Here is a 68,274-nt window from a genome sequence, read left to right as displayed (position 1 = left end):
CAACACCCACTACAGTAGATAGGGGCCTGCCCTCTTACTCTGTGGCTTATACACCAGGGGTGAGCATGTGGTACAGGGGTAAAGTTGCTCCTTGGGATAACTGCACCCTACCCTGGAGTGCCTGGTTCACATCCCCACTACTCCACTTGCAACCCACCTCCTGCTAATGTGCATCCTGGAAGGCAGCAGTTGATGGCTCAAGGACTTGGATCCCTGGCACCCATGTGTGAGGCCCAAACTGAGTTCCAGGCTCCTGGCTGCAGCCTTGCCTGGGCATTTGGGAGTGACAGCAGGTCTCTCTCCATCTGTCTTTCAAATAACATAAAAATAAATAAAACACCTAAGCCTAATGTAGGTAAGCAGTTTTCAGAACACACAGGAGACACTCTCCACACATTTATTCAGTTGACATCCGAAGCCTCCACGCTCCATAACTGCCTCAGCACAATTTGGGGTGGTGTCCCTGCATGCAGCCCCTGGGGCACTGAGGAAGGGGGTGCCAGGCTGGGTGGCCCTGAGAGGATCCGTGGCTGAGGCTCTCCAATGACAGGTGGGCCCTCACTTGAGCGTGAGGGAACTCCCCCAGCCCCAGACAACTGAGCCAGATATGGAAGTCTCAAGCCTCACACCTCTGCAGGGAGGCAATGCCTTCTTCACTCCTCTGAGCGTCACCAAGCTGAGTGTTTGACAAAGTCTCAGGTGAGAGCCCTGAATCCAAAGCCAGGTCTAGGGCTTGTTTCGCTGTTGATGATGTCTCTTTCTTTGGTAGATGTTCTCCAAGATGTCAACAGGTCATCATGCTCCACCTGGCAGGTCAGCTGGCCCTGTAGCTTGATCAGTCCACTCCCTTCTTCCCACCAGGAAGAGCATAGCCCAGGTGTAGGTGTGGCTAAGGCAGGTGACCAGAATAACAGGTCTAGACACTTTGCAGGCTCCAGTCCCTGCCATGCTGTATTGTGTGCATCTCCACAGAGTCAATGGATCCCAACTGGAACTTGAGGCAAGAGCATTGAAATGGAATGGGAGGTTGGAGGGAAAGGACACCTTTTGAAAGTGTGAGACTCAGAAACAGGAAGGGAGTGGGTGAGGTGGTGACCTTCTCAAAAGGTCACCAGGATGCTATGCAGCAGTACCAGACCCAGGAGTAGGACGAGGAACACCACTGGATAGAAACGGGCAGCCTGGTTCACTGCTGCGATCAGCCACTTACTGTAGAAGCGAACATCTGTATAGACTCCAGGAAGTCTTTCACGACCACAACCAATGCCCCAGCTCACAATCCCCACCTGGACCCACGTGTTATTAAATTCACAGACCAAGGGGCCCCCAGAATCTCCCTGGAGAAAGAGAAAGAAATCAACTCCAGGAATGGAAAGGGACTCACCTCAGAGCAGGCTGACTGCACTGGAAGGGACTGAGGAGACAGGTGCACACAGGGCTTCCCCAAGATCCCAAAACCCTGCCAGGCCCAGGCTTCTGTGAATATGAGAACTGTTCAGTGCAGGGGAATATGAGACTACTCACATACTGAAAAGTTAATGGTAAAACTTTTGAAAATTTATTTTATTTACTTGAGAGGCAGAGAGATTGACAGAGAGATTACCCCTAAACCACTGGTTCACTTCCCAAATGCTCAGGAGCCCAGAACTCAATCTGGGTCTCCCATGTAGGTGGAAGACACCCAAGAACTCGAGCCGTCTGTCTCTCAAGGTGCACAGTTGCAGGAAGATGGAATCAGGAGCACAGCTGGGACTCGAACCCAGGCACTCTCGATATGAAATGCAGGTGTACTGAGCAGCATCTTCATTGCTGCACCAAAGCCCGATCCCTGGGAAATTTTTAATAACCCCAGATGATATAATGACTGGTCATTCTCAGACAACTGTGACTTAAACACTTGGAACATCACCTCTGCATGGTGATGTTCCAAACCCTTACATTTAGCCTGAAGTTTTTCTAGCATTCCTATCTTATATAGCGACTTCCCTCTCCACATTTTAAGTTCCATCCTTAGACAACCCACACACACCCCAACTCAAGCAGAACTCTTGATGTCTTTTCCCAAACCTGCTCCACTGGTCTCACCTCCTATCATACCAGTGAGAAAAACAGGTCTTCTTCATTCTCTCCCTCACTCCCACTGCCCTCCCCACAGGCCGTCAGTCACCAAGAACTCAAACACACCTCCTCCAACCACCTCGCCGCCCCAGGCCCTGTTTGAGACTCAATATCACAGCTTATAGAATGAAAATAAGCTCGTAGACTTCAGTTCATGACCACACCACTAAGGGATCCATTCTTCTGAAAGGCAAAGATGATCGTGCTCACTCAGCCCCATCTCCAAATCTTGCCAGACTGAAGTCGAAAAACTTGACATAGCATGCCGGGCTGCATGTATTTAAACTCCGATCCACTTCCCTGACCATATTTGCCACCTCACTGCTTCAGATGGGCCAAACATTTCTTTTAGAAGTGCCCCTCAGAGGAGGGCACTGTGGTACAGTGGGTTAGGCTGCCACTTGGGACGCCTGCATCCCATATCAGTTTGCCTGGAATTGAGTCCCATAACCACGTCCAGTACAGTCTACTCTTAATTTGTACCCTGGAGGGCAGTGGGTGATGGTTCAAGTGGCTGAGTTCCTGTTGCCCACACAGGAGACCCAGAGCAAGTTCCCTGTTCCTGGCTTGAGTCTAGCCTAGTCCAAGCTGTTTCAGACATTTCGGGGAGGAGCCAAGGAATGGAAGATTTTGATCTCTTTCTCTTTCTTTCAAATACACAAAAAAATACACAAGTGTTTTTTTTAAGTGCCTCTGGAGCAGGCAGGTACTTAGCATAGTGGCTAAGACACTCACATGCCATATCAGGAGTCCCTGGGTTTGATATCTTCCTCCAGTGCCTGACTCCAGCTTCCCGCTAACGCAGACCCTGGGATGCAGCAGTAGCAGAACAAGCAATTGGATTCCCATCTCCCATATAGGAGTCCCATATAGGAGTTCCTGGCTCCTGGCTTCAGCCTGGCCTAGCCCTGGCTGTGTGGGCATTTGGGGAAGAACCAAAGGATGAGAGAGCTCGCTCCCCCCATCTCTCTTCTGCTCTCTCTCTCTCTCTCCCTCTCTGTGTCTGTCTGACTCTCTCAAATAAATAAAATTTTTCAAAGGAAGTACCCTCAGACCTTTCACTTGCTGCACATGCTGTTGCTTTTCCCTACAGTGCAGTTCTCCTCTTCCCAAGAAACCCAAATACTCCTCTAAGACCTACTCAAATGTTCCCTTCCCAGGAAGGCAGCTGGTGCAGAGGCACAGCAGGAGCCCGGGAGGCCACAGATACCCACAGGAAGACCTAGGCGAATGCCTTTGGATGTCACCTTGCAGTGTGTACACAAAGGTTGATGATGTCTAGGTGGCAGGGTTCTGACATGGATTAACTGAGATAATGAGAATTAACGTCAGGCTGGCACGGTAAGTGCTCCATGGAGAAGAACCCTTAAACTCCATGTGTACCATCAGCATTGTCTGTCCCCACACCGCCTACCCACCAGCAGTGCCCTCAGGCAGCAAGGGCTGCTCTGCTTGGAAGGAAGAGGCTGGGAAGCCGTGAGGGTTTTCTCCCCATGGGGTGAATGGAGGAGGCAACGCACAACTCAGGTCATGCCGCTAGCGAATGAGGGAAGGGCCCATTCTTACCTGGCAGGCATCCTTTCCTCCCTCCTTATAGCCACAGATCATCCCTTCCAGGACCAGATCTTTACGAGAAAGTGAGGCCTTCTTCAACATTTCATTACACTCTTTATAGTGGATGATTTCTTGGTTCACCTCCTGGAGAATTTCTGCAGGCTTTGCATTCACTGACAAAGAAGACCAGTGGTGTGTGGATGTGCACAAGTGGACAGTGCCCCAAGATCCCAGTGTCCCTCCAGAAGAAGGCAGAGCTATGAGTACTGTCCATATTTGGCAAAGGAGGGAAACCAAGGTCCAAAAATCAGCCTGGGAAAGGATAGGGTGAGAAACAAAACCAAGAAAGGAAAAGGCAGTCTGTTTCCAGAAAGGGAGAGATGAGGTTGTACCAGCCTGAGAAATCAGAACCCTGTCTGTCAGGTAACAGTGACAGCTTTGTGCATCAGGAAAACTTCATTCCTTTTTTTTTTTTTTTTTTTTTTTTTTTTTTTTTTTTGACAGGCAGAGTGGACAGTGAGAGAGACAGAGACAAAGGTCTTCCTTTGCCATTGGTTCACCCTCCAATGGCCGCCACGGCCAGCGCACTGCGGCCGGCGCACCGCGTTGATCTGATGGCAGGAGCCAGGTACTTCTCCTGGTCTCCCAAGGGGTGCAGGGCCCAAACACTTGGGCCATCCTCCACTGCACTCCCTGGCCACAGCAGAGAGCTGGCCTGGAAGAGGGCCAACCAGGACAGAACCCAGCACCCCGACCGGGACTAGAACCCGGTGTGCCGGCGCCACTAGGTGGAGGATTAGCCTAGTGAGCCGCAGCGCCGGCCCGCTTCATTACTTTCTAGAACGGGATCACAGACTCTCAGACAGGCAACAGCCCCAAGATAACAAATGTATCCTCTTCTCATAGATAGGAGGCCCCACAGTCACACCGAAAGGGGTCTTCTGGCTCTGCCTACATAAGCAGAGACAGGAAGCTCCCTACCCACCAAGGCAGGCACTTCCAGTGAGAAGCAGCTCTGACTGGCAGATAGCTCACCACTGCCTGAGCAGAAATCTGCCGTGGAGAGAACTCCATAGTGTCTGGCTCTGTCCCCACAGAACAGGCCAAAATGCCCCCAGACCATCCAGACACAGTACCGCACAAATCTGCAGAGAGAGACTTCGCCCACGAGTGTCTTCTCCTGGCTGAGCAACTCCAGTCCCCAGGAGAGGCAACTTTCCTAAATGGTTGCCATCAAAGGTCTGTGTTGCAACAAAAGATCTTAAAACAATTTCCAGGGGCACCACAGCCAACCAGGAACCACTCCCTGTTGCGAGCTAACCCTGCTCCCCGCTTGCCTGTCTGACAGGCAGTCTGCCTCCCTGCCCTTCCCTTGAGCCGTCAGCGCTCCTCCAGGGAAAAGGCGGCCTCCCCTCCGCTCGGGGTTTGCTTCCGGCCTCGGAATCTCACCGCCCTGTGATGTTTTGCCCCATCCAGTCACCCAGCAGTTGGTCCCAGCTTCCACCCATAGAATCTCTGAAGGGATGCAGACGGATTGGATGGCAGAGGTAAAATTCACAGGTTGCAGGAGGTGGAGAAGAGCAATGTCATTTTTCACCGTTCTAGCTCTTCTGAACAGAGAGTGGACAATGATTTTCCGGACTGGCATCACCAGACTGGTGTTTTGGTTGTGGATGCTTCGATCTCCCATCTTGACGCTGTAATGGAAACGGCTGTGGGAGAGAGGACACAGCCCTCCTAGAGACCCTGGGACACATTCCTTGTGCCTCTCAACCTGACACCAACCTCCCTTGCTGCTCCTACCCCTCTGTCGCCAAAAGCCCCTCCTTGGTCACCCTAAAAACTGGCCTGCCTGACCCCCTTGGGCACCCCGACATCCCCTCCCCTTCTCGTTGTGTGTGCTGTGGGTTTTTCCATGGTGCCAGGACAACGGGACTGAGGGGCTGTTCAGGGAGGACAGGGCTGACCCCAGAACTCTTCCTGTCTCTACTCACGCAGCCGCCCTCACCTTAAAATGCAGTGGGCAGCGGTCAGCACCCACTGCGCCGCGATCAGGGAGCCTCCGCACACGTGCAAGCCTCGAAACCGCACGCTCACCTGCCAGGGCCATTTCCCCTCCTCAGTATCCATTCCTCCCACGATCTTCACGAGCGAGCCGCCACAGTCTGGTGGGGAGGGACCGTGCGGAGGGTCTCAAGGAAACAGGCCCCGGCTCCGCCCGTCGAGCCCAGGGCTTCCCTCAGAGGGCCAAGAGGAGGCCATGCCCTTGAACTCCAGGGCAGCTTCCTATTCCGCCCGCACTGGCAGGGCTGCAGTCCCCCTCCCCCGCGCCCAGCAGAGCACCTCCAGACGCCCCACGTCGAAAGTCACCTGAGTTAAATGCCAACAAACTGCTCTGGTTCTTGTTCTTCCCAAGTTGCTGGGGTGCCGGGAATCCACGGCCCCCTCCAGGGAGCGTTTCCCACCAGCTCGCTCTGGGGTCCTCGTCGCCGCCCCCTGAACGGAGAGGAGAAGAGGAGGGCGGCGCCGCTTCTCCCTGAGCCCCCGCCCCGGCTTCCTGGGCCTCGGTGAGCCGCGTTCGAAAGAGCAGGAGCCAGGCCAGGAAGCCCAGGGAGCCGCCGCCGGCGGAGGCCATGGTACCGGCAGCGCCTCTCATGGCGCCCCCTCGCGGCGGCGGCGGCGGTGGCGGCGCGCGCCGCTGCCCTGGAGTTGGCGGGAAACGCTTCGGCCTCGTGGACCGAGGCGCGGGAGCGGTGAACCCTGGCGCTGCAAGGTTGCCCGCCTGAGGGAAATGTCGCGCTCTCTGTTTCACTCAGACCCTCAACTCCAGACTGTCTGGCTTGAACTGCTCGGGGCCAAGAGACTGGCGCACTTGTGGGGAGACTGCCCTTGACGCAGACCTCCCCTCCGGTGTCTGGCCCGACGGGGCGACGGGGCCCCTGCTTCCTGCAGCGGAACCTGGCCTCGAGCCGGCGCCGCAGGGCGCAGCGGGGCTCAGGTGGAAAGCCCTAATTCGCTGCCACGGCTCCTCAATCAGGGCTTCCTCACCGGGTAGACTGGAGGAGAGGGACCACACGGATTAGGCAGGTTACACAAAGCAGCCGGTTACTCTTCTGTTTCAGTCAAGGAGGGACACATTTATAAAGCGGCCACCACCAAAACTACGTGAAGGTCAAGCCATGACTAGCTGGGGGCCCTGGTGTCTCCCCGTGGCTCACCTTTTGGTCCTTCCTGCTCAGCTGCTTCGGCTCAAACAGCAGTGACCGCCTGGGAGTTGTGAGCCCGCCCGCCTCTCCCTGACTGAAAGAGGGTTACCCTGTCTCTCAAGGACGCCAGTGCTCCCCCCACCGATTTATTTTTCCAAGTCTTAGGGATTCTCTTCTACCCTCTTGGATCTCAGAGTAGCAGGCAAGCAAGTCACACATCACAAATCCATTCCAATAACATCTTCTCTAACCCTCTGCATTCCTTTCTCTACATTCAAGAACTCTGACATAATATACTCTGTGGCCACCCATGGGCCACCATGGTTTAAAACAACCATGTAAACATATAGAATCACTCCCACCTGAACCAGAAAACCGACTGTAGAATTTCTGGTAAGTGATCTACTGGTGAATTGGGCCCCAAGCTTCCCCTGCCAAGAGTCCTTAGAGTGTAGGCATTTGGCACAGCAGTTAAGATGCTACTTGGGATGCCCAAATGCCGTATAGGAGTGCCCGAGTTCAAGTCCTAGGTCCACTTCCGATTCCAGCCTGTATCCCACAACAAAGTGCCTGGGTTTAAGTCCCAGTTCTGCTTCCAAATCCAGCTTCCTGCTAATGTGCCCCCTAGGAGGCAGCAGGTGATGGCCTAAGTACTTGGGTTCCTGCCACCTATGTGGGAGACCCTGCTGGAGTTCCAGTCTCCTGGCAGGAAAATGAAGAAATTATGGCTAGAAATTTCATAGATTTTATGAAGAACATTAATCCATGTTTCCAAGGAGCTCAATGAATTCCAAGCAGGATGAATTCAAGGTGATATACACCCACACATTATAATCAAAAAATTGAAAGCCAATGATAGAAAAAAAACCTTAAAGGCAACAAGAGAAAGATATCACATCCAAGTGGCCACAATAAGATTAACATTTGAGTTATTATCAGAAAAAAGAATGGAGGGGCTGGTGTTATGGCACAGCGGGTTAAACTGCTGCCTTTGATGCTGGCATCACAAATGAACACCAGCCAATTCAAGTCCCCACTTCCAATCCAGTCCCCTGCTAAGGCACCTAGGAAAGCAACAGAATCAGGTCCAAATGCTTGGGTCCTTGCCACCTGTGTGGGAGACCCGAATGAATTCCAGGCTCCTGGCTTCCACCTGACCCAGCCTCAGAAATTGCTGCCATTTAGGGGGTAAAGCAATGGATGGAAGAGCTCGCTCTCTCTCTCTCTCTCTCTTCCTCTCTCTCTCTGTAAATCTTTCTTTTTTTAAAGAATCATTTATTTATGGGAAAATCAGAGTTACAGAAAGAGAGAGGAGACAGGGGTCTTCCTTCTGCTGGTTCACTCCCCAGATGGTTGCAATGGCCAGGGCTGGGCCAGGCTGAAGCAAGGAGCCTGATGCTTCATCTGGGTCTCCCACATAGGTGCAGGGGCCTAAGAACTTGAGCCATCTTCCACTGGTTTCCCAGGCTATTAGCAGGGAGCTGAATCAGAAATGGAGCACCTGGGACATGAACCAGGATCTGTATGAAATGCCAGCATCACAGGCAATGACTTTAATCACTAAGCCACAATGCTGGCCCCTATAACTCTGCCTTTCAAATAAATGGAAGGAAGGGGACAGAGGGAGTGGGACAACTTTACTCAAAGTGCTGAAAGAAATAACTGTCAATCCAGCAATGCTATTTTTCAGAAATGAAAATGATGAAAGAAGGGACATTACTAGCAACTTTACAGATTTAAATTGATTAAGAGAATACAATGAACAATTATACACCAATGAACTGGATCATCTAGATGAAATTCTTAGAAATACATAATCTACCAGAACTGAATACTGAAAAATAGGAAAACCGAATAGACTTGTAACTACTTAGGAGTTTGAGTCGGTAACCAAAAAAACCTCCCAACATAGAAAACCTCAGGATCAGATGCCTTCACTGGTGAATTCTATGAAACATTTTAAAAGGAATTAACATCAATCCTTGTCCAAATTTGATAATTGAAGAGGAAGGAACATCTCCTAACTAATTCTATGAAACTAGTACTACTCTATTACTAAAGCCAGACAGAGACACTAAAAGAAAATTACAGATGCATAGCCCTTATGAATTGTGATGCAAATATCCTCAGTAAAATGCAAACAACCCATCAGTAGCACATTGCAATGAACAGTTGGGATTAATTTCCAAAATACAAGGCTGATTCAACATTTGAAAATCAAATTCAATCAACATGACATGCCACATTAGTATCATGAAGAATAAAAATCACATGATTATCTCAATTGAAGCAAGAAAGTATTTGACGAAATTCAACACCTTTCTGGGCTGGTGCCGTGGCTCACTTGGTTAATCCTCCGCCTGTGGTGCCAGCATCTCATATGGGCACCAGGTTCTAGTCCCGGTTGCTCCTCTTCCAGTCCGGCTCTCTGCTGTGGTCTGGGAGGGCAGTGGGAAGAAGCATCTGGCTTTGGACTGGCACAGCGCTGGCCGTAGCGGCCATTTGGGGAGTGAACCAACGGAAGGAAGACATGTCTCTCTCTCACTGTCTATAACTCTACCTATCAAATAAATTTAAAAAAAAATTTTTTAATTCAACACCTTCCCATCACACACACACACACACACACACACACACTCAATAAACTAGGACTTCAAGGAAAACATCCTCAACCTAATAAAGATCATATATGAAAAGCCCACATCTAACATACTCAGCAGTGAAAAGCTCAAAGCTTTTCCCATGATGTCACGAAAGACAAGGATGTTTGCTTTCGCTGCTTTTATTCAACATAGTATTGGAAGTTCTGGCCAGAATAACTCAAAAAGAAAAAGAAATAAAAATAACCAAATTGGAAAGGAAAAAGTAAAATTTGTTCACACACAGATGTGATCTTATATGTACAAGAATCTGAAGATTCTACACACAAAAAAAAACCCTGTTAATACCAATAAATGAATTACTAAAAATTGAAAGATACAAAAATGGTCTGCAAAAATAAGGTGCATTTCTTTACACTCACAATGAATAGTCAAAAAGGAAATTTTTAAAAACTCCACCTATAATAGCATCAAAAATTAAAATACTTTGGAATAAATTTAACCAAGGATGTGAAATACTTACACGCAGAAAACTATACAACATTGTCTAAAGAAATTAAAGACTTAAGTAAGTAGAAACACATCCTTTGTTCACAAATTGGAAGAGTTAATAGTGTTAAAACAACAATATTATCCAAAACAAGCTACAGATTCAATGCAATCCCTAGCAAAATCCCAGTGCCTTTTTTTTTTCTGAAACCTATTCTAAAATTTTGATTTGCATCTCCCTGATGATTAGTGATGTTTAACATTTGTTCAGATACCTGTTAGTTATTTGTGTATCTTCTTTTTGAGAAATTCTATTCAGGTCTTTTGCCCATTTTTAAACAGGGTTATTTGTTTTCTTGATATTGAGTTGTTTGAGTTCCTTAAATATTTTAGATATTAACTTCTTAACAGATGTAGTTTTCAAATATTTTCTCCTGTTTTTTAGGTTGCTTCTTCATGCTATGGATTGCTTTCCTTGCTGCACAGCTTTTTAGTTTGATATAAGGCCATTCACTTGTTTTTGCTTTTCATTGCCCAGACCAATGTCATGAACTTTTTTCTCTTTTTTTCTACTAGTTTCAGCTCCAGATCTTACACTTACCTCTTGAATCATTTTGAGTTAATTTTTGTATATGGTGAGAGATCAGGAGCTAATCTCATTCTTAGCCTGTGGATACACAGTTGTCTCAACACCATGCAGTGAAAAGACTTCCTTTCCCCATTAGCACTTTCATTGAAAATGTGTTGACTAGATATGTGTGAGTTTACTTCCAGGTTCTCTATTCTGTTCCGTGGTCTATGCATCTGATTTTATACCAGTGCAATGCTGTTTTTTGTTACTATAACTTTATTCAATGTTTTGAAGTCAGGAAGTGTGGCATCTCTAGGTTTTTGTCGCTGTTGTTTGTTTGGGTTTTTGTCTGTTGCTCAAGATGGTTTTGGCTATTTGGGGTCTTTGTGCTTCCATACAAATTTTAGTTTTTTTTTTTCTAGTTATGTGAATACTATCATTGGCATTTTGAAAGGGATTGCATTGAATCTGTAGATTGCTTTACATAGTATGAACATTTTAACAATATTGATTTTTCCAACCATGAACATAGAATATCTTCATTGTATCTTTTTCAATTTCTTTCATCAGTGTTTTATAGTTTTTGGTGTGGAGATCTTTTATCTTCTTAGCTCAGTTTGTTCCAATTTTATTTTTTTCCTAACTATAGTGAATGGGATTGTCTTCTTGATTTCTTTTTCAGGTAGCTCAATATTGGTATATAGAAAATCTGCTGATTTTTGTATGTTGATTTTTATATCCTGCAACTTTACTGAATTTGTTTGTAAGATCTAACAGGTTTTTGGTGGAGTTCTTTGAATTTTCTATCCATCATATCATCATCTGTATCAGCTTCTTCGTTTCTAATCTGAAGCCTTATGTTTTTTGTTTTTGTTTTTTTCTTGCCTAATTCCTCTGGCAAGGACTCCCACAACTATGTTGAATACAAGTGGTACAGGTAGGCATCCTTGTCTTGTTCCAAATCTTGAAGAAAAAGCTTTCACCTTTTCCCTTTTCAGTATGATGTTAGCTTTGGGTTGGTCATACATGGCCTTTAGTGGGTTGATGTACATTCTTTCTATGCCAAATTTCTCTCTCTCCTCCCTCTCTCTCTCCTCTATGTCTCTCTACCTTTCAAATAGTCAAATTTTTAAACATTTATTTTCATTTTATTTAAAAGGCAAAATTTTTAAACAATTATTTATTTTATTTAAAAGCTAGAGAGGGGGCCAGCACTGTGGCTCACTTGGTTAATCCTCCGCCTGCGGCGCCAGCACCCCATATGGGCGCCAGGTTCTAGTCCCAGTTGCTCCTCTTCCAGTGCAGCTCTCTGCTGTTGCCCAAGTGCTTGGGCCCCTGCACCCGCATGGGAGACCAGGAGAAAGCACCTGACTCCAGATCGGTGTAACTCCAGCCGAAGAGGAAGCACCTGGCTCCTGGCTCCAGATCAGCGTAGCTCGGGCCGTAGCAGCCATTTGGGGGAGTGAACCAACAGAAAGAAGACCTTTCTCTCTCTCTCTCTCTCTCTCTCTCTCTCTCTCTCTCTCTCTCTCCCTCTCTCACTGTCTAACTCTATCTGTCAAATAAAAAAAAAGAGAGAGAGACAGAGAGACAGAGAAACAGAGGTCTTTGCTAATTCACTCCCCCAAATGCCCACAACAGTGGGGTTAGGGTTGGGCTAAAGCTAGGAGCCTAGAACTCTATCCAGGTCTCCTATGTGGGTGGCAAGGACTGAAATACTTGACCCATCACCTGCTACATTTACAAGAAGAAAGGTGGACTTAGAAATGGAGCCAGTGCTTACCACAGTTCCCCGGGGATGCAGGTGTCTTCACAGCTGAACCAAATGCCCTCCCCTACCGCCACTTCCAAGCCTTTCTCACCGCACTTCTGGCTCACAGGGTTACAGCCATACCAGCCTCCTTGATAGGCTCCACGAGCTCCCACTTCCACGCCTTTGCACTGGCTCTTCCCTCTAGACCCAGAAATGCACACAGCCTTCTTCCTTACCTCCTGAGTCAGTATCAGAGGCAGCAAAATTCCATAAAAGGCTAAATAGCAAAGATTTTAGGCTATGGGAACCAAGAGACAAAACTGAGAATACTACATAGGATAGAAAACAATTTTCCAAAAACTTAACGATGAAGTTCCAAATTTAACAAAAACTATATGGAGCTGCTACGGTGGTGCATGGGTTAGGACACCACCTGCAATGCCGGCATCCCATATCAGAGTCCTGGTTCAAGTCCCCACTGCTCTGCTTCTGATCCAGCTCCCTGCTAATGCACTTGGGAAGACAGGAGAAGATGGTCCGTGTACTTGGCCCCTGCCACCCAATAAGGGAGACCAGGATGGATCTCCTGGCTCCTGTCTTCAGCCTGGCCCACCCCTGGCTTTCACAGCCATTTAGGAAGTGAACCAGCAGATGGAAGATCTCGATCTCAAGCTTGCTCTTTCTCTCTTCCTCTGTTGCTCTGCCGTTCAAATAAATAATTAAAAAAAAAATAAGAAGAACTGGTACTTTTTCATTTTTTGTTTGTTTTTGGAAATACAGCTCTACAAAGGAGAAGAATGGAATGTGTTTAGGGATAACATCAAAGTTAGTGTTCCCTATCATGAAATTGATTGCAAATGTTCTTCTGCAAAACCCTGCTCAGCTCCCAGGCCGAGCAGCAGCAGGCGGGATTTGGACAACCCCCGAATATTACCTCCTTACTGAGACCTTCCCAGGACACTCTCAAAAACTGTGTCTTCCCACCGTCCCTCTGTCCACTCCCCTTACCTCCTCCAGTTTTCTCTGAAGCACTTCTCACAACCTGACGAACTATGTACTTTATTCATGTTGATGTTAACTGACTCCCTCTTCTATGAATTCCTCCCCTCCCTGTAAACATGATGTGGGTAGGGGTTGGGTCTCTCTTCCCAGCACACACAAGATGTCTGGCACACAGTAGGCACTCAGTAAACATCTGCTGAATGAATGAAGGAGTGGGTGAGCGAGTAAATGAAAGAACAGACTAGTAGTGAATGCAGAACCGGTGATACCCGTAAGTGCTTGGAGCGCCACCTGGCACACATCGAATGCTCAGTGTCTGACTTCCAGGAGGGTCCCGGCCATCTGGAAGGTGCAGGCAGCGGAGTGCACAAACTTCCTGCAGCCAGCTGTGCCGCCCGCCCGCCCTCCGGCCTCTACGCTCCCTGTCCCCCTGCTCCTTGCTTGGCTTCTGGTCCCATCTCCCCCACCGAACCTGCCCCCTCCTGGCTCTCAGCCTTTGTCCCTCAGTCACAGAAGGGGCTCCTGGGTTAGTTCCCAGAGTCCATCACCCCTGCAGAGCCTCAAAAAGAGCCGCTCCCCGCCCCCAGCACCCAGTGTGCCTTGGACCTGCCTGCCTGGGTCCACTCTCCTCCGCTCCGTGCCCCCACTCCACCTGGCTCTTGCTCTAGTGTCCAAGCCACTGCCTAAGGACTCTGCCTTGTCTCTGCCTGGGCGCCCCTCCCTGGAGGGCCGTCCCTCACACCTTGCCCTGCCTGTAGGTGCCCACGGCCCCCCCCCCCGCCCCGTGCTGGCCCTGCACTGAGCACGTCATTCGCTGACAGCTCCCCAAGCCCTGCCACGTCTTCTCAACATGCCTTTGCCCTCAGGAAGACTCGTGCCCTCCAGAAATGTTCCTAGCGCCCCCTACTCTCACCACACTGCTCGCCGGTTTAATCCCCACAACAGCCCCAGGCTCCAGTGGAGGGAGGGAGACATCAGAGGGCAGTTTGCCAGCATCGCACCCGGCAGGAGTTAAGTGGGCCTTCAGCACAGAACCCGGGCCGCGCTGAGGAGCAGGGAGCTGGCAGGGACTCCCCCTAGGGCACACACAGCAGACAAGTAAATGGACAGATTTTTTTGGTTGATCCAGACGCTGGGCCAGGACGGGAAACCAGAGCCCTCGCTCGTCCCTGCCCACGGTCGCTTCCAGGCCATGCGTCAGGGGCTCACACGGGAGCCGGCTCCCGGCCCTGGCCCACGGCCAGCCGTCATCCCCGTGAGGTCAGCCACGGCCGGCGATTTCGGGGAAATACCAGCTCCTTATTAAAAACAGGCGGCGGTCAGGCCCCCGCTGCTTTCCCAGTAGAAACCGGGGTGTTTGTTCCAAGAGGAACAAGAGTGGGCAGGGCCTGGCCAGGGCCCTGGGGCGCGAGGCGGGAGCTGCAGCACCTGGCGAGGGGGCGTCCGCGGGATGGCGGGGCAGCGCAGGGAGCCGCCGCCACCACCCCCCGGCCCCCGGCGGCGCGGAGCACACCGAGGCTGGGCCGTCCCGGGTGGGCGCGTAGCCCGTAGCCTCACACCGCACAGACCCCGGGCGGAGGGCGGGGACTTGGGACCCTCCCCTTCCGGGGAGGGCGGCCCCCGCCCCGGCGCTCCCAGCCCCGCCTCGGGGAGACCTGGCGAGCCCCCCCTGCAGGGGGCGCGAGAGGCCGCTGCCCGCGCCTGCGGGGCCGCCGGGCATCTGGAGCGAGTTAGGCCGGGCGGCCGGCCGGGCGGCGGCGTGAGCTCATGCCGGCCCGCCCCGCTGCGGTTTCCACGCGGCTGCGGAGGTAACGACACAGAAGCGCCGCCGACGGCCGCCGCGCGCGAGATGTGGGTGTGAGCCGCCGCGGCCCGAGCGTGCGTCACGGGCGCGGGGCCCGGAGGGCTGAGCCTGGGGCGCTCCAGGGGTCCCCATGTCGGGGCTGCAGCGGGCGGGCGTGCCCCCACGAGGAAGCACTGTGCGTGTGTTAATTTGCACATCTCCCAGCACAGGCTGCCCATGCCAGCCCAGGGGTACGCAGTGCCCAGGGCCCGCCCCTACTCCCACCCACAAAGGCGCCACCGGACCCTCCAACCCACCCAATCCGCCCAGAGGCATCGCCCCTACGCATTCGCCAGCTTCAAGAAGGAGGAAGAAACCCGTTCCCAGCAGGGCCAAGGCTAGCAGTGACACACATGGGACGCAGACGGCCACGCGGAGACACACCCTCAAGGGAGGCTGTCCTGTGCCAGCGCTCCAAGGGGCAGAGCCAAGGGCAGGCTGCAGGGCGTCGCCTAGGCTTGGTAGGGCTCCTAGCGAGGTGTCCTCCACCCTGGCAGGGCAGAAAACAGGAGAAGGAAATAGGTCATTGACTTCTGCACCATTGGAGCCCCAGATCAGTGCCACGGGCCCTAGGGGAGCTGCCCAGGGTGTGAGGGACCTCAGGGGCAGAAGCCAGTGTGGGGACGTGGGCAGTGTAGCATCACCAGACCCAGTGTGGGAAGCCAGGCTGGACTGGTGTCTGCCAGCGTCCAGAGCACCCCCGCTCCCCCAGCCATCTGCCAGTAGTCCTCACCTCGGGCCTTCACCTCGGCCACCTACACTCACAGCTCTGGACAGATGCCGCCTGGGAGCCCCCAGAAGGCAGGGCTGCCCTCCAGTCCCCAGCACCACCCCTCTCCCTCGCAGCGGCTTGCAGGCTGGGGCACAGGAGATTTTTACGCTTCCTCACCTGCCCCTGAGCTCCAAGCACATGGTTGCTGGGGGTTATGGGGCTGAGCTCTGGTCCTCCATGTCCCCACCCACGCGACACAGAGGACCAGGATGCCATAGGCGTGTGAACTGTCGGGGACGTACACCCAAAGTGACCACACAGCTTCTCAGCTCCCCAGACACGGGGACAGGCTGGGTGAGGGAACTTTCTTAACTGGACCGGCTATGGTTTGCATAACCAGAACTTCCCAATTACTTAGCAAAACATGTTTGCTTTTTAATTAACATGTGCTTGGAAAACAATGGTTTTAATTAAAGTGGGTGGAGGAGAAAAGGGACATGGGGGGGGGGGCGGGTGGATGTTTCAAGGAGCTCCACGTTCTGGACCAGACTTTGCAAAAATAAAGCGTGCGCCTTGCCCCAAGCTGGCAGAGGCTGCAGTGAGAACCCTGGGGGAGCTCGGGAAATGGCCCTCCTGGCCTCTTCCTCTCTCTGTCTCCCTCGCTGAGAGTTTACCCTGCATGACCACTCAACCACGCACTTGCTTACAAGGGGTCCACAGGCAGAAAAGGGAGAGGAGAGAGCATGAGGGAGACCCGAGACTGGAGGCCCAGTTGGAGGAACGTTAAACTTACTAGGGAGGCCGAGAGGTGTCCCACTACACCACGGACATCAGATCACCCCAGAAGTACAGACTCCAAGGGCAGAGCTGGACCTGGGAGCCTATGATGGCCTGTCCTCAAGGAGACTGGGGCAAGGGCACTGAGCTAGAGCCAGGGACAGAATGGTAGAAGGGAGGGTGAGGAGCCGGTGTTGTGGCGTAGCAGGTACAGCTACAGCTACAGCCTGCAGTGCTGGCATCCCATATAGGTGTTGGTTCAAGTCCTGGCTGCTCCGCTTCCCATCCAGCTCTCTGCTATGGCCTGGGAAAGCAGTAGAAGATGACCCAAGTCCTTGGGCTCCTGCACCTACGTGGGAGACCCAGAAGAAGCTTTTGGCTCCTGGTTTCGGATCGGCTCAACTCCGGCCATTGTGGCCATCTGGGGAGTGAACCAGTGGATGGAAGACTTCTCTCTCTCTGCCTCTGCATCTCTGTAACTGCCTTTCAAATAAATAATAAAAAATCTTTTTTAAAAATTCCAATTGAGTTAAAATGACAATATTAGGTATCACTTTAAAAAGAAAAGAAAAAAAAAGAAGCGAGAGTGACACACATACATGCCACACTCCACGTGGGCTGGAGCAGAGCGTTTGTGAAGAACTGGCCAGAGGAAGAGGTATTTGCTTCCTCTGGCCCTCAGAGGCTGAAGGGCCCGGCTGCAGGTACGCTCTGTCCAGCAGGGGTCAGTGTTGGGCCCCTCATCCTGCCTGAAAGAGGCATCTCGATGGTGCTCAATAAACGGCTGTGGCAGGGCAAGAAAGAGGAGCTGGCCCCTCTAGCCCCTTTCTGGCCCTTTGGGGTCAGTGTCAGCACCTGAGCTCAAGCCTTTGGGGACCGGACAGCCCCAGGGGTGGAGTCAGAGGGCCCAGAGACCCCAGTTCCCTGCGGCCCCACCCGGGACGCTGTTTCTCATTAGGAGCCTCCTGCTTGCCCCAGCCCACGCCCCCACATGAAACGTGCCTCCCGGTCCTTAATGCATTGCGCCCAGCTGGGTGGGAGGCCCAGCGGGCGGGGTTATTTTTTCCCCTGAGCTCAGACATTCCTCGCTTTATTATTCTCCACATTTCAAAGCAGCTGTCGCCTCCCACACCGCCCCCAACCCACCCCAGCCCTCAGCTCTGAGTCCCACAGGGGCCTCTCCAGGGCTCAGAACACGACTCGGCAACGCCTCCAGTCCAGTACCAGAGGGAAACTGAGACTCAGATAAGGAGGGGGCGGAGCTCTGGGGCCACCCTCGGAGACTCCGTGGACGGTCAGCATCTGAGCAGAGCATCCCCTGTGCGCCCAGGCACCCTGCCATAGCACTGCCCCGCTGGCTTTCAAACACCCACTCGGGCCCACTTTGCACACAGGGAACCACGTGGCCCCTCAGGAACGCAGGGCCAGCCCTGGCCTCCCCTCCTGGAGCAGGTGCTAGAACAAGTCAGGGTCCTTTCCCTGCCCGGCGCCCCAGCAAACAACTCCAGTGAGTCAGTGACTTAACAGAGGGCAAGTCCCATCTAGAAACCAGGCTGGAGTGAGTCTCATGGACCACCAGGGGGCCAGCAGGGGAGGAAGAGTCCGGTGGACTGTCAGAGGGAGTCCTGAGGGGCCCTGGAGAGATTTCCACCCTGCCTCAGAGCTGCTGCCGCACAGGCTGAGATCCCTGAGGCTAGGGATATTCAAGCAAGCAGCAGCTTAGCTTCGTCATGGTGCAGGGGGTTAAGCTGCTCCCTGAAACACTGGCATCCCATATCAGCTCGCAGATTTGAGTCCCGGCTACTCCACTTCTGATCCAGTTTCCTGCTAATGCAGGTGGGAAAGCAGTGGAAGACAGCCCAAGCGCTTGGGCTCCTACCACCCATGTGGCAGGTTCCTGGCTTCTGAGAGCTTGGCCAAGGTATTTTCCTCAGTGTCGTGTCCTGACTGGGTCTGCTTGGGACGCTGCTCAGAGAGGTAGAGGTAGAGGCAGCCAGCAGGGGCCTAGGGCCTCCAGCAAGGGATTGACTTTGACCCTTGGGGAAGTGGAGGCAGGAGCCTGGGGGGCAGATACTGGAGACCAAGTGGAGGTCAGTCTCGGGCCCTACAGCTGGGTGTGTCCACCAGGTGTAGGGCTCAGCAGCAGCACCCTCAGGTACCAGGAGGTAGGGGCTGCTCTGAGAGGTGGCTCTGGAAGGTCCCTAGAGTGCACAGCAAGCCCACGACTCCAGCTCTACCTTCCAGAACTACCCCCAGGGAGCTCCTTCCCATGAGACAGGCATCTTCTGGTGGGGAGGGTGGACTAAACAGGGCCCAGCACCTGGGAAGGAGCAGCCACAGCTGGCCCAGAGCAGTACTTCCCCAGGAAGAGAGCTGTGGCAACCACCGTGTCACCCTTCTGGGGGCTCCCAGCCCAGGACCAGGCAGAAGGAAACTGCACTTCCCCCTGTTCCCCCAGCTCTGAGCTCTGTCCCTTTCCTGGGCTAGAAACCACTGAACCCTGGCCTTCTTGTCACAGCAGCCACCAAGCCAACCCTCTGTGCCACCTGCTTCCCCACCACCAGCTACACATCCCAGGGCTGGGAACAGGAATGGCGCCTGGCAGCATGGGGGCACTCAGAATCTCAGAACCCCAGATATGACAACCTAGGGGTTGAGCTGTCTTCCTCCCGTGTCCTGCCCCTCTCAGCCCCAACGTTGCTGGTGCCTCTTTGTCCCAGGGGCTCATCTGCACTGCTCCTGGAGAGTCCTACCCCTTCCCGCTCCATCCCAACTAACAGGGTCGGGTCTGTGGAGCACAGTCAGCACTTGATAATTACAGAATGGATGGGTGGGTGGGTGGGTGGATGGGTAGGGGGTGAGCCTTGGATCCAGAAAAGTCCAGCCCTGTTCGAGGGTCTCTATCCAGGGTTTTGGGGTAATGTTGATCAGAACAAACTGAAATTTCCTCAAAACTTATAAACTGACTTGTAAGGTCTTATTTTGCCAAGATCTGGAAATCAACAAATACCAGCTACTATCAACATTGTTTTATGAACGAAAAGATACCCTCAAAGTAAAAATAAGTAGGCAGGTCTCAAAATACACAAAGTGAACTTCATGGAAAACACATCACATGGAACTTACTTTTCTGTCATCAGAACTTTGCTGGGTATTGATGGGTCAGACTTTGAGTCCTGGGGATACCCAGATGCGTCCAGTGTCCACCAGGGCAGGAATCCCTTCTGCAGCCTTCCCGGCTGGCTCTGGCCCCCTTCTGCTTGCATACCTCTCGGGACAGGGTGCTCACTACCTCTCCCAGCTAGCCCAGGAGCTGGGGATGTCAATCTAGAGCATCTTTAAAGGGTTCCCACACCTACCATGGGAAGGAGAGAAAGAGACCAGGAGTGGGGTCAGATGGCAGAGGAGCTGAGGTGGGTTGGGGGCGGCAGGGTGAAAATTTCCAGACCCAGGACAAAGGAGAGTGAGGGAAAGGGAGTCTCGTGTTCAGCTGGACCAAAGTTTAAAAACCAGGAAGTCGGCCCAGACCTGAGCTTTTCCAAGGAGCACTGGGGAATGGACCGGAGCCCCACTCCCACCTGCACCAGCCCACCAGAAGGGTTCTGACCACCCATCCTCGGCAAGGCCTTGGGGGATGTGTGAGAAGCCCGGACCATAATCCAGAGAAGAGGACAGAGGCCAGAAGAAAATGCTGGAAATTCACACATCGCCAGCCAGGCTGGAGAGGAAGTGGCAGGCTGGGGCCCTTCCCAGCCATGACCGTCTAGGCCCTTCTCTGTTGGAGAAGCGCTGGGCCCTGGCTGCTGAGACTGGAGGGAGCCTGCTGGGTGGTCGGGCCTGGGGGAGCCTCGTGTGTACGCTCACACGCAGCGCACATTCCCACACGCTCACACGCACTCACACACCCCCACATTCCAGCCGTGCTCCGTCAGCGTTTGGGCAAACCAGGACTGTGTGGCTTTGGAAGGGCGGGGAACAAATAACCCCCAAATCTGGGTGTGGGCGGGCCTGAGGCTGATTGCAGGGGTCTTGGGGGAACCCCAGGGAGCCACTTCTGTGCAGAGCCACAGGTTCAAGGCCTGGGTATTCCTGCTGCGCCCTGAGTGAGCACTCCCCTCTTGGGGCTGACCCTGTTCCCAAGTAGGCCCACCCTTGGCCCCAGCCCACAACCTTCCCTGCCACCCAAGGTCTCAGGACCAACAGCAGAGCGCTGGAGCCTGGCACCCCACTCACCCCCTTAGGCCACTCACAGGGTTGCCCCATCTGCTTGGGCCCCTCCCCAGCCCCACCCTCCTAGTTTCATGCATTCCTTTCTCTGGGGGCTTTCCCTCCACTTGCCATCTCTAGGAGGCCTTCATCAGCCCTGCCTCCGAGGGCTGAGCCCTGCAGTCTGATTTCCTTCCTTCTCGTGGCTCAGTAGAAGTTTTGCCCAATGTCTGACTTTATTCTGACTGGTGTCACTTTCTGGCCTTCCTGCCCTCCGCCCCAGTCCACGTTCCCTGAGCGGCACCAGCGTCCCCAGGGATGGTGTCTAGAAGGGGCTGCAGGGTGGGGCAGTGCAGAGCCATGCGCAGCCATACAGGGACATCAGGGCACGGAGGATGCTTTGTTCCGGGCCCATGGCAGGCCCGGCTCCTGTAATTCTGCCTTTTGGACTCAAGCTCCAGATCCCAAACCTCTGGGTCCCTTGAGTTAGCTTCTGCAGTTTCAGGGGTGCTGTCTGGCCTGTCCAGGGTCTTGAGGTTGAACTCTGCCCTTGACTCCCCCACTGACCATCTGGGTTAGCCTGGACCAGCACTGGAGAGATGGCTAGTCCTGCCACCTGATAGAGACCTCTGAGATCAGAGCTCAGGCCAGAGGAGCGGAGGGGAGTGAGGCGTGGAGAGACCCTGGGCGGCCCGAGGCTGATGGGTCACATGACCTGGCACTTGGCACGGAAGGGAGGAAGCTGCAGAAGGACAAACCCTTCACCCCTTCCTGTCCCTTTCCCCAGCGGCAGGGCCACAGGCCGGACCACCCTGCTTGAGGGGGGATCTGGGATCAGTGTTTATACAACTGTGGGGAGGCCACAGCCTGGCACGCAGTGCCGCCCGCCCAGCACCAGCGCTGACTCAGCAAAGCCCCCCAGCACGTACACACTCAGACAAGCACGCAAACAAGCACAGACATACACACTCATGTGCGCACATATAGTCAACACACATGGATCTGTGCACAAACAGGCAGGCACATGCAAAGGTAGATACACACAGGCAACCTACACACTCACCAACACAGATGCACACTCAAACAAGCACAGACACAGGCACACACGCACTCTTGCGGCCATGTGCACACACACAGGAACACACAGAAACGCACACACATTCTGCCCAGCCAGGCATGCGAGGAATACTGAGTGAGGAGGAAGTGCACCTGCAGCTGAGTCCCGCCTCCCAAGTGCCTCCACCCCTCCCACTCTGGCACATGCACCCACAGCCAGTGACCCAGCCCATGTGTGGTCAGTACAGCCACACAGCACAGGTGAAGGGCCCCAGAGTGGCAACATGGCTGCAGTTGGGACAGGGACATATTTTTCTTTTTCTTTTTTTAAATTATTTATTTATTTATTTGAGAGGCAGAGGCACAGATAGAGACAGTCAGAGCTCCCAGCTGCTGGTTCACCCCTCAAATGCCTGTAACAGTTAGGGCTGTGTTGGGGCCAAAGCCAGGAACTCAGTCCAAGTCTTCCACACAGGCGGCAGAGACCCAACCACTTACTCCATCCCTGTTGCCTCCCAAGGTGTACATTAGCAGGAAGCTGAAGTCAGGAGCTGGAGCCAGTAGCAAACCCAGGCACTCCAATGTGAGAATGTTGTGTCTTAACAGCTAGGCCATAAGTCTACCCATTAGGACAGAGACACAGTCTAAGTGGAGTTGACCTTCAACCAGAGGGATCCCAATGGCCAAGCCAGGGCTCTCAGACACAACAGCCCCGGCTCTGCCCCACCAGCCACTCCCAGCTGGTCCCCAGAGGCTACACCCAAAGGCTAGTGGGGTGGGGACAGCAGAGGATCACAGCAGGGATTCTCTTCTGTTGCCAAGCCAGGCAGCAGGTGCTCCTAGGATTTAGGGAAGCCCGAAAGAAGTGAGGTGCACTTTGGGGAGGGCTGGGAGAACTGCAGAGCCACCCTGGAAGCCGGAGCAAGGACAGGCATGCTTGAGAGCCCGAGACCCTTGTGAACGTGGAGACAGGGTAACTGCTTGCCTATAGACGACTAAGGGCAGGTGCAATCCCTGCTCAGGGCTGCGGCCCAGAACTGCGGGGGCTGCCCAGTGCCATGCAGCCCCTGGGGACTTTTGAAGGCCAGCTCAGCAGTCCTAGAGCTTGGAGGGAGGTGGACAGGGCAGGCAGGAGCTGGGGGCCACACCAGGTAGTGTCCTGCTCAGGAGACAGGGAGTGCAATCTAACAGGCACCAAAATGGGGGCCACCCTCCTTTGCAGGGGTCCTTGGCCACTGGTCAGCCAGGGAAGCGGGCCAGAGCCCAGCAAGGTCCCACACACACTGGTTGGCCAAGGCGGAAGGTGCCTGTGTCCCTGCCCCAGCAGCCACGGATGCACGCTGCTGCTCGGGTAGCAAGCCCTGCAAGGCAGACCACGGCCTTTCCCCTGGCCAGGACCACGGAAGGAAAGGCACCAGCAAGGCCCCAGCCCTGCTGAGACCAGATGTTGCAGGGCTGTTTTCAAAACCAGCCCAAAGTCCACCGGCTGCCGACCCTCCACCGCTGGCAGCCTGCACCCTCCTCTGGCGCCCAACCCCCTCCCCCACCAACCTCATAGCGTGTCCTCCACACAGCAGCCAGGGGATGCAGGTATAGCGTCTCCCTGGCCGCCCCAGGCCTTCCTCCCTACCTGTCACCTGCCCACCACAGGCACCTCTCCTGACATGGGCCCCTGCGCCTTCTGCCCTCGGATGCCCCATGGTTCCCATGTCCACAGGAGTGTTCCAGCCCACACCAGGGGCAGATGGGAGTCGGAGGAGGCGCTGGTCCCCACATCCCTCAGTGGGCCCACGCCTCCATGCCCTGAGGTTCCCAGCAGGGCTGAGTCTCTGCTACCCATAGTGCTCTGCGTGTACCCCCTTGGGGTCCCCCTCCCCCAGGCTCCCTGGGGTCACCTCTGGGCTTCAGGGTTGCTTCTGGAGGAGGACGCTCACCTCCCCCCTGCTCCTTTGCTCTTTCCCGCTGACGCCCCAGCCGCCACCCTCCTTTGGGTCTCTGTGGCTGTGGCTACGGCAGGTGCTCTGCAGAGCAGGGCCATACAGCATTTGTCTTCTTGTGACTGATTTATTTGCATAACCTCTCCGAGTCTGTCCACATTGTAGCGTGTGTCAGAATTCCCTTCCTGTACACACATACACAGACGTGCACACACACACGTGCACACACTCCACGGCCCCGCCTGGCTGACATTCCTGCTCAGCCCTCCCTCGTCACTATTTGACCCCTCACAGCCTGGTGGTTCCTTGGGTCTGAGCGAGCTCCATGAGTGCTTTCTCCTTTGCAGTGTTCCCCAGGCCTACAACAGAGCCGCACACACAGCAGGTGCTTAATAAGTGCTGAGTGAAAGGAAGATGCCAAGGACTCCAGCGGCAGACTGCCCCCACATGCATACCCACACCTGCACACACGCACACCACACACACGCCCGGCCCTTGATCTTGCTCTCACACACGCATCTCACAAGCAGACACACTCACGCCTCATCGGGCTGTGTAAGTGCACCTGACCTCCTGGGCCTTCCTGGCCTGCAAGCTGCTTCCTACCTTACGTGGCCCCTCCCCCTCAGAGCCCCTGATGCCCCCACCCTCCCTATCCCTGGGTACCCTATCCCTGCTTCTCTGTAGGGGACTGCTCTTTGTCCCCATCAAACCTGTGTGGAGCCCCTCCTCCAGGAAGCCTTCCCTCACTCTCCCCGCTGGCCTCAATGCCCCGGAGCAGGGTGTGGGGCTGGGGCAGGGGGTGCACACTGTCTTCCACTGAGGGACCACTGGCGGACTCCTTTACAGCCTGCAGGACGCTGCAAGCAGGGTCCCTCACTGTCCCCACCTGAGTCAGGGCAGGGCTGAGGCCCCTCTGGCCCTGCCACCTACAGACAGACATGGCCTCTGCCCTGCCACCCACTCGCAAAGTACTCCTTGTGCTGGGCTCAGCTTCCGCACCTGTGACATGGGTGGCTCTGGGCCAATGCCCTGTGGTGCCGTGTAGTGACACGGCAGCTCAGAGAGTGCTGCCATCCCTGGATTAGGGGGCACGGCTGGCTTCCATCTCCAAAAGGCAGGAAGGGAACCGAGACGTCCCCCAGGGCAACCCCACTCCCACCCCAATGGCAACGCCACAGTGGCTTGGACATTTTTGGTGTCCCCAAGAGTCCATGTGCTGGAGGCATGGTCCCTTGGGAGGCTGGTGGCCCAGGGAGGTGATGGAACCTTTAAGAGGTGGGGCCTTGTGTCACTGGGGGCCTCAGATGGGTTAAGTTTCTCTCCAGAGGAAGCCTGGCCCCACCCCACCTCTCCCTCTGCTTCCCGGTTCAAGACCTGATCACTGCCCCACATGCTCCACTGCCTGTGTGGGGCCCTCGCCAGAGCCTGCACCATGCTCTTTGGACTTTCAGCCTACAAAACCGTGAGTGAAATAAACTATTTTCTTCATACGTAGTCTGTCTCAAGTACTTTGTTATGGTTAAAAAAAAAAAAAGTTGACTAATAGAATGGCCCAGAGAACTTGCAGAGTTAACCAAAGGGACGTGGAGAGGAAAGAAGGACGGGAGGAAGGAAGAGGGGGCTGGTGTGATGGCACAGTGGGCTAACCCACCGCCTGCCACACTGGCATCCCACAGCGCCACTTCCAATCCAGCTCCCTGCTAATGTGCCTGGGAGGGCAACAGCAGATGGCCCAAGAGCTTGAACTCCTGCCACCCACATGAGAGAGCCAGATGGGCTTCCAGCCCCTGGCTTCAGCCTAGTGCAGCCCTGTCTGTTGTGGACATTAGGGGAGTGAACCAATGGATGGAAGATCCCTCTGTCTCTCTGGCTTTCAAATAAATACCTAAATCTTTTTAAAAAGAAAGAGCCAGAGAGCAAGGGAAGGAAGGAATGGAGGGATGAAGGGAAGAGGGAAAGAAGAAAAGAGGAAGAAGGAAGACAGCCAGGAAGAAAAGAAGGCAGCCGTTTATTCATGAGGCTCATGAAGGGGACAGGGATGCAGTACCGGGTAAGCCCAGCCCCACAGGGCCAGAGACGACCGCCATGCGGGGGGCCTGAAGGCTGGCGCAGGAGTCCGGATGCTCTCGCCTCCTTCCCCCAACTCCAGGCCTCTGGTGTCGGCACCGTGCACAGAAGGCGAGCTGTCCCCTGCATGGCCTCCCTGGCCTCCCTGCGGGCAAAGGCAGCCGCGGGTTACAGGGGCCGATCAAGGCCACAGAGCCGGAGGTGGCGGCGCGGCAGGGCTGGAGGGGAGTAGGGTTCTCACCTGGGGTGAGAGGCTCAGCTGGCCATGATGTGCTTCACGAATGCTGGGAAGAAAGGGGCAGGGCTTCAGCACCGGGCAGCACCGAGCAGCCACGGGCGCGGGCCTGGGTCCCTCACCCCCCTCCCCAGAGGCCCCCCGCCGGCGCCAAGCCCACCTTCGTAGTTGATGCAGCCGTTGGAGTCCTCCTGACCCGCCATCAGTTTCTCCACCTCGTCTTCTGTCAGCCTCTCGCCTGTGGGGGTGGGAGGCTGAGTCAGCACCGTTTGCAGGTGCACCCACACGGCCAGCTTTGCTCCCAAGGCCTTGGCCCTCACCCCCGGTGCTGAGACCAGCAGAACCCATGGCCCCCAGGCACAGACCCCTGCCTCCTGTGAGCCTGAGCATCTCACTGTACAGACGACCAGGGTATGAATCCCCTGTCCCCACCATGCTGCCAGGGACTCCCTCTGTCAGCAGGAAGCAGCGCCATGAGGCTAGAGGAAGGGCCCAGGGGTGGGTGCTGGAGATCGTGGGGAATGATTGTGGAGGGGACTAAGACCACCCTCAGCTCCCAGACAAGTCGGGCCCTTTCCTGTGCTGGTCCCTGGCTCAGAGCACCATCTTCAAGCTCCCCTTCCCCACGCCTCCCCCAGCCTCCCCCCCACCCACCCACCTTCAACCCCAGAGAGCAGCACAGGGCTGAACACGGTCAGCACACAGTAGGCGGGGCGTGCCCAGGGCCCTACCGACGTCAGGACGCCCCCTCCCTTCCATGGCTGTGGCCATGGAATCTGACCTAGGAGCGAGGACACCAGGGCTGACTTGGTCCTGCCCTGCCCTGCCTCCCCAGCCGTCCCCTTGCCTTCTGGGTCTGTGAGCTGCACCAACACACTTTCTTTATCACCCCCCTACATGACATGCTGCGAGGCGGAGCAGGGGGACACCGTGACTGCGTCGCCTCACTTCACACTTGAGACACGGGCCCAGGCCCGGCGGCGTGCCCTGGAAGAAGGGGTGGGGTGGGACAGAGGCCGCCCTCACCCAGAGTGGCCAGCACATGGCGGAGCTCCGCGCCCATGACCGTGCCATTCCCCTCCTTGTCGAAGACCCGCAGCCCCTCCACGAAGTCCTCGTAGGTGCCCGTGTCCTTGTTCTTGGCGATGTGCTGCAGCATGGGCAGGAACGTGTCAAAGTCCATCAACTTAGTGTTGAGGTCTGCAGAGAGACGGTCCGAGCCCCAGTGGGTGAGGCGCACAGTCCGGAAGACTCCGCCCCAAAGCACACAGCGCGCCACTTCTCCCACCACCCGGAAGTGCACTGTTAACAGCCCTTCGCCAGGGGGCTCTGTGCAGGAGTCCTTGGCTCCTTTCAGGAAGGGCTCTGCCCCTCACGCCATTTTCCAATAGACCTCACCCTCCCCGTCCCCTGTGGTGGCTCAGGGCCCATCGGAGGCTTCCCTGGGACTTGGAGCCCACGGCCACGGTGGAGCTGAGGCAGAGAGAAACACAGGGGATGCCCGGAGGGGCACGGAGCGCCTGCGACCCTGCCCTGCCCTGAGTCTGGCCACTGAAGCTGGCTGGCCCTGGTGTTGTCCCCTGTGGCCAGGGGAGTCAGCATGGGGCCAGGGGGTCTAGCCACACCATCACCTCTCGTCACCTTGTGAGCATGACCCTGCAACTGGCTTCAGTGCCCTCCTCTGGACAGCGGGGGGATATCCATGCCTGGGAGGGCCTGACCGTCTCCCCAGGGAGGGGCTTTCGTGGGGGCTCTGGGGGCAGGTGCGGGGCAGGTGCACTACCTTCCTGCTTCGGCTTCCCCAGGACCCGGAGCACTTCGGCCTGCGTGGGGTTCTGGCCCAGTGCCCGCAGGACGTCTCCGCACTGTCCATATGTGATCTTCATCTCACCCTTGGGTGTGCGGTCAAACAGCATGAAGGCTTCCTTGAACTCTGCCAGGAGAGGGCAGTGAGGTGGGGTCACTCCCAGATGGCGCCCAGCCTGTGCCCCCACCCATCCTCCCACCACCACCGCCAGAACCCTGGGCCCAACCCCACAACCCCTGCTCACCTTCAATCTGCTCTGGCGTGAACTCGATCTGCAAAGAGAGCCCAAAGTCTTGGTACCTGGCTCAAAGGGTGGGGCGGGGCCTCCTCTTGGTCACTGTGTGGCCAGAGCTGGCTGCAGCCCCGCCCCCATTCCAGCATCCCTGCCTGCACTGCCTGGGACCGCCTGTCTTGTACCTTCATACCTTCCTGCCTCCCCAGCCCTCCCCACCTACCCCTACCCTGGAGACTTTGTGTCTACAGACCCTGTTGTCTGGGGGCCATGGCTGGAGTGGCACTGAGGAGGGAGTCCCAGCACCCCAAGACCCCCGCCCAGGTAGGCCTCACCGACGCCTCTAGTTGTAGACATCTCTGGCTTGCCCAGGGCCTGGGACGAAGTGGGCAGAACTGTTGACACGAGTAAAACAGGATTCTCAGCATGGCAGGGGTAAGCAGAGGGCTCTGTCCACACGGCAGCATGTATGCAGGTGTGTGTATGTACACACGTTGACCCTCACAGAGCCCCCTGGACCCCCTGAAGCTGAGCTGTCACTCACATCGCTGCCTTTACCTGTGTCTCACACTTTGTGGTCCCTAGGGTGGTGTCTCCCCACAGCCCTACCATGCCCAGGGCAGCACAGGGCCAGGGCAGCACAGCCCAGTGTTTACTGAGTCCACCTGGCGGTCAGTAGGCCTCCTGGGACCCAGTGTCCCCCTCCTCACCCGATACCAGGTCTATTTTTATCTCTGTAGTCACTTGCCCCAAGGTCAACGTCGCACAAGGAAAAAGCGTGGGGGAGGGGTCATGGCTGGCACCTCTCCCGCCACTGCGCCCTCGGAGCCCCACCAAGTGCCACTGGGCATAGTGCAGGGGGACACCTGTCCCTGCTGCCCAGCCACGGTTTTCCCTTCTGGCTTCTGGCTCAACCCAGTGAGAGGGAAAACAAGTTCATTCCTGGCTGAGTGTTCTCTCCAGGAAACCTGCTGTGATGGGGTTCCCTGGGCTCCCTGCAAAGCCTGCCTGCCCTTCACCTGCCAGCCTGGTCGGGGGCAGAGGGAGCGCAGGGAGGCTGTCGTTTTCTCTGTCCCACAGAGCAGAGTCGGTGCCAGCCGCAGACACAGGGACCCCGCGTGATGCCTCCGTGGATCCCTCGGTGGTCGTGGCCTCACCAGACAGCCCAGAGGACACAGCCTGGAGCACCCGAGGTGCATCTGCTCAGAACGCTTTCTGGCAGCCCTGCACAGGGGGTGCTGATCGCCCCCTCGCACGGCTGAGAAAACCAAGCCCTGAGTAGTGCGGGAGCCTGGCAATGGTGCTGGCGCCAAGTTGGGATTTGAACTCTCATCCCGAGGGACACGGCTGGTGAACAGGGGTGGATCAGTGCAGCTGCGTGCAAGCCTGGCTGGGCCTGTGGGGGCAGGGCGGGCTCCACAGGGCCCTTTAGGAGGCAGCCAAGGCGGCAGTGGCTGGTGGCCAGCTGAGAACAGGGAGCAGACGGGACGAGGGGTGCGTGCCGCTATGCGGATGCCACAGGTGGCATTCGTGGCTTGGGCTCCAAGTTTAGACTCTGGGGGGACTCCCCAGCCAGGCAGGGCTCCTGGGGCCACTGTCACAAGCTCCACAGCCTGCTCTCTGCACGGCTTTCAGGATGTTGCCTCCCAGCCTCTGCCTCGATTTCCCCACCTAAAAGCTGGGCTCCACCAGCCCTGGGCAGTGACCTTGGCAGGGGTGAGTGGGACCCAGCCGGGGGCAGGGGCTCTGCCTCCTCTTCCTCCCCACTCCTTGAACCCTGGGGGGCTTCGCATGGGCTTGGGGCCCCCAGCTGGACAAGGACCCTCTGCATCTGGCTGCTGGGGTTTGGGGAGGACAGCTGGCTTTAGGACTCCCCGAGCAAGGGAAGCTCAGAGAGGCAAGGGAGATTCCATTTCCAAAGCTGCCAGAAAGCCATCCTTTCAAAGCCCAGGCTGGACTTCACCCCTCGAGTGCACTGGGCACTCAGCAGGACTAGAGGAGTCCCGACAGCCCCCGCCTCTCCTGCTGCAGCCAGGGCTCCTCTGACCTCTGCACAGAAGCTTCTAGTTTCAGCTCAGTGCTCGCTTCTGGAGCCCGACCTGGGCCACCCTGGGATCCACTTTGCTGCCCTGCCGCTCCTGCCCCAGGCCAGCTCCCACACCCACCTTGATCTTGGAGGCGTCGAACTCTGCCTCCTTGGGGCGCTCAGGTTCGGGAGCAGGAGCAGGCGCAGGCGCGGGTGCTGGAGCCGCCGCTTTGGGAGCGGCCTTGGCCTCGTCCTTCTTGGGATCAGGCTTTTTGGGGGCCATGGGGGCCACAAGCACAGAGGGACGCAGAGGGAAGGAGGTGGATCAGGGTAGGTGAGCCTACCGTGCCTGGCCCTTTATCCTGCCTGCGTGCCCATGACCCCAGCCCCACCCCACAGGGCACAATAGGGACAGGGCCATAAAAGGACATTGGCTAAGCTCAGGGGCTATTTTGGGGCCTGGAGAGGGCATTGTTCAGGCCCAGGAATGGGTCGGAGAGGGGGGAGGGCCCTTCATTCCTCCCAGTCACCTGTTGGGGAGGCGCAGGCTGGACGGAGGCCAGTGCTGAACACGGCACACACACGCTCCAGGCACAGCCCTCGCACAGCCTTGCCGCCCTCCATGGGCCAATAAACCCAGCAGGTGCGGAAGGTTGTTGTGGGGCTGGAAGGACTGGGACTACCTAAGGGCATCCTGGCGTTGCATACACTTCCCATCTGCGTGTGGGATTCCCGGCGTCTGTGTCTGAGCCCATGGGGAGAGGCGGTGCTGAGTCTGGGGGCCTTTCTGTGAGTTGGGGGGCGGGGGGGGCTGAGGGTCTGTAGCTGCCGTTGACATGGTGCACGTGTCTGCGTGCCTGTGAGTGTGGCTGCTCTGTGTTTATGTCTGGGTGTCTCTTCATGCCTGTGTGAGTGTCTGGTCATGGCAGGCAGCTGAGGCCTCGCTATGGGCCCCAGGGTCTCTGGGGGCACCCCTGTAGAAGGGGTGCTGCTGTGGTGAGGGCAGCCGTCCAGACCTGGCCCTGAGGCTGGTCTCTCAGACTTCCTGCCCTGGCTTCCCGCTGCCCCTCTCCATAGTCCCTTGCGCACCCCCGGGCCCAGCTCCCACCAGAGCTTTGGAGTCACAGCACCGCACCCCCACCCCACCACTCCCACACCTTGCCCCTTCTCCGTTTGATGCAATCAAAGCCTGCCCCCCCCACCTCCCCCTCTTGCAGGCAGCTCTCTCAGCTGCTGTTCTCGTGGCGCCACGCTTCTCTGCAGACACTTCTGGCGGGGTCCTGGGAGGGGGGCGCTGCAGCTCCGAGGAACCCCGAGGTCCAGTCCAGGATGCTCAGCCCTATTCCTGCCCCTTGTACTCACCCTGAAGTGCCAACCTCCTGGCCCCATCCCTTGGTGCCCAGCCCTGGGCAGGCAGCAGAGATGGCACGAGCTGGCCAGGCCACACTTTGGGGAGTGGGGGAAGCTCTTCAGCACAAGCTGGGGCTGGGGGACATCTTGCAGACACATTGGGCTCTGCTCCCTGCCCCGCGCCTGTGACGGGGGTGGGAAGGAGGTGTTGCTGGTTATTTTTAAGGCCTGGAGCCTTTGATAGAGACTTCAGAGGCGGCACTCCCCCACTTGGCCCCGAGGGATGTCCCGGGTGGGGAGAGGGGTGCGGCGAGCCCGCTCTTCGCTAGGGCCTCCCCCTGGGGCACCCCCATGCTCTTTCTGCTGGCCCTCTGGGTCCCTCTCGTCCGGTTACTCAGCCCTACAGTGAGGGGGCATCGGTCCAGGGTTGCCCCCCGCCCCGCCTGGCACACTCCTCCCATCATCTGGAGGGCAGAACACCCCACATCTGGAAATCTGACAACATCCGGGGCTGGAGGGGGCAAGTTTTTCACTTTTCTTCCAGATGTTTGGCAAGAGTATTGAGAAAGAAAGAGAAGGGGGGAGGGTCTGCAAAGACGGCCAGAAATACCAAGAGGGGGACACACAAGGAGAGGTCTCGGGCTGCCACACTGCCCAGACCCGCCCATCCTCAGGACCACTGACTCTGGACGTCCCCTGGGGGTCCCAGCCACCCACAGACCTAGCCAACGAGATACTACCCAATCCCTTTCCATCCATCAAGGGGGAAACCGAGGCCCAGGACAGAGGACACCCACAGGATCACTCGGAGTTGCCCCTTGGAACCACCCAGCTAAGCCCGGTTTCCAGGTCTGTGATTGCGGTGGGCAGGCTCATGCAGTACCACCTTCCTCTGCCCGTAGGTGGCTGTTGGTGGCAGGGGTAAGGGGTGTCTCGGTCCCCTTCCCTCACACACAGGGCGGGTGCGGCCCCGCAGTGTGGACAGGCCGCATGCAGCTACCTCGCTCCCTCTCCAGGGCTCCGATGGAGGCTGCAGCTGGGCCACTGGCGGGCAGAGTGCTGGCTCGGAACACTCCCACCGCTGCCCTCAAGCTCACCTGCAGGACCACCCCGAAGCTCTCACAACTGCCTAGCCCCAGCAGGGACTCTGCAGGAGCCTGCCCCGCTCCCCTGTCCCCACGCCCTGCTGGGGGCCTGTCCCCTTTACTGCCTGCAGATTGGCTGTCGCAGTCCAGGAGCAAGACAGGTGGCCAGGGAAGCAGGGTGGAGGGAGGGCGAGGTGGGTATTGGTGGGCAGCAAGGACAGGTCGCAGCCTGAGCCTCACACTCTCCAGAAAGAACAGCTTAACAGACAAGACCAAGACCCTGGGCCTGGGGGCACTGTGAGCAGAGGGCAGGGATCCGAACCCTGTCCCCTCTGCTTCCGCCAGCTCTGACATCTAAGTCCGTTCCAGAGCCTTCTCTGGGGGCAGCCACCTTACCTTCCGTGCCCCCCCGCCAAGAGAAATAGTGGGCCCCAACCTCCAACGGGCCTGTGGATTGAGGCAGGGGAGCCCTGGCCACCTACATGCTGGCCTCCTTCCAGGGTCTTGCTGCCCTAGTCCCCCCACCAATGCCCCCAGGCTGTGTTGTTCCCCCTAAAACCCTTGCTCCCTGTCTCTGCTTCGTCTCAGTGAGTTGTCACCATCTTGGACATCTAAGAGGTCACCTCAGATGACACTGGGCCCTCTCCCCCTGCCCCATCTGTCTCTCTCCAACTTCTGCCCGTGCACATCTTCTCTCCCTGTGTCCTCCCTGCCTTAGGGTCAGCAGTCCCAGGAGGGAGTTCTGTTCTATCCCCAGGACTGGTGGTACACGGTTGGCACTCCATAGATGTTGAGCAGACAAATGTCCCAAATAGCTCCACTTCCCCACCTTTCCCAGGGGGATAGCACTCCCCTGCCAATCCCCATCCCTGGAGCGGGGAATTTGCCGGCTGACTGACAGGTGCTCTGGGGACCGCAGAGGGCACCCCAGGACAGGAATGCAGCTCAGGGCTCTCCACCAGCCACTCCCCCCAGCCCTTGACTGGATCCTGTTAGAGCTGAAGAGGTAAGGGTGACCTCCACGATCAGCCAGTAGGGGGCGCAGAAGGGATGAGAACGAACTCGAATTGCAGAACCAAGGATCCCAACCAAGACCCCAGACCTGGAACATGGAACCCCAAACTCGGACCCCAGACTCAGGTCTCACAATCTGAACCCAAACTCAGAACCCATAACCCCAAATCCAGGACTAGACTCCATCCAGACTTGGGTCCTGTCGCCCAAACTCCACAACCCAGGAGGCCAAGCCCTTAACCTGAAGTACAGACCCCAGACCCAGTATCCAGGACTGTAATCCCCAGATCTAGGGCTGTAAATCAAAGCCAGCCCCCAGGACCCTGGACCCTGGATCAGGACCAATGAATTTCCAGATCGGCCCTGCCTGCTCTCCTGTGCAGACAAGGCCGGGCTGAGTTAAGCTCTTGGTGAACAGCCGGGTGGGTGCCTGGCAGACCTCCCAAGGAATACCCCTCACCCTGAGTATGGCGGCCTCGTGGAGGAGGCAGGGGTGAGGCCTGGCTGTCCCTTGGGTCTTAAAGGCAGGGGAGTGGGGCCGGGCTCCCCACGTGCCCTTGTCCCCCAGGCCGCAGGCTCCACAGGCAGCCCCGGCCCGCCCCGGCCCGCCCCTCCTGGCCCACAGCCTCTGGGCTGGGACGCAGGCCCACACTTCCCGGAGGAGTCAAGAACGCGGCCTGGGCCAGACCCAGAGCCTTAGAAGTAGGTCAAATGTTGCTTTGCAGCAGGTCCCAGAGACCCTGCCCTGGCTTGGGCAGCCTCGTGGGCTGCAGCTCACCCACCAGGGCCCACGTGTACGTCCACGTAGGTGTGAGTCCACCGCCACATACGTGGGACGCTGTGAACTCTGACCCCACGTGGGGCTCCCAGGGCCCGGCTCTGCCACACAGATGCGGAGGCCCATGGTCCAGGGGGGACAAGGGCTGCCCGGCAGCTCTGTCTGGAGGTGTCACGAGGCAGCCACGAGGACCAGGAGAAGATGGATTTCTGCACCGTCTCATGGCCCTGGAAGCTAGGGTGAAAGTCTGACTCCAAGGAGGACTTCCCAGCAAAGCTGCTCTGCCACCAACAGGATGTGGCCTGCTTCCCGGAGGCACAGCCCCAGGCCTTGAAAGATGGGAACGCGCGCTCAAAGGAAAGGCAGGAGACTTCCTGCATCCTTGGGACCCAGGCTGGTCCCTGCTTCTCTTGGCCTCAGTCTCCCCATCTGTACAATGGCCACAGGAGGGGCCTGGCGGTCCCAGGCTCAAAGGACATTCTCTTTCCCCCGAGGCCCATCCTCACTGCCCCCTCGCTGCACACAGACAACTCTGTCCTCGGCAGGCCAAGCGCAGCTCACAGGCCCCTCCCTCTGCCCACTGTGCTGACGGGGACCAGATGCTCCAACCTTGTGGTTCCAGGGGTGGGGGTGGCAGGGCCCAGCGGGCTGGCAGGCAAGTCCCGGGTTTGGCCCAGGGACCTATAATCAGCTCCTGCCCCTCTGATCCTGGCCCAGGACTGACGCTTGGGGCTGTGGTGTCCTGGCCGGCTGTGGCCACGGCCGCTATATTTGGGAGCCCGGTTCAGCGTGAGGGAGGGGTGGCAGGCAGGAGCCTCCAGGGCCTGGTGGGGGACGGTATGGGGACAGCGTGGGCCAGGCTCGGTCCATGACAGAAAGAGGGCCTAGCCCTGGTCTCCAGCGTATGTGGTCTGTTGTCAGGGGCCAGGCCTAGATCTAGGGTAGGAGCCCTGGGCTCGGCGGCCCAGCGAGAGCATGTCCGGGACCCTGAACTTCTCTGGCCTAGCGAGTGAGATGACAGGCTGGGCCGCGTGCTCTCAACACAGAAGCACACGGGGCTGTCAGGGGTGGGTGGGAGCCGAAAAAGGGTCAGGTAGGGGGTAGACGGATCCAAAATGGAAGCCAAGAGATCGAAGGTCTGGAGCTGGGGTCAGAGGGAAGGGAGGTGAGCGAGCCCTGAGCCCCAGCTCCCCAGCTCTGCCTGCTGCGCCAGCTTCCGGACGGGAGCCCGGCCCCTCCCCCATGCCGCATGGCCTGTGGCCTCCCTGAACTGCCCTGGACATTCCCTGCCACTGGGCCAAACCCTGTACTCTCCCACCAGCAGTCTCCCAAAGAGCAAATATTTATTGTCCTTGGAAGAAAAAAAAAGAGTCCCCTTTTAGGATCGGGGTCTGGGAGCTGCTACTGAGGTTTGCAGGGACTCAGCAGTGGCCTGAGATGACCAGAAACCCCACCTGGACACGCTGAGGGAGGGGAAGGAGGGTGCACCGACTCGAGCTGGCCTTGGAAGAGAGGGCCATGGCTGCCCAGGCTGCCGGCGGGGGCTCTGCTGGACCCCGGGCCCTAGGCCCCACGCCTCCCTCTCCTTGCCTCTGCTTCTCCGAAGAGCCCCTGAATCGAGGAGGGTGCTCAGACAACTGCCAGGGAATGTGTGTGTGACTGGGCAAGGGGGTGCAGTCTGTGTGTGTGAGACTATGGGTGCCGTGGGGCCGTGTGTGGGACTGGGTGGGGGTGTGGAGTCTTGTGTACTTCCACGCGTCCCCATGGGCACGGGGCCGCGGCTGCGCGTGGCTCTGAGCGCGCCTGGGTGTCTGTCTGGGAGCCTGTTCATCTGCTGGCATGGGCGGGGCGGGGGCATGTGGACACAACCTCTGTTGAATGGCCAATTCAGCCAAAAATGCAAGTAAATTTAGCAGGGGGGAAAAAAAAACCCGTCAGTCAGACGAGGAGTCTGAATTGAGTGGTTGTTTGAGTGGATGGACCGACTGTCTCCGGCAACAGTTCACGCTGGCTGGGAGGAGGAACCGGCTCCCCGGGGCCGGCAGAGAGAAACCGGAGACCGGGACCCTTGACCACGGCACAGGCGAGACACAGAGACCAACGCAGGCACAGGAGGACCAAGAGAGACAGAGCTGGAGAGAGATGGGGAAGGATTCAGAAACAGAGGGGAAGAGAGGGCAGTTGGCTTGGGTCAGAGACCACGGTTACCCCAGAGTGACGTCACTCCCCAGTACCTAGAGACATATGCATGCCCGCCGGCCCCTCACCCCTAAGCACAGCGCCGAGCGGGAATGAGGCCAGGTCATTTCCATCTCTCGCTCACCCTTGAGCAGCCCCAAATGGACAAGGAGTGGGAGGCGGATCAGCACGTAGGGAGAGAGCACAGTGTCGAGAAAGAAGGCAGCATGGGGCACAGGGTGACGGTGGCAGAGGCGAAGGCGGGAGGGACACGCGGTGAGAGCGCTGCTGACAGCAGACGAGGCAGTACAGGCCTCCTTGTCCCTGCACAGGCCCCACCTAGCTGTGGGGGCCCCACCAGACTCAGCACTGTCCTCCCCACTCTGTCCCACCCAGCGGCAGCTGTGGCCTTGCCTCCTGCGGCCACACAAAAGCCCCGTGTGGCCCAGGGTGTGGATCCTGCATTAAAAATGGCAGAGCCCCCAGCCAGGAATAGTAAGGGTCAATTCCGGTACCTGGCTGTGTGAGTATTTATATATCTATCTGCCCACCCAGTCCCAGTGACTCTCTCACTCTCTCTCTCTCTCACACACACACACACAGTCCCCAGCAGGCTAAGCCGCCCCTGCTGTGTGCGTCTCACTCGTTGGCTCCTAGATGCTGCTCCCTCTATCTATGCCCATCCCTCCTGGTTCTTTTTGGCCAGTACTGGAGCCAATAGGAATCAGACTAATGTGTGTGTGTACACACGTGCACGCATGCACGCACGCACACCCGGGCACACTCCATCCTACATGGTTCACACACACGCGCTCACACTGCACGGATGCCTTTGCATGCTGGTCCACACGCCTCTGCACACACACACACACACACACACACACCCTAACGCACCACCCCTTGGAGCTCACACAGGAGGGAAGAACTCTGGCTGGAAATCAGGAGCCTCAAAAAGGAATAAGGCTGAAGGCAAGAGGGGTCAGGGAACCCTGCACATGTGGGTCCAGGTGTTGGGCCCTTCTCACTGCCCCTGCCCCTGCCCCATGCCTCTGGAAGGCCACCCTGCCCCCACCCTGTTCACAGAAGGGGAAACCGAGGCCAGAGTGGAGCAGCTGGTCTGGGGGAAGGTCAGCACCCTTGGGTTTGGGGCTTACAAGCTCAGCATCTGTGTTGTTCTTGGCACATCCAGGCCAGATAAGGATGGGGTCAGAGCTGAGCTCTCGTGGGAAAGGACTCTCTGGAAGGTTCCCGAACCATTCCTTTCCCAGATCCTGGGGCCCTGGACCAGCAGAGGGAAGGCAAAGGGGGAAGTAGCATAGAAGGGGGACAGGCAAGTTCTTATTGAGTTTGTCTTTATTATTATTATTATTATTATTATTAGACAGATAGAGTTAGACAGTGAGGGAGAGAGACGGAGAGAAAGGTCTTCCTTCCATTGGTTCACTCCCCAAATGGCCGCTATAGCAGGAGCTACACCGATTTGAAGCCAGGAGACAGGTACTTCCTCTTGGTCTCCCACGCGGCTGCAGGCACCCAAGCACTTGTGCCATCCTCCACTGCCTTCCCGGGCCACAGCAGAGATCTGGACTGGAAGAGGAGCAACTGGGACTAGAACCCAGTGCCCATAGGGGATGCTGGCACCACAGGCGGAGGATTAACCAAGTGAGCCATGGCGCCGGCCCTGTCTTTTTTTTTTTTTTTTTTTTCTAAGATTTTCTTAATTATCTGAAAGGCAGAGTTACAGAGAGGCAGAGGCAGAGGGAGGTCTTTGATCTGCTGGTTCACTCCCCAGATGGCCGCAACAGCAGGAGCTGGTCCGATCCAAAATCAGGAGGCAGGAGCTTCTTCCAGGTCTCCCACGTGGGTGCAGGGGTCCAAGGACTTGGACCATCTTCCACTGCTTTCCCAGGCCAAAGCATAGAGCTGGCTCAGAAGTGGAGCAGCCAGAATTCAAACCAGTGCCCATATGGGATGCCGGCACTGTAGTCAGTGGCTTTACCCGCTACACCACAGCGATGGCCCCCATTGGGCTGGTCTTGAGGACTGCATGGAGCCCATAGCAGACTCAGACTCACAGGCGCCTGGGGATGGGGAGTGACCCCTCCAACCAACCCCAGGACCCCCAAGTGCTGGGCCTGGAGCTGAGTGGAGGGGTGAGGCAGCACTCAGGTCTATGCAGCATCTGGACTTGACACCTTCTGCTCCAGGGAGCCTCACAGTTTCTGAAGCCAGGGCTGGAATCAAGAGCTCTCAGGCCTGGAGTTGGGTAGGATGGCGTGGGGTGGGCAGGTAGGAATGTTAGGTGACACTGGCGCATTGCTGGCCCATGCAAAGCAGATTGGGGTGCTGGTCCTGTGATTGGGAATGACAGGGAACAAGAGACCCGATTCTGGTCCTGTCACAGTCTCCTGCGGCTCCTTCCCCCCAGGAGACCTCAGTATTGACTGACACCTGTGCAATGAGGCGAGGGTTTGTGTTGGCTCGCAGGTGTACAATTGAGGCATCCTTAGTCCTGAGCCCAGCCCTTCCCACACAGCCTCAACCTTTGCCCCCTGCCCAGGTATCAGTGAGGGACAGGGCTGAAGATTAGAGCTGAACCAACAGGGGAACAATTGGCTGGAATTCTGCATAAACACAGGGCTTGTCCCAGGCTACCCCTGATAAGCTAGGAAGGACTGAGGGATCCTACACCCATCGCATCGCATGGAGTCCTGCCCCCAGGTGAGCCGCACCCATAAGAAGGGGAGCCCTGTCTTCAAGAGCTCTGATCTCACAGATAAACGTCTGTGGAGTGGGTAGCAGGGGGTCCTAGGGTCTGGAGACCCCTCCCTGGGCCCACCCCCAGCAGCATGCTCAGGCCCCACCCACCTGAAGTCACTGTAGATGGGGTTCAGGAAAGCAAGGAGCAGCACCGTGCCCACCAAGAGCCACTGTGACCTCCAGGCTCCCAGCGTGGCCCGACTGGGAGCAGCAGCTGCAGGGACAGCTGGGCAAGGGGACCCCGGTGGGTCCTCCCCCCATCAACCCCAGGCTCCCATCTCAGCACTGGGCTGCAGTCCCCCTCACTGGATCCTTGGGCTGCTCCCTGGCCTCTGAACGCCCACGTCAGGTGGATTCTGTCGAGCAGAGAACTTTCTGACAGTGGATGTTGGGAACTTTTCCAGAGGCCCGAGCAAAGTCCTTCTGGGACTCTGGGATTTACTCTCTCTTCACAAGGAAACTGGGGCTGCAGAGGGGAAGGCCTTCTCCATGGCAACCAAGAGATGAAGGTGTGAGGTGGGCAGGGTGTTTGGGGTTCAAAGTCCCAGCCAGCAACAGTGGCCTCAGGGAGAAAGTGGACTCTGAGCCCACAGAGGTGACCCAGCTGTGGCCCAGGGCTGTCTCCCAGGACAGAATCAGCACCGCATCCTGGAATCAGGAGCACTGAGGTCTCACTCTACTGGGGATCGGGGCGGGGCACAGCCAGAAGGCTTCGGAGGGCATATAGGAGCCCCCAGGTTGAGAAGAAAGATGGGACAGAGGCCCAGAGCTCACAGAGTATCCAAGACATGGCCACGCAGAGCACTTGGGCCAGGTGTGGAGTTGGCTCCAGGTAAGCCTGGGCAGTATCTGGCTCCCACGCGGCCAGCCCAGCACACAGGAGGTGTGCAGGTGCCTGAGGAATGAGTGGCCCAACCCAGGGGACCATGGGACCACACGGAGGCCTCTGTGGCTAAGCTCCTACTGGAGGGTGAGTGCGGAGCCGCTGAGTGGGAGGGGCAGTCAAAGTTCCAGCTTGGGCTCAGCTCTGCTCATTGGGCCAGGAATGGCTTCCGGGAGCCAGCTGTGCGGGGAGAGGGCGATGCCCGTGGGGACAGGATGTGCTCGATGGCCCGAGGTCAGCACGGCAGCCCCCAGCGCGGCACAGAAAGACAGGGAAGGAAAGAACTGCAGTGAGGCCGGGAGGGGGCTGGGGCACAGGAAACAGCACTGTTGAGTCAGTCCCAGGAGGCAGAGGGGCCCCGGGGTGGAGCAGGGGCCTGGACAAGCAGGAGCTGGGTGTGTGACTCTAGGTGGCACGTGCTCTGGCTGAGCCTGGCCAGCCACAGTGCCTCCTCCTCCAGCATCGAGGAAGTGTCTGAGCTATGCATCGCTACCCTCCTGGTAGCCCCGCAACCTCCCCTTGGCCCAGTGTCCCCCCGAGAAGGTCCTTCAGCCTCCTCCACCGCCGGTGGGCAGCCCAGAAGGCCCGGCTGGGGACCTTGGCCAGGCCATTGCCCTCTCTCCCACACACAGTTTTATAAACTTCCCCAAAATGCGTCCCCTTTCCCGCCAGTTCAGTCAATGTCCTGGGTGCCTCTGGGTCAACGCCCCGTGCTGGGTGTCAGGGAGCTGGACCCCAGCCCCAGAGACATTCGCAGCGTCCACCAGTTCATTGCCTCGCCCCAGCTCGTGCTCCCTGAGCCCTGCACTGTGGGGGAAACTGAGGCCCAGGGCCATGGCCCAGGCATCCTCAGATGGCCTGGTCTAACCAAGGACCACCCACACGGAGTGTCCCTCCTGGCCAAACAGGGCCAGGGTATCAAGGCTGGGGGTTCCCCACGCAGGGTCTGCATAGCAAGTCCCAGTGACTGAGCAAGCCCCCTCCCCACAACCCCCTCCTTCCTGGCCCCTCCTCCCTCCTAACCGCAGGGCCCAGTCGGCCTCTGGAACGCGTGCCCAGGACCTCTGTGATATTTTGAGTTTAAGAAAACTTTGCAGTCGGCAGGAGCTCTTAAAGGTTATAAATAGCAGCTGCGGGAGCCCGTGCCTGGAGAGGCGGAAACACGTGTCAAACACGCCTGGGAGGAGGGGATTCCGAGGCGTGGACCACCCCCCCCCATCTCGCTAGGGACCCCCACCAGGCTTCTGGGCATTTTACAGCCACTGCAGCGGGAAGTCACACCCCACCAGGAAGGCGGCTGGGAAATGAGAGCCCCTTCTGGCCTCTGCCAGCGTCCCTAGCGGCTGGCCAGGTTGCCAGGGACATGTGGGGGCGCCGGGGTGGTGGGGCGTCCTCCTCCCCTCCCCCTCCCTGCCTTGCCATGGGGGTGGGGGGAGACTACCCTCGGAGCAGCTCAGCACGGGAAGCTCAGGGCCAGGTGAGGAGGATTTTGGGTGTGTCCACTTTTAACGCATTCAGCTAGGGAACTGAGAAGCAGGGTGCGGATGGGACTCTTTCAAGGTCATGGGAGAAGTGGTCAGGGTTTGGTACCAAATGCTGCTGCTGCCTCCCTTCCATTCAGAGGGGACATAGATAAAGCATCATCAGCGGACGGCAGAGAGCACGAAGGGCCGAGCACCAGGCACAAGCAGTCCCCGCGGGCCTTATCCCTTGACGGCCCGTCCATTGCTGCTCTTTCTGCTTCCAACACACATCTCCCTCTGAACAGACAAGGACGAGAGTGCTGGAGCCAACAAGGGCTCCTACGTCAATGAGAGAGACAGAGAGAAAGGTCTTCCTTCTGTTGGTTCACCCCCCAAATGGCTGCCACGGCCTGCGCTGTGCCGATCCAAAGCTAGGAGCCAGGGGCTTCCTTCTGGTCTCCCATGTGGGTACAGGGGCCCAAGCACTTGGGCCATCCTCCACTGCCCTCCCAGGCCACAGCAGAGAGCTGGACTGGAAGAGGAGCAACCACCAAAACTTGGCGCTCATATGGGATGCCGGTGCCACAGGCGAAGGACTAACCAAGTGAGCCACGGCGCCAGCCTCCCCCCCCTTTTTAAGATTTATTTATTTTATTTGAAAAGCAGAGTTAGAAAGGGGAAGGGAGGGAAGGCAGGTGGGCGGGCGGGCGGGAGGGGAGAGAGAGAGAGAGAGAGAGAGAGAGAGAGAGAGGTCTTCCATCCACTGGTTCACTCCCCAAATGGCTACAATGGCCAGAGCTGAGCCAATCCAAAGCCAGGAGCTTCTCTCGGGTCTCTCACATGGGTGCAAGGGTCCAGCCTTGGGCTATTTCCCACTGCTTTCCCAGGTGCATTAGCAGGGAGCTGGATCGGAAGTGGAATAGCCAGGAATCAAACTGGGGCCCATATGGGATGCCAACACCGGAGACAGTGGCTTAACCCACTATACCACAGCCCCTCCCCTTTTTAAGAATTTTTTTTAGATTTTATTTATTTATTTGAGAGGTAGAGTCACAGACTGTGAGAGGAAGAGATAGAGAGAAAGATCTTCCATCTGCTGGTTCACTCCTCAAATGGCTGTAGTGGCCAGAGCTGGGTTGATCCAAAGCCAGGAGCCGGGAGCTTCTTTTGGGTTCCCACATGGGTGCAGGGGCCCAGGAACTTGAGCCGTCTTCCACTGCTTTCCCAGGCCATAGTAGAAAGTTGGAGAGAAAGAGGAGCAGCCAGGACATGAACCGCCACTCATATGGGATGCCAGCACTACAGGCAAAGGATTAACCTACTGCATCACAGTGCCGGCCTCTTTTTAAAGAATTTTTAAAATTTAGTTGAAGGGCAGAGGGAGGGGAAGGGGATGGGAGAGAGAGAGAGAGAGAGAGAGAGAGAGAGAGAGAGAGAGAGAAATCTTCCATTCACTGGTTCACCCTCCAAATGGCTGCAACTACCAGGGTTGTACCAGACCAAAGTCAAAAGCTGGCGCTTTTTCCAGGTCTCCTATGTGGGTGCAAGGGCCCAAGCACTTAGGCCATCCTCTGATGCTATCCCGGCGCATTAGCAGGGAGCTGGATCGGAAGTGGAACAGCCAGGATTCCCTCCCACCCCCTAATACGGGATCCCGGTATCACAGGCAGTGGCTTTAACCACTCACACCATAGAGCCAGCCCTACAAGTGTGGTCTTAACAAGGAAGTCAGCTCTGGTTGGGGCCACTGCAGCCTGAGGCTTGCGTTGGAGGCCACAAGACTGGAAGGTGTTGCCACCCCAAGCCTAGCGCAAGAGGGCACAGCCTTGCCCCGGCTTGCCTGACCTAAGGGAAAACAGTGATGAAGGCTGGGGCCAGAGAAGGGTCGCTCCCTCCCCAGCCTCCCTGCACCGTCCCAGCCTCTGCAACACACACAGGGCAGGACTCTGACTCCAATGCACAGATCTGGGCCTCCCACCCGCCCTGCCCAGCCCTGCCTCACTGGTGCCCCACCTGCTGCCCCTGTCCCCAGCAAGTCTGGGGGTGGCAGCCAGGCTTGGCGTCCGGGCGCTCCGAGCCTCAGGGAGCCCCGAAGGGTTTACGGGGCTCCCGATGAATGAGAGCCTGTTGAGCCGGGAGGGGGCCGGGCTCGGGTAAACATGGCTGGGTCTGAGCTCCCTTTCTCCCCAGGCCTCCTTCCCCGGGACACGGGGCCGAAATACGACTTCCTGTCCCCGGAGCTGAGGGCCAGACCCGCCCCCTCAGAGCCCCAGGCTGGGGCCCCCAGGCTGGAAGGACAGGGCTGGCCATGCTCGGGTGGCCCCAGGCTGGAGAGGAGAGAGGGCCTCGGGTTCTCAGACATGTAGGGCTGCCTGCGCCCACTTTCTGGGACCCCTCTGAGCCTCACACTGCCCAGAGCAGGAAACCGAAGCCATGGTGACAGGAGTCCGGCTCAGGTCTCACAGGACCCAGCGCCCTGGCCAGTGAGGATGGAAACGCGGAAGATGCAGGGCACTGCACATGGACTCTGGGGAGGGCTGGACTCCAAGGTCGAGGGTCAGGGCAGCAGCTTGGCAGAGAGCAAGGGAGCTCTCCCCCAACCCCCATCCCAAGCTGCGGAGCTGAAATCTGGCTCCCCACCGGGGCTGGCCACGGGACAGCCGACACGCCCAAGGACACCCCAGGAGTGGAACACTTCCCAGCCTGCCAGAGCCAGGGGCGGGAGTCCTACAAATGCTGTCCATCGCGGTCTTGCTACGTGCCCTGGCCAGGCCGCTCTGCTCTCTGGGTCTGCTTCTCCCACCTGGAGGCCAGGTAGTAACAAGCTCCCTGCCTCCCGTTCTAGCCTGGCGATGGAAAGTGCCATACCCTCCCTAGGAGCCTGAAAGATGCCGGGATAGGTGGCTGCAGCCAAAGAGTGCCCCGGGAACGTGCCCCAGCCGCTGAGGGGTGGTTTGGGGCCAGCCACCTCACGTGCTGGGCACTGGGGGCTACGGCAGGAATGTGCTGAGTGGCAGCTGCCACGTGAATCATTATACCTCATCAGGCCGGGCCCGGGACTTCCAGACTCAAACCAGCTCGGGCTGGGCTCCGCTGGAAAGCCAGCTTCCAGGCAGGGGCGCCAGGCACTGGGGACCCTGGGGTGGGAGTTCCAGGCCCTTGCACGGCTTCTGTTTCCCTGTCTGCGTCTTCCCCCTCGGCACTCAGTCCTGGTTCTGCCACAGGTCATTTTGCACCCACAGGTGGGGTCAGCTGGCCCACAGCCCCCTACCTCTGTGAGCTAGAACTGCCCAAGCAGCTCCCTAGCCTGGGAGGCACTGGGGGACACCTGGAGAGGCCTTCCTGGCTAACTTTATACCAGGAACCAGATGTGGGTGGCTGTGGGCCCCAGGGGACAGGACAAAGGATGGGGCATAACGAGGGTCTGCATCTCTCCTGACTGAGGGCCCCTGGACATCCTTCTGTTCAAGGCAACGAGGTCAGGCCCTCTCAGGCCTCTGTTTTCCTGCCTGTGGTATGGGTTTGAACCAGCCCCAGCTCCCCCCCTACCCAAATGTCACTTGTAGGAAGCGCACTCACACCTCATGGTGGTCTGATGTTTTGGAGGTGTGCAAAGACCAGAAGATTGGACAGACACAGGGTCAGAAGGGTCAGAAAGCAGGAGAGTTGGTGACAGTGAGGCATGGCAGAGGGAGAGGACCCCTGAGGCACAGGCATACTTGGGGGACTGGGCTGGCCTGGGCCCTGGGTAGGCAGGCCCGTGGGGGCTGGGGAGGGGCCCAGCCCAGCGCATCCCAACACCCCACCCCTCTCCCCCTCCAGGGGATGGGACAAAGTCCTAGCCAAGTGCAGGGCTTGGTAAAAAATAATTAATTTTTCTTTTCAACTGAAAGCTCTGACTCAGGCTGTTTCCTGTACCCCGTAACATCCTTGCTTCGGCCTGAACCACAGAAGCTACTCAGCGCTGTCCATGGCCTCCCCGTGGCCAACCTGAGTGGGCTCTGCTGCTGCTGGCCCAGCTTGGGAAGCCTGTGGAGTCCAGGTGAGCCGGGTTCAGGGAGCCCAGGGACCTGTGTGCAGCTGGGAGAGGCACAGCTGTGGGTCCCCGTGGGGCGCATGGGCACCCGAGCCATGCCATGGGGCAGACAAGGTGTGTCGGCCAGGATGCGACACTGCTGTGATGACAATGGGGCCTGTGGCCATGGGGCTCCCCGGGGACAGGAAGCCCATACCTTCAGCTGCCTTGGGAGCGTGTGCCAACTGAGACAGAGCCTGCCAGCCCCTGGCCCCCACCCTCCCTCCCTGAGCCCTCCTGAGAGGCGAGAAAGCCAGGCCCCTGCCGCCAGGGGAAGGGGCTGCCCCGGGAGCCTCCAGTGACTCAGCTGGGTGGGGGGTGTTTATGAGCAGCCAGAACGGCTGTAAAAGTGGCACCTCACTTCACTTATGGCCTGGCCATCCCCTCCTCCACTGGCCCCTTGCCTCAAAAAGCTTCCACAGGGGCCTGGAACTGGAGAGAGGTCTGGGGGTAAGGCCTGGGTGGAGGCTTGGCCTGGGGTCAGGGTTCAGCCAGGGGTTAGGAGATCAAACTAGGATAAGGACTCAACCTGAGCAGAGAGTTCATGGTGGGGGCAGGGCTAAGCCTGGGATGCAGGCTCAGGGGCCAGGGCTGGGAAGAAGCACCCGAGAGAGCCAGACGACTCCGGGCAGTGGGCAGGTCTAGGCCACCCCTTCTCACGGACAGCCCGCACGCTGGGGCAAGGGGTCTGCTGAGCTGGGTGAGCCTGGCTGCAGAGCCCATAGAGTTGGAGTCTGGTGCCCATTCTGGCCCCAGGGTCTGTGTACCTTGGCCAGATCCCTACTCGTGGTGGCGGCGGTGGCAGCGGCAGAGCCCTGTCACCTGGGGCTGCTGCCAGAGCCAGGCTAGAAGCTGGCATTCAGAAGCAGCTCCAGCTCCCAGATCCAGTGACCCCTCAGCTCCTCCTGCTGGGCCACCCCCTGGGGATCAGAGGCGGAGAGGCACACCCACTCCCCACCCCAGCCAGGTTTTTCCTGAAACTGACCTGAAACTACCCAGAAACTGCCCCTGGGGCCTGCCCATGGTGCTGGGGTACTGCCAGTTAATGTGTGACACCCCCACCCTCCATGGTGGCACTTTAACCAGAGGCCTGGGGGTGGGTTAGGGGATCAGGGGCCCCACCCCCCGCTGTGGAATGTCCCCAGGGAGCTCCGAGGTGAGGCCCAGGAGGTCTCTAGGGGAATGTCCTTAAGGGGCCCAGGGCCCATCAGAGTCCAGCAGTGGCTTTACCCACAGCGGCCCCTGGTCTTCACAGGTGCAAATATCATTTTTGTAAGCCTCAAGCTTTGTTGCATTAGATCTAAGGGTGACACCCTCCACCCCCATCAGCTCCAAGTTCTACCTCTCAGTTCTTCTCTCATCACCAAGGGGTTGGGAGGCCAGTGGTCACAGAGCCACACAGCTGGGAGTCCCTCAGATCCAGACACAGAGCTGGGCCATTGTGGGAGCCCACACATCCCAGAAAGCAGCAGCCCCCCTGAGGATGCAGGGTGTGGGGACACAGAGGGCAGGGCTATCCTTTCCACCAAGGACAGGTGCTCATCTGACCCTGGCAGAGGCTGCTGGGGGAACAGAGGCAGGACAGAAAACTTGGTGGGGGCGGGGGGTGGGGTGGCGGCCAGCACCACAGCCCAGGGTCTGGGAGCCTCTTTGCAGGACATTGTCTACTGCCCAGTGCTTGAATGGCAGGAGAGACCTGAGGAGGGCGGGGCCGTGGAAGCTGCCTCTGGATTCCAGCAGCCCTAGGGTTCAGCTTGAGGCACTGTACACTGTAGGGGAGGGACAGTCCATGAGATGGGGTGCTCCCTTCCTCAGGCTGAGTCTGGGGACTCCCTGGAGCCCTTGGGCCTGAACACCCACCCAGGAGTGAGGGTGGGGTGGGGTGGGGAGTGAGGGGTAAAGTCAGTAGCACCCGTTGGACCAGCTGGTCAACTTCCCCATTTCACAGATGAAGAAACTGAGGCGTAGCCTACAGGACAGCCACAGTGCCGGGGACACACGATCGGTAAGCAGAGGCTGCCACTTAGGGTGTGTGTACACACTGCACCTGCCCAGGAAGCCCCAGCCCTTCCCTCTGCCTCAGCTTCCCCAACGGTGCCAGAGGTGGTAGGTTTGGGGTCGAAGGCGACCCCTGCAGCTCTGACGTCCCCTCTCTCGCCGAACACATGAGCCCCGCCCACGACCCCCCTCCCGAAACTTCTGCCTTCCCTTTCCTCAAATCGCGGGTCCTCAGCGGACCCCGGCAGGCCACAAGCGTTTTGGGGCGGGAGGGGGGGGTGTCCTGGCTGCTCAGAGCTCCTCCTCCCATTTCCCTCCCCCCGCCCCGCCCCGCGCCACGGGCCGGGGCCAGGCACCGCACTGGAGAGGGCCGGCCAGCGACACCTGGACTGGAAAGAGATGGGTGGGACCGGGACGTGAGGATGAGACGGGGGCGCGTCTGGGGCCCGAGCACCCCAACTCGCGCAAGATGGGGCAGGGGCCCCGCGGTGGGGCGGGGCGGGCCGGAGGGCGGCAGCGGCCAAGCAGCCTCTCCAGGGACCCCGGTCCCAGCCCCGAGCGGGAGACCGGCAGGCGGCCGGGGAACGCCGAGTCCCGGGCAGCCTCCCCACGGGATCCTCCCGGGAGAGGGCCTGCCTGGCGGCCGAGGATGCCTGCTTGGACCGGACGATCAGAACACAAATTAATAAATAAATATAAAAGTCTGTGTTTTCCCGAAGAGGAGGACGAAGCGCGGCGGTGTCCCAGGCCCCGATGTCAGAGCTCTCCCGGCTCAGACTCCCAAGACTCGCGTCCCGCCGCCGGGCGACCCCGGGCCGCGGCCTCGACAGAAGCGTCCCGGGGCGGGGGGCGGCGGGCTCCGTCCGGCCCCTCCACGCTGCCGTCGGAGGCCACGCGGGTGGGGGCGGGGAGCCCGGGGAGGGCGCGGGGGAGGGCAGAGGCGCCCGACCGGGGGAGGGGCGCGGCAGACGCCGAGGCGAGGGACGCGCGCTCGGCGGGCGGCGGCTCGGAGCGGCGGCGGCCGGGCGGGGGGCGCTGGAGGCCGGGCCGGCCAGGGGGGGATCCCGAGAGCTCCATGAAGCCCCCCCGGGGCCGCGGACGGGGCGCTGGCTGGGGGAGGCTGTCGGGGGGGCCCCGACATCCATGGCAAGGCGGGGGCCGCGGCGGCGCGCTCGGAGTAAGTGGGGGCTGGGGGCCGGCGCCGAGGGGGAGGCCGGAGGTGGGCAGGGGCGACTCCCGGCGCGGCCGGGCCGGCCGGGCCGCTCTGTCTCGATGTCTGTCGGCGGCGCCTCCTCGGAGCCCGGTGGAGCCGCCAGCCCCGCGCCGCTCGGCTCGGTGGCTTTTTTGGAAACTTGCAAATGTTTTCGTAGAGAGGGAAGGGGGAGGGGAACGAGGGAGTGACCGAAACCGAGCTGGTTGGGGCCGCTGGAAGCACGGAGGCCAAGACCGGGGGAGCTAGAGACGGACTGACCGACAGACGGACAGACAGAGCGTCGGGGCCGCAAGCGCGCTCGTGCCGCGCGGGCGCAGGCGGGGCTCCGGCCGAGGATGGGCAGGGGGTGCCGGAGGCGGCCGCTGGGGGCAGGGGGCCGAGGGACCTGGAGCTGGCGGCCGGAGCTGCCAAGGGCTCAGCGCCGCGGCAAAGTTGGGATCGTGTCCCCGCGCTGCACGCCTCGCGCGGCTCGAAACGCGCCCCCTGCCCCGCCCTGACTCCTCGGCAGCCCCACGCCGCCGAGCTAAAAATAACAGCCCTGCTCGCCCCCCGCAGACCGCGACCCCGACCCCTCCCCCACCCCTCCCCCACTGGGCGTGGGGCGAAGCCGCAGCTCCCAGTTCCCCCAAAGGAAAAAAAAAGAGAGAGAGAAAGAAAAGGCGGCGCGGGAGGGGGGCGAGGGGCGGGCCGGGGGCGGGGGGCCCGGCCATATGGATGTGATTTCTCCGCTCCGAGGCAGACGGGCCGCTCCGCAGCGCTCGGCGCCCGCCCGCCGCCCGCCCGGCCTCAGGCTGCCGCCCGCCCGCCCTCCCTCCCTCCATCCCTCGCTTGCTCGCTCACTCGCCCGCCCTTGGCGCATGGGCCCCGCGCCGGGCCCCGGGGCCTCGGGCCGCCCGGACGCCGGGGTCCCCTAGGCCGGGGCGTGGGCGGGGCGGCCCGGCCTGACGCAGCTCTGCACCCCTACACCAGGGCCGGCGGCGGTGGCTGCCCCGAGGGACGCGGCCCTAGGCGGTGGCGATGGGGGCCGCCCGGATCGCACCCGGCCTGGCGCTCCTGCTCTGTTGCCCCGTGCTCAGCTCCGCGTACGCGCTGGTAAGTCCCTCGCTGCTCACGATCCGGGACAGGCTGGGCGCTTGCCCTGGAGTCCCTGGGGCGCGTTTACGGCGGGAAGTCTTGGGTTCCCCCAGTGGTCTGAACATCGAGTGGGGGGTCCCCTCTGGCGTCTGTTGTCTTGGAGCATCTGGACTGTGGGTTCCGGATGCTGAGGTCTCCCCATTTGGGGAAGACTGGTGGGGTTTCCCTCCTCTCTGCTTGTCTGAGCACTGCCTGGTTGTGTCTCCTTCGGAGGTGACAATGTGATGGAGTAGAAGGCCGGACCTTGGCCCCGGGTGTGGAGTCACACAAAACGTTTGCTTTGGGGTTCCTCGGTTTTCTGCAAGTTTTGTTTGCAGCCTTGGACACCGGGCTGTGTCTGAGGTTGGGGTAGGCTTTAGGGGCTCCCTCCAGGTCTCGTGATCACCCACTTAGACACATGCGTGAACACATGTCCAGCTTCACCCAGAGCTGAAGCCCCTTGCCCAGGAGGGAGGGATGGAAGTCCCTTGGAGACTGACCTCGTTGGACATCTCTGCAGGAGAAACACACTTAGGGGGGCTCTGGTAAGTGAGGAGATGGACGGCTGGGCTCCCCCAGAGTGGAGAGCAGCAGACAGAACAGTAGAAAACGCTAGGGAGAGACAGGGACAAAGGGAGAACAGAGGAGCGGGGAGACAGGCGAAGGCAGAGACTCAGAGGGGCAGCACCTGCCTGTCCCGAGCTGGGTCAGTGGCTGGGGCTAGGGGATGTCCCATCCTCTTATTCATATCCAACAGCAGCCCTGCCCCAGGCACCAGCCCCTTACTAAGGAGGGGCGCTGCCTGTAGCCCTGACCTGTAGACCCCTGCTGTCCTCTGCCCAGATGGGGCCATCTGCCTTCTGGTGAGCAGTGCGGGCAGGTGCTCCCTCCTCCTGACCAGCAGCAGAACCCCACGCGAGAGGCAGGAGCCCTGGGGCTCCTCTGGCTGTGCCTGGTGCCTGTGCAGCCTTGGGCTAGCCTTTGCCATGCTTCTGATGTCCCGAGTTCAGGAGAGAAACATTTTCCAGAAAATGCCCTGCTTTGCGGCTCTCCCCTCCTCTGAGGTCCTCTGCAACCCCGCCGAACCAGTGTCCAAGTGCTCGCAGTCCTGGCTGCAGCAAAGGATCCCCAGAGCCAAGGACTCGGGATAGGGAAACTGAGCTCAGGGGGGCTCAGCACCCTGCAGAGGTGCACCGAGCACTAGCATGGGGGGGTGCAGCGGAGCCTTCCCCACCCTGCCTCAGGGAGCTCTGTGCATGCACACATATGCATCAGTGGGACTGGCAAGTGCCAATGAGTGGCTGGTGTGGGTGTCCCGCCCAGGGCTTGGGGGGCTTGGCGTGGTGGTGTCTGGGCCTGTGGGGCCGTGAGTGTCTGAGTCCACATGTGAAGTCAGGAGCCCGTACAAGAGCTGCAGGGTAGTCGTGCACGCGTGTGTGCGTGTGTTGTGTGTGTGCATCTATGAGCCGAGTGCACTCAGGCTCGTCTTCTTACTTGGATTTACTCTGCTTGCCTGGTGCTGTTCTGAGCTTGTCTTACGTACGTTGTTACAAGGGTAGCCTCCCTAACAACTCCGTGAGGAAGGTCTCCATCTGACTTACCTTGATCAAACAAGCAATCAAACAAGCACTACTAGGGCCATCGTTTGTCTCACGCCAAACACATGCCAAGCCCTCTGCCTCTGGGTGCATGGGGTCTCTGGGTGCATGGGGTCTCCAGGGCCCCATACTGTTCTCCAGGGAAGCACAGAGAACTGCCCAAGGCACGGGGGAGGGAGGCGGGCTCCCAGTGTGCCCTGGACCTCGTTGGGGCACGGAGGGCCCTGGATCCTCCCTGGCTGCCCGAGGTCAGGGAAGCAGCTTCCCCACCTACCCAAAGCCCTGGGAACCCCTCGGTTCCTTTGGAGCCAGCGTGAAGCTGGCAGCCTGCCAGCTCCCCTTTCCAATCCTGAGCCCATTCCCAGCCAGATCTGTACCAGCGCTCACCAAGCCCACCAACCTTAGCTCAGAGGCCCACTATCAAACCTGGCTGCCACCTGCCAGCTGGCCCCAAGAGCAGGCTCCCATGTCCAGCGACCTCACGGTTCAGGGGCCAAAGAGGGCACCCCACTGGGAAGACACTGGTTGTAGCCGGACTTAGCTGGTCCATCTTGTGCCTTCAGGGAGGCTGGGGGTCGGAGGCAGTGAACCTTGGAGGAAGGGGTAGGCCCACAGATCATGAGAAGGAGGCAGAGGGGGTTGGGGCTTGTCCTTGGGGGTGCCTCCTATTATGGACACCCTCGGCACTTGGGCATGTGGAAGAGAAACAGCAGCGGGAGAGGCCAAGCTCACTATGGGGAGCCCTCTGGGGACCCCAGGCAGCTCGGAAGGTGCTTGCTTTTAAAGCCACATGGGAAGCAGTGGGTCCTGAACGGTGGCTGTGTCCAGATTCTGAGCTAGCAATTGTCACATGTTTTCTCATTGCATCCGTGCACCGGCCAGTTTACGGCAAAGCCCTCTGAGGTTCACACGTGGGTCTGATTCGAACCCAGGTCTTCAGATTCCGTGCACTGAGCTCCTTCCTGCACACCAGGGTGAGAGCAGTCCCTGGCAGACAGTCCCCTGTCCCACCTGGGGTCTCTTTCTTCTTTTTCTTCTTCCCTTTTTTAAAAAATGGAATCCTCCTGTTACTTGAGTCTTCTTTTTAATTGCATAACCAGTACATGACTGTGTTTTCTTATAAGAGAGTCAGATAATAAATACGGCTTAAACGGAAGCCCTCCTCCATCACTCCCAAGCTCATTCCCCTTCTAACAGCCCCGGGGAGGTGTCCCCCATTCCTCTCTTGGTCTCTTTCTGCACAGTAGCTCCTTATGTGGATACCAAGTTGACGCTTTAGGTCTGTTGTTTTCCAGTTGCTTGGTGGATTGTTTTAAAATAAATGCCTTCCTTTCTCAGCTGGGGCTCTGCCAACTGCGTTTTGCTACTTAAAGGTGTGTCTGAGGATCTTTGTCTCTGAAAATATAAACCCGTCAGTTTTTAAAGCTGCATAGTATTCCAAAAACCTGCTGTTCGTTGGATAGTCCTTAGGAACGTGCATTTAAATTGCTTCTTCAGCTGGCGCCGCTGCTCACTAAGCTAATCCTCCACCTTGCGGCGCCGGCATACCGGGTTCTAGTCCCGGTCGGGTCGCCGGATTCTGTTCCGGTTGCCCCTCTTCCAGGCCAGCTCTCTGCTGTGGCCAGGGAGTGCAGTGGAGGATGGCCCAAGTGCTTGGGCCCTGCACCCCATGGGAGACCAGGAGAAGCACCTGGCTCCTGCCATCGGATCAGCGTGGTGCGCCGGCCGCAGTACCCCGGCCGCAGTACGCCGGCCGCAGCGGCCATTGGAGGGTGAACCAACGGCAAAAGGAAGACCTTTCTCTCTGTCTCTCTCTCTCTCACTGTCCACTCTGCCTGTCAAAAAAAAAAAATTGCTTCTTCATGTTCTATATGTGCGTGTGTGTGGGTGGGTGTGAGTGTGAGTGACTCAAGACAGAGGAGCCCCTTGAAATGACCTCCTGTGTCCCACGTGACTGTTTCCCAGTAGGATATTTCTAGATTTTGTCATCACTGGGCCTGAAAACACGCACATTTTTTATTTTAATGGGCATGGCCAAATCGCCGTCTACGAAGGTGCCGGTTTGCGCTCTGGACGGCTGACGAGGGAGGGCCCCTCTCCCCTCACTCTGGGATGTTGCCAGGATCCCTCCCCGCTTGCCTTTGCTGAGTGTGTCTTCTCGAGTTAATCTGCTGGTCACCAGTGCTTTCTGGGCTTCGCCTGGTGTCTCACCCGTGCCCTGCAAGCGCTTGCTGAGAGCCGTTACCCATCTTTCTGTGGGTTCCTCACTTTCTCCGTATTGATTTGTTGGAGCTTTTTATATCACCTGCCCGTACACACATCCTCCCCCTCCCCGCCCTCAGAGCTGTGGACAGAGCAGCAGGAGGGGGCCGGGCCGAGCCCTCCCGGGAACTTGGGTTTTCTCCGGAATGTTTTAATGAGGCGGCGAGCGGCCTCCCCCAGATTCCTGTTGTGGGCCTTCTGGGGACACTCCCTGGTCTGGCCACCGCATCAGGAGGACAGCTATTTCAGAGCGAGCCCTGGGACCCGGAAGAGGTGGGGTGGGGGCTGCAGACCCTGAAACTGGCTGCAGCATGTGGCGTGACTGGGAGAGGGCGCTTGGTTTTGCTCAGAGCAGCACAGACGTCGGGGTACTCCCGACCTTTGAGAAACCTAACTCTGGGGCCGCCTTGTGCCTGGGGTGAACCTGCTGGGATCCCATTCTGCTGACCAGGCTTTGGCCAGGCTAGGCCATCTTATTCTTCAGGCTTGGTCCCCCAGCCCAGGTGCAGGCCGCGCGTGAAGATCCACTGTGTCCCAGCAGCCATCCCCAGCTCCATCCTGCTGCCTGCCCCAAAGGCGGCCACGCTGGCTGGCCAGGATGAGAGGCGTCACCATGCCTCTCCCCCCGCCACCCCTCCCAGCCCCAGACACAGGCAGCCTGTTCAGGAAGGCCTGGGAGGGGGAGGGAAAGTTAGCACTTGTCCGCTGTGGCGGGGCAGGACCAGGAGCCTGCCCCAGCTTGCTCAGGCCAGCCGGACACAGGGCAGCGAGGGGCAGGGGAGAGCCGTCCTCAGCCAGCTGGGGTGGGGGACAGCAAGGGGTGCCATTGTGGCTCCCAGTAGTGGCCCTGGAGGAGAGCAGTCACCAGGGGTCTCCTGCTGGCCGAGGTTTGCTCCTGGCTAATGCCAGGGCCCGGAGGGCCTCTGCCCAGGTAGAGCTAGGGTCAAGCTGCCATCAGTGAGACCGTGGCCACCATCTCCTCTGTGTTTCCCCAGGTAGCTCAGTGCCTCCTGTGTGCCTTAGGGGTACCCGCAAAGGCTCACTGGTGCAGAAGTGCTTGGGACAGGTGATACTGTGGCTGGCACCAGGGCCCGGGTGGCTTTTCCTTCCCTTCCTCCAGGGCCTCTGCTCAGGGTCCAGTGGACCTTAGCTGCCTGTCTGGCCCTCCTGTCTAACTGGGACCCCTGGCCTCCGTGTCTCTGTGCATGAAATGGGCATGTAATGGGAGATGAAGGAGACAGGACAAAGCTTCAGCGGGGGCAGGGCAGCAGCCAGAGGCTCTCGGGGGACCAGTGGCCAGGTCCAGGGGTGCGCTCCAGGCAGATCTGCTTTCCCTGACGGTGAGCACTGAAGCCACTGCACCCTCTCCCCGAGGGCACCGGGTGCAGTGGGCAAGGAGAGGGTAAGGTGACCCAGGAAGGCACCCCGAGGCTGACCAGGCACTAGAAGCAGCCCCTTGCCCAGAGGCAGTGGCGACAGCTGGAGAAGGGTCGCTGTTGTGTCCGCCTTGGTTTTTGTCCAGAGGGAGAGACTTGCAGCAGGTCTGGGATCACAGATGGCAAACACGTAGAATGTGGCAGTCGGGCGAGGAAGCGGGGAGTGGCTCTCGGTTGGTCGATGGCATGTACCTGGCTCTGTCCACCGCCACTGTCACCACCACAGTCACCAGCCTCGATGTGCCGCCTACCACCCCCCCCCCCCGCCCTGGCTGCCTTCCCTAGCTCTGACCCCATTCTCAGTGGAGAGCTGAGCTAGAAGGGGCAGCTTGCTTATGGGGTAGTGAGCAGACAGCCCTGCCCCTCTGGCTTGTGAGCTTAGCAAATGACAAAACACAGTTGGGCCTCTTTTTAAAAAATATTTTGTTTTCTATTTTCATTTTATTTGAAAGGCAGAGAGACAGAGACAGACAGAGACAGAGAGATCTTCCATCCACTGTCTCACTCCCCAAATGCCTGCAACAGCTGGGGCTGGGCCAGGCCGAAGCCAGGAGCCGGGAACTCAGTCCGGGTCTCCTCCATGGGTGGCAGGGATCCAACTACTTGAGCCATCATCGGCTGCATCTGGGCCTCTTGACCACACATTCACTCTCCCTGGGGCAGCAGCTTCTGTGTTTGTAAGTAACATGTGGACCTCCAGCCCTCGCCTGTACCCTGCCCACAGCCCCGCCAACACCAGCTCAGTTTCCCCAGGCTGCCTCCCCCTGTTCCCCGAGGTCCCCGTGCCCATTCACAGATTGTGTGCCTTGTGCACCGGGGAAGGCTGTGCTGGGGCTGGGTGTAAGGAGGGCACAGGCCGTGGGGGACATTGTAGCTGGTCCTGCAACGGTTGGGTCAGGGGGAGTCACTTCAGCCGTAATCCACAGTAGGTGGTCACAGTAGGAATGTGAGTGGGGTGGGGGGAGCAGGACGCCTGACACCAGGGCTGAGTGGCCCTGTCCGTGGTGGTTATGGACTAGGTGAACCCCCACCCCGGGCACACCCCAGCGCTCAGTCCCTCAGTTCTCGGACCCGAGACCCAGAATCTGCAGAGCCCTTTGAACCTGCAGCTGAGCCAAGGAGACAGCAGCTCTTCTGGGGGAAGGGAGCCAGCAGGGGCGCCAGGCTGGCGGGGGATGGGAGCTGGTGGCGTTTCTCCCTTCTCCCCAGGATGTGAGCCTTCCTCTGGCAGACAGGGGGCGCCCTTGCCCTACCAACCTGGCCTGAGGGGGCCTGGCCGTAGCCCCGAGTCCAGGCTGGATCCAGAAATGCAAGGAGTCCTTAGGATGGCATTGCACCCCAAAAGCTTGTGCGGTGCACCTCACCCTGCCGTGTTGCCTGCTCCCAGTCCTCCCTTGGGTCCTGATGCCTCCCGTCCGCCCTCCAGCAAGTCCTGTCCCAGTCACCTGCCCAGACTGTCTCCCCGCGGCACTACATAGCCTGGGGCACCCGTGTGCCCCGCAGCAGGGGTCTCGTGTTGAGGCACAACTTGCTGCAGCTGACAACAGTAACAGCGGCGGCAGTAACTGGCTCTTCCAGAGCCCAGCTCCTGCCCAGCTGGTCACCCAGTCTCTCGTCTAATCCTCACAGCAGCACCGCGATTAACGGGAAGACCGAGGCACGGGAGCTAAGCAATGTTCCCAGCAGCGCAAAGCCAATTGGTGGTGGAGGTGGGATTCGAGCTCCAGTGCTGGAGGCAGACTCTCCTTGGACAAAGGGAGGGTGCCGCCGGGGCCGAGGCGAAGTGGGGAGCTAGCTGTGTGCTCTACCTGGCCGCGTGCGGCCACGCCCCTCTCGGGGAGGTTCCTCCTGCTGCAGTGGGGACGGTCGCTGGGGCCGGAGGGAGGCCCCTCTCCTTGCAGATGCATTGAGGAATTTGAGGGTTTGGAGGTGCTGGAAGTACAGACCCTGCCTGCTGGCCATTCCCGGCCCCACCACGGAAGCAAGACCTGGAGAAGGGTGTGTCTCCTCCCTGCCACGGGAGGGTGGGAGCTGAGCAGACCCGAGAGAGGGGTGCTGGCCATCAGCCTCTGGCCTTCTCAGCCCGCCTGCTTCTAGTCAGGGCCTCCAGCTGTCACCCTGCTGGGAACCCTGTCACTCACCAGCACTGCATGAGCTGGCGAAGGTAGGGTGCGCTTCCGGCTGGTTTTGGGAAGGGTGGAGGGGCACGTGATGGCAAAGGAGGTGGCTGTGGGGATGTGCATTCGTGGTGGAGCTGCTGGGGGTCATGGTGGTTGTGTTGACGGTAACCACGGTGCTGCCGGTCTGGGTGGCTGTGATACCGGGAGGGGTGGTGATGGTTGTCTCGGAGGTGGGGCTGCTGGCCCTGGGTGGAGCCACTCCTTAGAATGATCGAATTGATAGTGGATGAGTGCTGTGCTGGAGGCAGGTGGGCAGGGCTCAGGCCTGGCTGTAGGCTGGACCCCCAGTGTGGGAAGCACAGTGGGGGCGGACGGGGAGAGCGGCTTCACAGGTGCCTTGGAATTGGAGGACCCTGGGCCTTGGCAAGCCTGCTGTGGCCTCGGTGGAGCCCCATCTCTGGCGGCTCCTGCCTGCTCAGCCGTCACTGTGGCCGGGAAGGTGGGTGGGATGGAGGGTTGTGCGGCCAGCAGCCAGCACACGGGAATCTGCTTCGGCTTTTTCCGGGGGGCTCACGGGCGTTGAGTCCAGCTCAGACCCCAGAGACAGGCAGAGACACAGGACGCACCGTGTCGCCCACTCAGCCTGGCGCGCGCCGATCTTTGCCCAGAAACACACATACACATGCACGTTCACGAAAGCGTCAGGCCCACGCCCCCCGTCTGCACGCTGGCCCTGCCCACGTGAGAATGCAGGAGGCCGGCCACACGCAAAGGCACGACGCGGTCTGCGCAGGCGCGGAGGCGCGCACGCTCCGCGCTAAGTGAAACCAGCAGAACCCCTGGACCGCCGAGCCAATTGGAGACTCCTTGGCCCTGGAAGCCCTCGCTGCTGCCGCCAAGAGACGCGGTCAATTAACTTCCCCTGCAGCAGGGCTCCCCGGCCCGCCCCGCATCTCCCTGCACAGCCCCGCTCACTGGCCCGGAGGCGACACCGCCCTTTCTGGGGAGGTCTGCGGGGCCAGATCCTGACTGTGTGTGGCGGGGGTGGAGGGTCAGAGTGCATCACGTCCCCAGCTTGTCATTAGGTCTTGGCGGATGCACGAACCCCTTGGGGCTCGTGCTCCTGGCCAGGCTGGGCTTACAGAGCCGTTCCCAGCAGCAAGGCGCGGCCTGCCCTCTGACTCCATCCTCCTCAGTTAGGGGGTCCGAGGCGCAGGCCTCTCTGACAGGCACCTGCTCAGGCTGAGCCCTCGGCCACGCCTCCGTGGTATTCCCTCTTCCCTAACGTGAGGGCAGAGAGCCCCAGCAGGTGTGAGGCTGGAAGGCAGGGGAAGAGGGACATTGTGGGCAGAGAGGAGCAGGTGCAAAGGCCTACCCGGTGCTCAGAACACACGCTGTGCCTGGAGGGAGGGGGCTTCCCAGGGTGAGGGACTTCCACCTACTCCCACCTACCCCACCCCCGTAACCCACCCAAGTCAGGCTACTCCCAGCAAGTCCTCCATCTTCTCCCTTGGGTGCCATGGGAGGGGGGAGGGACTGAAGCACTCACCACTCACTGGGGAGCTGGGTCAGGGTGGAAATTGGTGACTCCCAAGGTCTCTGGAGGCTCTAGGACATGAAGGAATCCAGGCTGTTTATGTCCCCGGAGTTGACCACCCCGTATCCGCCCCCCACCGCCGTCCAGGTCCCCAGCAGGCAGCCGGGATCCTGTGAGAATCCATCCTGGGACATTCCATCCATTCGCCTGTACCCTGGGGAGTGGACCGGCAGAGGATAGCAGGGTTACTGGCGGGCACGCCGGGGACAGGCCCCACCCCCTAGGCCACAGCTCTCCGTCTGTAAAATGGGAGCTACCCCAGGCAGATTTCCACGTTCCCTCTGGAGAGGGGACTCCCCCGGGGGGCTGGGCCGGCGCTGGGGAGGGCCTGCCGCAGCCTCGCCTTACCTTGGCAGGTGGATGCAGATGACGTGTTCACCAAGGAGGAGCAGATCTTCCTGCTGCACCGAGCCCAGGCCCAGTGTGACAAGCTGCTCAAGGAAGTCCTGCGGAGGCCAGGTCAGCAGAGGGAGGGCCCACAGCTGGACCCCAGGTGGGCTGCAGAGAAGGTGGAGTCAGCGGGGGTGCCTGTGTTGCCCCCCATCAGCCCTCAGATGCGCCTCGCCCCGAACACGATCTCCAGCACAGGGTTGGGGACAGCAATGGAAGAGCCTCTGGCAGGACCCTCCCGGAGATGCTCTGCTTCCATGCCAGGGCCGGGAGGGGGAGGGGGCGGGGGAGGCAGCTGAAGGTCAGGTGAGGCAGGCCTGGATCAGATGCTCACCCGGGGCAGAGGGCTGCTAGGTGGTGGGGAGCTTAGTGACCCAGAGGCTGGGTGGGGGAGGGCTGGGGATGGAGGATTGGGTGTCTGGGATCCGTCCCTGGTCAGCACAGAGTCTCTGTGGGTCCCCTGCCCCCTGGGAAGAGGGCATCACCCGATTCAATAGCTCCCGCAGCTCTTCCCCACCCCGTTCCCTGAATCAGTTGGAGGAGCCAGGGCCTCCTTAGCCCCTCTGGGCCTGTGGTGTCTGCGGAGTTAACCTCATCAACCACGGAAGGCCAGGCCCCCGCTGACTGACCCACCAGAGCCACCGCCCCCCGCCCCCCTCGGCGGGCCCCTGGGCTCATCTCACAACAGCACATCCACGCCGTAGCACAAGCAAGGGCTGTGCTCACACTCAGTGGCTCCTAGTCACATCAGGGTCACGGGGGCCAGGGGAGGGGTCCTGAACCCAGACTCTTCCCTGGGGAAGCCTGGGGGGTGCCCCTTGCTACCTGCTCCCCCGCCCCATGGAGTACCTGTTTCTCACTCCCCCACCACCCACCAACCCCCGAGGTGGAGGCGGGAAAATGGGCATAGCTGTTCTCAGTGCGGACCCTGACTCGGGAGGCTACGGGGTTCTGCTTGGGCTGCAGGTCAGGTAATGAGGGGGACTTTGCAGCCAGGAGACCTTCAGCCTCCTCTGATGAAAGCCAGGCCCCACCTCAGATGGACTCTCCAAGGCACCTTGGGGAAGCTGGGGCCAAGGACACTGCATGTCCTTGCTCTTGAATTCTTCATCTGCACAGCCCTCTGCTTCCTTCTTCCCTGGGAACCAACCTGGGTGCCTGTCCTGCAGGCTGGGACTGCGCTCCCCAGCGCCCCCTGCTGGGAGCCTCTGTGGCTGCGTGACTCTGGCTGGATCCCCAGGTGGGAGGAGAGACATCACCTGCACTCTGTCTTGCTCCCTCCCCAGGGGGCCCTGGCTGCAGGCAGCCTCCCTGTCCTCTGATCTCCTCTTGTCCCTGTCTCCTCTTGGAAGTGGAGCACTTCCTCTCCCATCATCTCAGATCTCCCAGCAGCCTGGTGACAGCAGGGCAGGGGGACAACCCCCCATGGGACACAGAGGGGCTCTGACAGCTGGCATTCCCCTGATTTCTCCAGCCGACATAATGGAGTCAGACAAGGGCTGGATGTCTGCATCCACTTCAGGGAAGCCCAAGAAAGAGAAGGCATCAGGGAAGCTCTATGCCGAGTCCAAGGAGGACACGGAGGTGCCCACTGGCAGCAGGCACCGAGGTACGTCTGTGCCTTCACACCCGCCCCCACGGCCCTGTCCCCAGTGTCCCCATCGTGTGCAGAGAGTAAGGAGCTGGGAGGGACATCCCGGGGGGGCAGCTGTAGACGGGGCAGCAGAGCTGGGTGGACTCAGGCCCCAGAGGACTCGCCCAGCACTGCCCAGCAGTAGATCTAGGGTTACAGCCCATGCCACGGAGAGACAGAGAGGGGTCCCGGAGGCCCAAGCGGATGGTCTGTGCCTCAGTGGTTAGATGGCGTGCACCAGGAACCCAGCAGGGAGGAGGGCACAGAGACACAGCAGGAGAGGGGCGCTGAGAGGAGCGGGCCTGAGACAGTAGGACAGGGAAGGGAGCGGGGTGGGGGGGGAGGGAGGGAGGGAGATTCAGGGCTGCCTCATCCCTCAGGGAGGTGAGGAGAGACAAATACCGAGCCCAGGCTGTGGCCACAGGGCCAGTTTGAACCGGCCGGGTGGGCAGCGGATTCCAGATGGGCCACATCTGGGAGGCTGTGGTCACCCTGTGGCTCCCTGGGGACCAGAGGGAATTGTGGGCCTGGTGTTGGGAGGGGCTGGGAATATGGCGGCCAGGACAGAGAGCCTTTCAGCGAGCTGGGCGGGTCCAGCCGTCGAGGCAGCCTTCCAGGGTGGCCGGGGAGCCCTGGTCGCAGCCCTACAGGGGGATGGAGGGAGGCTGCGAGCTGGGCCTGGTGTGTGGAGGATCCAAAGGCTGGGACCCTGCCAGGTCACTTAGCGTCTCCACGGTGAGGCATGTGTCACCCTCACTTGAATCTCACCCTTGGCACCCAGATGTGGGTGTCAGATCTCCTCCCACGAGTGGTCACGGGCATCTCATCACAGGACTCGGGACAGGCCTGGGGTGGTGGTGAACATGGACTTCCCAGTGAGGACAGCTGTGCGGGGCTGGCAGCTCTTGGGACGTCCAGCTGGCACTAGATGCCATACTTCCGCCTCCTGCCCTGGTACCTGTGGAGGGGTCACTGAGGGGGAATTGTCTGGGAACTTGCCTGGAAGGTGGGCCCAAGAGCTGGGAAGATGGTGGCCTGGCTGGGCTGAGCACGTGAGGAGGGCAGGGTCCTGGGGTGTGTGAGCGCCACAGGTCACCCACCTTCTTGGCCTCTGCCAGCTCCACGAGAAAGGGGGCCAGTGCCAGCACCTGGTCCATAGGGGCCATCGTGAGCTCTGTGAGGCCAGGTGGGTGCAGGGCACAGTAGGGAGCAAGGGCTCGGGACGTTCTTTCCAGAACACTCCAAGCTGGGAGTTTCCAGTTTTGGGGCAAACCTGTCCCTGCAGGAGCCAACGGCCACAGGTGTGTTCATCCCTGTGGGTCATAGCCACAAGCCTGACTCTCCCTTGGTGTCCCCTCCGCTGTTGTCTGTTTCTGGGCACAGGGCGGCCCTGCCTGCCGGAGTGGGACCACATCCTGTGCTGGCCACTGGGGGCACCAGGCGAGGTGGTGGCTGTGCCCTGTCCTGACTACATTTATGACTTCAATCACAAAGGTAAGGCCGGACGGAGTGGGCTGGACCCCAGGGGTGCCAGGGCTTGGAGCTCAGGGCTCTGCTGGCTCCCGACTTCTCTCTGCCTACCCTGATCCTCCCTTCAACCTGCAGGTCACGCCTACCGACGCTGTGACCGCAACGGCAGCTGGGAGCTGGTGCCAGGGCACAACCGGACATGGGCCAACTACACTGAGTGCCTCAAGTTCATGAGCAACGAGACTCGTGAGCGGGTGCGAGCTTTCCCCTTCCCCAATCTGACCCGGTGAGGCTCCCCCATCCTATCCCTGCTGCCTCTGGCAGCCCTGATTTGGCCACAGACCCTCGCCCAGTGCTCACCCTGAGTGCCAGGCCTCTGACTGTGTCTCCACCCTGCACAGGAGGTGTTTGATCGCCTGGGCCTCATCTACACCGTGGGCTACTCCATGTCGCTGGCCTCCCTCACGGTGGCCGTGCTCATCCTGGCCTATTTTAGGTGGGCGTGGCAAGGGGCTGGGTGGGGGAGTGGACAGGGTGGGCCGAGGTGTGCTGCCTCCCTCACCCCCTCACTGTCCCCTTCCTCCTGCTGGGTGTCCCTGCTTGCCTTGCACGGCCCAGCTTCCTGCCCGCACACTGCGCGTCCCTGTGCCCCCGCCCATGCTGACGTCACTCCCCCCCCCCCCGCAGGCGGCTGCACTGCACACGCAACTACATCCACATGCACCTCTTCCTGTCCTTCATGCTGCGTGCCGTGAGCATCTTCGTCAAGGACGCTGTGCTCTACTCGGGTTTCACGCTGGACGAGGCAGAGCGCCTCACCGAGGAGGAGCTGCGCCTCATTGCCCAGGCACCCCCGCCGCCTGCCGCCACCGCCGGCTACGTGAGTGCCACCCTCCACTTCCTGGGAGTCCCCACCCTGCCTATCTCCTGCCACCACCATGAGCTTCAGGTCACTCAAACCCACTCTACAGTGTCCCTGGCACCCCTCAGCTCTGCTCCCAGCCCCTCCTGCTAAGGGCTTCTGTGTGTCCCTTGCCCCCTGCACTGTCATCAACACGCCTGCCTCAGCCTGCCCCCCCCCCCACTCCACCACTCACCCTGCTGCTTCCCAATAGTGCCCCACACACAGCCAGAGGGCCCCGCCAGCCTGCCCCTTCCACCTGTCCCATCCCATTGGCCCCAGCCCAGCCCAGCCCAGCCCCGACTTCCCCAGATGCGGGCCCTGCCCTCTGGCTAACACCAGCTGGTCTCCTAGGCGGGCTGCCGGGTGGCTGTGACCTTCTTCCTTTACTTCCTGGCCACCAACTACTACTGGATTCTGGTGGAGGGGCTGTACCTGCACAGCCTCATCTTCATGGCCTTCTTCTCAGAGAAGAAGTACCTGTGGGGCTTCACGGTCTTCGGCTGGGGTACGCAGGCCAGGCACGGTGGGCAGGGGGAGGGCACTGCCGAGGGTAAGGTGCCCGCACAGCATACCCTGTTGCAGATGTGGGGCAGCAGGTGGGCGCCCTGCCACCCCTCTGCATCCCTGACCCCACTCTGGGCTTAGGCAACAGGGCTTGGCCAGGGCTCAGTGCGGGGTTGCAGCTCACCTGGGGTCAGATTTACCTGGGGCTGAGGCACAGTCCAGGAGAGGGGAGAGGGACTCTGAGGTCACAGTTTAGCTCAGGTTCAGAGTGGGATCTTGGGTCAGAGGTCAGCCTTGGGCTGTAGCAGGGGTCTGAAATGGGTGGGGCTGGCATCTGTGATCTCAGCGATCCCCTCCCCAGGAGATGAGCTCCACACCCCAGCCCTAGGCCCTGCATCCTCTGCAGAACGTGTTCCAGGCCCGGTGCTCCCCGCCCCATGGGCTCTGGGATCCGTTACTGATAATTGTCCATTATTGTTGGCAGCTCTGGAGCTTGGCTGGGCTCCGGGGAGACTGGCCAGACTGTAGAGGGATGGGCCAGGTGGCTGGAGCCCTCCCCACGCATAGCACCCCAGAGGCCCTCAGGTCAATAGCCACAGCCTCCCTGTCCCTTGGCTCGCACTGTGCCCCTGACCTCAAGCATGGCAAGTCCCAGAGTTGGGGAGACCTGGGCCCAGCCCCAGGAACTGAGGCAGACTCAGGCCAGGAGGTGTCTGGGTGGGCTGGAAACACCAGATCTGGGAGCATGCAGAACCCTGCGGTGGCCCAGGAATGCCACAGTTCTTTTTCTTACCTTAAACCCTGGCCACTGTTGTCCCTAAGGGGGCCCAGGCCTAGCATTAAGTTTGGGGGGGGGGGGCATGGTCCCAGAGCTCATTTCCCAGAGCAAAGCACTCTGCCCTCAGCTGGCTCAGCCAGGACACAAGGAGGCACCCTGGTGGCCCCTGCCCAGCCTTACCCATGAGGACCAGGACCTTTCAACCCAGGATGGGGGGAGGGCACTGGACAACAAAGCGCAGGTGTTAGGCTCCCTCCCTTGGGAGCTCCAAGCCCAGAGCGGCACCGTTTCGGAGAGGGGAGGCAGATGGATTCCTTGGTGATGTGTTTATCTCACCACGTGCCCAGTGCCTGTGCAGATAGGGTGCATAGAGGGCCGAGCTGGGCCTGAGACCTGGAGCCCCAAGGGGAGGCCTTTGGGGCAGCACAGCTAGAGTGCAGCTCTGTCACCATGCGGCCTGGGTGCCCAGGGCGAGGGGGTCAGGGCAGTGTTGGGGTAGGCTGGGGTCATCAGGTGCCACGGCAAGGACAGTGTCTCCAGCCCCTCACACGCGCCCCCTCTGTGCCCACAGGTCTGCCTGCCGTCTTCGTGGCTGTCTGGGTCAGTGTCAGAGCTACCCTGGCCAACACCGGGTAGGTCAGCTGGAGAAGGGGGCCAGGGACCCTGACTCTGGTCAGAAGCACCCCTCTTGCTCTCTGAAGCACAGGAGGAGGTTTCCTGTGCCCTGGCCCTGAGGCCAGCCTGCAGCCAAGAACCCCTCAGGGTTGCAGGCGGCTACTTCTGAAGAGGCCTGGGAGGGTGATGGCAGGCCTGGCTGCACACAGCCCCCCTGCCAGCTGCTGTCAGGACAGAGCTGGGGCCTCTCTGGGCCGCTTAGGTGGAGAACAGGAAGGGTCGGGGCTGATGCCTTCTCCTCCCCCAGGTGCTGGGATTTGAGCTCCGGGCACAAGAAGTGGATCATCCAGGTGCCCATCCTGGCCTCTGTTGTGGTGAGCAGGCACGAGCGGTGGTGCGAGCCTGGGCCCCAGTGTTGGGGCCTGCAGAGGCTTCCTTGGACCCCCGGGTCTGAGCCCCACTCCAGTCCAGATGGGGGAACGGAAGGCCCCAGAAGCAGTGGCAGGGCAGAAGCTGCAGCCTTGCGATGTAACCTCTCTCGCTCCCACAGCTCAACTTCATCCTCTTCCTCAACATCGTCCGGGTGCTGGCCACGAAGCTGCGGGAGACAAATGCTGGCCGGTGTGACACGCGGCAGCAGTATCGGTGAGCCTGCCCACCACACCCTGGTGGAGTTCCGGGCTCACGGACTGCTGCCACCAAGGTCACGGGAGCCTGTGGCAAGGGGAGAATCTAGCTCATCCCCTCCCACCCTGCCAGCCTTAGGCCCTGCCTGCCCAGCAGTGGTGAGACCTTGCCCTGACTCTGGAGGCCCTAGGAGGCGCTTCAGAGCCAGCCCGGCCCACTTGGTGCCAGGCCCTGCACTAGAGCTGGGGTCTCTGTGGGTGGCACAAACTCAGACCTCCCGACAGAGCTGGCTACAGAGAGCCCAACGGCAAGTGGGCAGTGGATAGCCTGTCCCAGGTGAACTGGGTGTCCTTCTGTGGCACCCAGGGCCTCAGCCCATTGGCAGCTTATGGGGACTGGGGCTGCTATGGGTGGGAGTGCACATGGCTTGGCCCTGACCTCCCTGCCCTGCCGGCCCAGGAAGCTGCTCAAATCCACGCTGGTGCTTATGCCGCTCTTTGGCGTCCACTACACCGTCTTCATGGCCATGCCGTACACCGAGGTCTCAGGGACACTCTGGCAAATCCAGATGCACTACGAGATGCTCTTCAATTCTTTCCAGGTGTGCGGCCTGGGAGGCCTGGCCTGGGGCGGGGTGGGGCGGGAGGGGCCCCTCTGACCCCAGCACTTCTCTCCCTCCACAGGGATTCTTTGTCGCCATCATATACTGTTTCTGCAATGGGGAGGTAAGTGGGCTCCTGACATCGTGTCCCTCTGTTCTTCCAACCTGTTTTGTGTCTGCAAGAACACCCCTGAGGACATTGTGGGGAGACAGAGGAGGCGCAGGAGGTGCCAGGACGTGTGGGCGCTGCCCGTCCTGGAACAGCCCCGTGTCTTCCTACCAGTTGGATGAGTGCTCTGTAAACCCCAGGGAAGGATTGGGCCACCTCCGGGGCCATCTGAGCCTTGTGGATTCTGGGCGTGCCAGCTGCCTGCCGTGAGGCGCTGTGTTCTAAGGCCCAGGGGATTTGACTTGGCCTTGGAATTTTCCAGTCCTCTCCTATTCCTGTTTGCGTTGAGTGCTGAGTGGATGTTGCAGAGGTCAGGTGGTGGGGACACTCGGCAGAGGGCATAAGGGTACACCTGACTGCCCGCCCCTCTGCTACCCCAAGGTACAAGCTGAGATCAAGAAATCCTGGAGCCGCTGGACACTGGCACTGGACTTCAAGCGCAAGGCACGCAGTGGGAGCAGCAGCTACAGCTACGGCCCCATGGTGTCTCATACAAGTGTGACCAACGTAGGCCCGCGTGCTGGACTCGGCCTGCCCCTCAGCCCCCGCCTGCTGCCTGCTGCCACCACCAACGGCCACCCGCAGCTGCCCGGCCACACCAAACCAGGTGCCCCAGCCCTTGAAACCACACTGCCTGCCACGGCTGCTCCCAAGGACGATGGATTCCTCAATGGTTCCTGTTCCGGCCTGGACGAGGAGCCCTCAGGGCCGGCGCGGCCGCCTGCCCTGCTGCAGGAAGAGTGGGAGACAGTCATGTGACTGGGAGCCTGGGGGCCTGCTGACATGGGGGATGGACAGACGGACCAAGACACACATGCTTGGAAGGTTGCCCATGCAGGGTTGTGGCCAGGAGGAAAAACAACAAAAAAGGAAAAAAAAAAAAAAAGAAAAAGAAGAAAAGAAAGTGGTGTGTGGCTTCCCATGTCTTGAGGAGGGAGGGGGCTGGGAGCCTTGGAAGATTGGGATGGGGGTTCACCCCAGAGTGAGGGGGAGGCCAGAGCCACGGAGCAGTCATGGGGTCTTGTCCCCTCAGGATGGGGGAAGGGTCTAGGAACACTTGGCCCAGGCCAGCAGGAAGGCTCAGGTTTACAGGGGCAACAAGCAGGAATCCAGCCTGAGACTTTCCCCATCTCTGCGGCCACCCCAGCTGCTCCCTACACGGGACCCAGGCCCATGAAAGACACAGGCATCTATGACTGGGGGGTCCCCAGTCACTGCCTCTCTGAGGCCAACAGCAGCTCCTTCACTCCCTGGCCACACCCTCGGCCTGAGGTCCTGACTGGTAGTCAGAGGCCCCCATCGTGGACCAGACCCTCCACCAGCCAGATAGCTCACGGTGGGGGTGGAAGGTAGGCTGCAGTCTGGTGGGGGTCTGCAAGGCTGCACACATCTGCTCACTTTGCAGCCAGGACACTGCGTATCCCTACCTGGCCCCACCAGCTTGTTTGCCCCCAAGACTCTGCCCA

The 68,274-nt window shown here is 59.2% G+C and overlaps 3 protein-coding genes across 10 annotated transcripts in view; 1 reads left to right on the top strand and 2 right to left on the bottom strand.

Moving 5' to 3' along the window:
* LOC149124379 (serine protease 44-like) overlaps positions 1-6,448 on the bottom strand; it is a 19,470-nt gene extending 13,022 nt beyond the window's left edge. Inside the window, exons 1-4 of one of the 2 annotated variants that reach the window (XM_089306409.1) lie at positions 6,043-6,448; positions 5,681-5,837; positions 5,122-5,384; positions 3,512-3,845 (exon numbers count right to left, since the gene is read on the bottom strand). In XM_089306409.1, coding sequence (XP_089162535.1) covers positions 3,655-3,845; positions 5,122-5,384; positions 5,681-5,837; positions 6,043-6,328 — 897 coding nt within the window. In that variant the 5' untranslated portion in view covers positions 6,329-6,448 and the 3' untranslated portion in view covers positions 3,512-3,654. Of the gene's footprint in view, positions 1-3,511; positions 3,846-5,121; positions 5,385-5,680; positions 5,838-6,042 lie in introns of those variants that run through there. The other variant, XM_089306408.1, reaches the window with a different exon arrangement.
* Positions 6,449-25,818: 19,370 nt separating this feature from the next.
* MYL3 (myosin light chain 3) lies at positions 25,819-30,526 on the bottom strand. Its single transcript, XM_002713321.5, has 7 exons — positions 30,334-30,526; positions 28,181-28,208; positions 27,913-28,062; positions 27,156-27,329; positions 26,290-26,367; positions 26,136-26,178; positions 25,819-26,039 (listed from the first exon to the last, which is right to left on the bottom strand). Exons 1-6 carry the CDS (start codon positions 30,475-30,477, stop codon positions 26,150-26,152), a joined length of 603 nt encoding a protein of 200 aa, XP_002713367.1. The 5' UTR covers positions 30,478-30,526; the 3' UTR covers positions 25,819-26,039; positions 26,136-26,149.
* A 15,103-nt stretch (positions 30,527-45,629) lies between these two features.
* Positions 45,630-67,712, top strand: PTH1R (parathyroid hormone 1 receptor). 7 transcript variants are annotated; one of them, XM_089304867.1, is made up of 16 exons: positions 45,630-45,747; positions 47,729-47,785; positions 49,961-50,083; positions 59,474-59,576; positions 60,982-61,116; positions 62,524-62,634; positions 62,746-62,864; positions 63,012-63,106; positions 63,298-63,490; positions 63,866-64,019; positions 65,368-65,428; positions 65,719-65,785; positions 65,962-66,056; positions 66,498-66,639; positions 66,722-66,763; positions 67,190-67,712. In XM_089304867.1, exons 3-16 carry the CDS (start codon positions 50,009-50,011, stop codon positions 67,565-67,567), a joined length of 1,770 nt encoding a protein of 589 aa, XP_089160993.1. In that variant the 5' UTR covers positions 45,630-45,747; positions 47,729-47,785; positions 49,961-50,008; the 3' UTR covers positions 67,568-67,712.
* The last annotated feature ends 562 nt before the right edge of the window (positions 67,713-68,274 follow it).

This window comes from Oryctolagus cuniculus, chromosome 10, assembly GCF_051225735.1.
Source record: "Oryctolagus cuniculus isolate XC-2025 breed Fujian yellow rabbit chromosome 10, ASM5122573v1, whole genome shotgun sequence".
In the NCBI taxonomy this organism is placed as follows: domain Eukaryota; kingdom Metazoa; phylum Chordata; class Mammalia; order Lagomorpha; family Leporidae; genus Oryctolagus; species Oryctolagus cuniculus.
Note: the sequence above shows the minus strand (reverse complement) of the source record. Positions and strands in the feature narration are given on the sequence as shown.

Bases quoted from the DNA above. Each gene is read 5' to 3' on its own strand.
- MYL3 (XM_002713321.5), bottom strand. From the start codon at position 30,477: ATGGCCCCCAAAAAGCCTGATCCCAAGAAGGACGAGGCCAAGGCCGCT. The intron at 26,368-27,155 runs GTGAGGGCGGCC...CCACCCCCACAG, and splicing joins CCATGTGCTGGCCACTCTGG to GCGAGAGGCTGACAGAAGAC. The intron at 26,179-26,289 runs GTGGGCTTGGCG...CTTTCTTCCCAG, and splicing joins CGGCTGCATCAACTACGAAG to CATTCGTGAAGCACATCATG.
- PTH1R (XM_089304865.1), top strand. From the start codon at position 50,009: ATGGGGGCCGCCCGGATCGCACCCGGCCTGGCGCTCCTGCTCTGTTGC. The intron at 50,084-55,852 runs GTAAGTCCCTCG...TTTATTTGAAAG, and splicing joins TCAGCTCCGCGTACGCGCTG to GCAGAGAGACAGAGACAGAC. The intron at 66,057-66,497 runs GTGAGCCTGCCC...CTGCCGGCCCAG, and splicing joins GACACGCGGCAGCAGTATCG to GAAGCTGCTCAAATCCACGC.